The sequence below is a fragment of the Papaver somniferum genome, chromosome 6, assembly GCF_003573695.1.
Source record: "Papaver somniferum cultivar HN1 chromosome 6, ASM357369v1, whole genome shotgun sequence".
Lineage (NCBI taxonomy): Eukaryota > Viridiplantae > Streptophyta > Magnoliopsida > Ranunculales > Papaveraceae > Papaver > Papaver somniferum.
Genome location: NC_039363.1, coordinates 106,074,373 through 106,146,461, shown reverse-complemented (window position 1 = coordinate 106,146,461; position 72,089 = coordinate 106,074,373). Strand labels below are relative to the sequence as shown.

General features: G+C 36.1%; 4 protein-coding genes, 1 long non-coding RNA gene, 1 other non-coding gene and 1 pseudogene across 7 annotated transcripts; 5 read left to right on the top strand and 2 right to left on the bottom strand.

Moving 5' to 3' along the window:
* Window positions 1-6,017: 6,017 nt before the first annotated feature.
* On the top strand, window positions 6,018-12,204 carry LOC113288744 (V-type proton ATPase subunit a3-like). Its single transcript, XM_026537865.1, has 18 exons — window positions 6,018-6,346; window positions 6,887-6,931; window positions 7,148-7,270; window positions 7,351-7,458; window positions 7,985-8,095; window positions 8,190-8,363; window positions 8,513-8,650; window positions 8,844-8,951; window positions 9,034-9,141; window positions 9,253-9,401; window positions 9,724-9,877; window positions 10,011-10,171; window positions 10,333-10,539; window positions 10,634-10,817; window positions 10,910-10,993; window positions 11,090-11,289; window positions 11,503-11,562; window positions 11,683-12,204. The coding sequence occupies exons 1-18, from the start codon at window positions 6,206-6,208 to the stop codon at window positions 11,885-11,887; spliced, it is 2,460 nt and encodes an 819-aa protein (XP_026393650.1). The 5' UTR covers window positions 6,018-6,205; the 3' UTR covers window positions 11,888-12,204.
* Window positions 12,205-43,334: 31,130 nt separating this feature from the next.
* LOC113292178 lies at window positions 43,335-43,434 on the bottom strand (annotated as a pseudogene).
* An 8,799-nt stretch (window positions 43,435-52,233) lies between these two features.
* On the top strand, window positions 52,234-52,335 carry LOC113291988. The gene has a single exon (XR_003331682.1). It is a non-coding gene; the product is annotated as a U6 spliceosomal RNA (small nuclear RNA).
* Window positions 52,336-56,847: 4,512 nt separating this feature from the next.
* Window positions 56,848-58,261, top strand: LOC113291259 (calmodulin-binding transcription activator 5-like). Its single transcript, XM_026540811.1, has 4 exons — window positions 56,848-56,858; window positions 56,902-57,019; window positions 57,257-57,664; window positions 57,779-58,261. The coding sequence occupies exons 1-4, from the start codon at window positions 56,848-56,850 to the stop codon at window positions 58,259-58,261; spliced, it is 1,020 nt and encodes a 339-aa protein (XP_026396596.1).
* Window positions 58,262-59,442: 1,181 nt separating this feature from the next.
* LOC113291257 (UDP-glycosyltransferase 91C1-like) lies at window positions 59,443-61,258 on the top strand. Its single transcript, XM_026540810.1, has 3 exons — window positions 59,443-59,650; window positions 59,719-60,137; window positions 60,204-61,258. Exons 1-3 carry the CDS (start codon window positions 59,476-59,478, stop codon window positions 61,125-61,127), a joined length of 1,518 nt encoding a protein of 505 aa, XP_026396595.1. The 5' UTR covers window positions 59,443-59,475; the 3' UTR covers window positions 61,128-61,258.
* Window positions 61,259-61,404: 146 nt separating this feature from the next.
* Window positions 61,405-63,740, bottom strand: LOC113288742 (cysteine protease RD19A-like). The gene is made up of 4 exons (XM_026537864.1): window positions 63,235-63,740; window positions 63,022-63,141; window positions 61,981-62,227; window positions 61,405-61,863 (listed from the first exon to the last, which is right to left on the bottom strand). The coding sequence occupies exons 1-4, from the start codon at window positions 63,697-63,699 to the stop codon at window positions 61,589-61,591; spliced, it is 1,107 nt and encodes a 368-aa protein (XP_026393649.1). The 5' UTR covers window positions 63,700-63,740; the 3' UTR covers window positions 61,405-61,588.
* Window positions 63,741-67,932: 4,192 nt separating this feature from the next.
* Window positions 67,933-69,773, top strand: LOC113286004. Of its 2 annotated transcripts, XR_003329053.1 has the most exons (4): window positions 67,933-68,188; window positions 68,282-68,323; window positions 68,557-68,656; window positions 69,402-69,773. It is a non-coding gene; the product is annotated as an uncharacterized LOC113286004 (long non-coding RNA). The 2 variants fall into 2 exon arrangements; XR_003329052.1 differs by having other exon boundaries at window positions 67,933-68,323.
* Window positions 69,774-72,089: the final 2,316 nt, after the last annotated feature.

The following is a 72,089-nucleotide window of genomic DNA, read 5'->3' as shown; positions in this document are numbered from 1 at the left end:
CAGATAGTCCGATAACATTGTATTGTGAAATATGCGGTTGATTGTTTTAGGAAGATTGAAAAAGGCATGTACCATATATTTCAGGGATGATATCAAATCATATATGACAAATTGTTCATGACAGCTGGATCAACCAAAAGGAACCTGTGCTATCTTTGGTACCGTCAAGAATATAAAGCAAAGTTTGGATAATTTTTCCTATGTAAGTGGTGGTTCAAATTTGTCCTCGGAAGATATAAATCTAGGGATGTAATCGTTTGTCATAAGTGATGGTTGTGATTGGATTTAAAATGCATCTAACGGACAAAATTTATCATGTCATTAAGGTTCCATAATTCTTCATAATAAATACTCTATTAATTTTCCATGACGATATTTTATTAAATATCAAATTAAAAATGATAATATATAAATTATTCTACTAATGATGATAACAAATATATTTTTTATACTCAGAATTAGTTTGGTATTGCTGCGAGCTTTACAAAAGTGCTTTTCCGATGTACGTTACTAGGCCGACCTATGTAAAAAAACAATTGAATGGTTGTCAATGTATGTTATTGTGCCGAGCTCTATAGAAAAAAGCAATTGAATGGTCGGAAATTATAAACTAAAGTTAAAATTTATTCTAATGTGAAAATATCAGGTTTAGCTATAGTTAGTGAGAAAATGACAAAAGCAGACATATATGTAATATTAAATTTACTAATTAGTATTATTAAAAAGTATTATTTTTCTTAACCACTTTTTAAAAATCAATAATTTCTTAATATTTATTGTGAATAAATTAAAGTATATTTCAGTGATAAAGTATAACATAAAATGTACTTTGAAAGTAAAAAATAATTATCTTTAAAGAATAAAATATAACGAATAAAAATTGGTGATATATAGATTCAAGCATAATTGTTCTCAGTTATAAAAAAAAGATGGGATTGAATTGGAAAATAAAATATGAAATTAGGGTGAACTATAGCATTTTCTTTTGAAACTTTTAAAAGCTCCTTCTCCCTCACTTTAAGAAATTATAGATTTTGGAAGTGTTTTGCATAAAACAACACTTTATGAAATCTTTGCTAAACACTAGGATGAGAAAATATTGCTGTAAATATGTTTTCAAAGTACTTTTTTTTATAGAAAAAAGCAGTACCAAACTTAGTTAGATTGGCTAACGATTATATAAGTGGGCCGTAATGACGGTGGCAAGTATTGGTGCCCAATGAGTAATTTCGCATCGTCTCACGTATTTCTTGATAAATGGTTTCACGTTATTTTTATTCAATGATGATGGATAACAGAGCTTATTGTTAGTAGAGCGTATTGTTATCAGGTTAAGTACTTAACAATTTGACTTACTATCTAATCATGATTTTATTATTTTTATGCAACGAATAACCTCACATTTGGAAGTGTAATGTAGTAGAATGTAAGGGTTGACCCGCTACCGATAATGTCCTCACTTAGCCACTGTGGTCATCTCACAGTATGGAGTTTTCAATAGCCACCGTTGCGGTCATCTAGCAGCAGCTTCTCAGGAGGTCACCCATCCCAGGATTACTCAATACCGAGCATGCTTAACCATAGAGATTTTTCGCCAAATATGAATCCAATTATGCTAAAAGGTCTTGGTTTTAGGAAAGTACAAACCATTACCTATATTCCATTTATCGAATCCTACATGCCGAGTCGGAGTACTATAATACCACCAAATTAATTTGGAGCCGTCCTCGGCTCCAGAATATGTTCAATCCTTGACTCTGGCATTTTTTCTCACTCATGAGACCCTTTCCCGACACAATCCGTCAAGCATACTCTTCCACCCTCGACAGGTAACCCGTGGTCGACTATAATTATATTCATAAGACCTGATCCTCTGTGAATATTTTACCCACTTAGTCACTGGGGTTATCCGACAGTGTGGGATTTTCAACTGACACCGATGCGGTCATCCATCAGCAGTTTTCTGGGAGGTAGCCATATCTAGATTACTCTCACCCGAGAACGCAAAATACAGTGCTTTTTTACCAAATATGGATCCAACTATGTTGAAAAGTCCACAATGTTACGAAAGGACAAGTCATTACCTATATTCCATTCGGTGAACTCTTCCTGACGAATTGAATTATGAACATAATATATCTGGGAAATTTGAAAAACTAGAACTACATCGTATATGATTAAAACGGTTGTTATCGGAAATGACTTAACATTTTAAAATATAATTGCTTAAGTGAATTAATTAGCTTTTTATTATGTCATTAAAATAGCAAGAACATAAAATACGTTATGTATTGTTGATTCAATTCTGAATTTTACTCTTTTCAGACTATTCTTAAAGGGGGAAAAACAACAAGGATCCGAACACTGTTAATATCTACACAATTATTCTTGAGAAGAATGAGTTCAGGTGATGAAATTTTGTTATAACTTACATAGTTTAATGTTTTTGTTCCGCTCGGTTGTTGGAGTATGTGGCGCGATAAACCGCATATGTATAGCTAGGGATAGTCCCTCGTGGAATAAAGGGGAATACATGTGGAGGTTAATAAGCTTGGGCATCTCCATACATAGTACCAAGGCATTTTAGTTAAAAACCCCACACCTCTTATCCCAAGGTGGTCAAGTGGGGTTCAGGGTTATGCGGTAAGGCCCTGAGTAGCGTCCAATGGTCCGTGAAGATCCTAACAATTGGTATCAGGTCAGAGCCCACAGTTGGTCAACTGTCCGAACGTAGAAGTAGTTGTAGAAGTCACCCGGTTTAGGGCGCAAGTGGAGTCAGACTCAAGGTGAAGCAGACAAGGCCCAAAGTCGAACTGACACTCAAGGTGGAGTTAGTGTCTCACCCATTAACTCAGGTGGAGCAGGGTTCTAGATCGACAAGGAGATGCTCAAGGTTGAACTGATGCTTAAGGTGAAGTTAATGTATCACACATTAACTCTCAAGTGGAGCAGGGTTCTAAGTGAGCAATAAAATTCTCAAGGTGGAGTTAGTACTTGCCTTCTCATTAACTAAAGATGGAGCAGGATTCCAGGGCGCATAGTGACAATAATCATGATCGATGGGTAGCATATACAGATGGTAATCATATGATGGAGTCTGACTGGACTGGTGAAGTGCTTAAATCTCGCCAAGATGGAGATTGTTGGAGTATGTGGCGCGATAAACCACATATGTATAGCTAGGGATAGTCCCACATGGAAGAAAAATGAGTACATGTGGATCTTAATAAGCTTGGGCATCTCCTTACATATCACCGAGGCCTTTAAGATTAAAACTACATACCTCTTATCCCAAAGTGGTCAAGTAGGGATAACACCAGTGCTATGCGGTTGGGCCCATATATAGTAGGTTCATATGGTCCATGAAGATCCTAACATCCTTCACTAAAATAAGGAAGATGCATAAAGGTAATACCATTTCAAAGGATCGATAAGATATCTTTGTAAACTAAAAAATATATAAAATAATATTTTTCGGGGGGACAAAATATGTAAAAATTAATTCTGATATAATTTCATGGCTGGCTTAAGGATGCAACTCGAGAAAGAATGGACATGATGTACGAGAATGTCAAGGTGGAAAATGATGAAAAGGATTTGTGGAGTGAAGAATAAAAATATTTATCGGGTTTTTCTTTACTTTTGTAATGATAAGGAGGGTAAACTTGATATTAATAAATATTATATTTAATATTCATATGTCAGAAAATGCACAACAAAATAAAAATTATGCCCGTGTAAAGAAGATAAAGTATAGCTTGAAGGACTAATACTACAGTTCATTCTACAAAATGAATCCCATTCTATGGTATGAACTCTAAAACTTTTCTACGGCATGGATTGTAGAAGTTTTCGACTTCATTCCAGAAATGAAGTCCATTCTATGGCATGGAATGTAGAAGTTTTTCTATACTTCATTCTAGGAATGAAGTCCATTCTACGGCATGGACTGTAAAAGTTTTTCTAGACTTCATTCCAGGAATGAAGTCCATTCTACGGCATGGACTGTAAAAGTTTTTCTAGACTTCATTCCAGGAATGAAGTCCATACTACGACATGGATTGTAGAAGTTTTTCTAGACTTCATTCTAGGAATGAAGTCCATTCTACGGCATTGACTGTAGAAGTTTTCCTAGACTTCATTCCAGGAATGAAGCCCATACTTCGACATCGACTGCAAAAGTTTTTCTAGACTTCATTCCAGGAATGAAGCCCATTCTACAGCATGGACCATAGAAGTTTTTCTAGACTCCATTCCAGAAATCAACATGCAACACGACGAATATTCATGTGAAAATAAACTTCAGAAAAACAATAAACATCGAAAATGAACTTGTATTACTTCGAATTAGGGTTTTTTTATACCTTTTGATGGTTTCTTTACTCTGGATGTATTCTTCAACTGGTTCTTCTTTAACTTGATTTACTCCTTCAAACTCAACTAATTGGCTGTTTTTTTCTTCAACTTGTTCAATTTCATCGTCAGAAGATGATTTGACTACTTGTTTTCTCTTCGGTCTTCTCATTTTAGGGTTTTGATTTCTCTTATTTTTCTAGGGTTTTTGATTTGAGATTTTTTACTGATTTCGATTGTGAAAATTGAAATGATTTTACTGTTTTTTGTACTTTTTCAGTTGATTTTTCAGGTGATTTTTGTTGTTTTTCTGGATCTTGAAGAGAAAAACAAGAAAGGGAAACGAAGAATTTTCTCTGAAAATGGAAACGAAGCAGTTTCTTTCTTTGAAAATGGAAACAAGAAAGAGAGAGACGGTTAACGCATTTTCAGGAGATCATGTGTTTATGGTGCGCGGTTACAGCCAGGTAAGGATATTAATGTCATGTTTGTATTTTTAATTAATTGTGAACCAAATGGAAAAGGTATATCAAACTGATGTGGGCCCCGACATAAAATGACCAAATGATATTTTTCCTTTAAAAAAATACCCAAATACCCTCTCGAGATAATGCTAGGTGCCAGAACCCATCTTACTAAATCCATCGATCAAAAAATCCAAGATTAACTAATGGCCCCATTACTCTTTATATTTAAAATCACGACTCTCGTTAGGTAACTCCTTAAATTAAATCAACGGTAAAATCGTTATGGAGTGTGCCTCCAAATCGATCATCAAAGAATCCAAGGTTAACTCAAAGCGAGAGACGTGAGTGAACAAAACTACATAAAGCCAGTAAATCACCGAAACAATCATGTATCACGTTACAGATATACCGATTGGGAAGTCGGGATCCTAGTTAGCAATTCGGGATTCGGCAAACGTACGGAACGGCAAACATACGAGTATTATACGATTTTGTAAAATCCAGATTCGGTCCAAAATTCGGTCAACGGGACGTGATTCTTCATTAATTCGGAACGGCATAAGTACGTGTATAATTCGATTTATAAATGTGAGTTCGGCTCTGAAAATTCGGTATCTATATATAACAAATAATTTGTATTTATAAGGTCATAGACCAATTTTTATGCATATGTGTGAGTTATTTAAGGAAAAAATAAACTCAATATGATGATATTAATAATATATACAACATTAGTTATCCAAAAGGACGTCGTATGGTGGTTTAGATGCTTGGTTAGTGAGTTTGAGATCTCTCTCACCTTCACCTTCAAATCTCTTCAGTCGTTTTTGTTTCATAAAAATTACAACACGTCTAATATTCGGTCGTGTATGTTCGGGAGGCAATAAAGCCCAAAAAATGGAGTCTTTGAAAAGTAAAAGCTAAAAAATTTATGGCGAATTAAGCGGACGTATCATTCAGGATACGTAAAATTCGTGAACGATTCGCGAATAATCCGGGAATGCCACACAATACGTGACTTGGGTTCGGAGTTGCAAACGTACGCGAATAAGACGGTAAAATTCGTGATACGGAAAAATTCGCGAATGATTCGCGAATCATTCGCGAACTTACTAACTAGGGTCGGGATTGGAAAAATAATTATTTTATCCAGAATTGACACTAATTAATATGAGAGGAAAACAATTTCTATGGCCTACGTGTAATGGGAGAGGCAAGAGAGTAATAAAAGAGGTGCTTGAGAGATCTAAAAAGGTTGTTCTTTTGAGTGGTCAAACAGAGCCGATCCAAGGGCTTTGGTTTTGTTTGATTGATTGATTTGAAGAGGAAAATTCACAAGTAGTGGAAAGAAACGGAGACGAAGAAGAAGAAGAAGTAGAAAGAAGATGGGAGAAGGCGGATGTATTCCGTCAATGGATCTGTTTCGGTCGGAACCGATGCAATTGGTACAGCTTATTATTCCAATTGAATCCGCCCATCAAACTGTTTCTTACCTTGGTGACCTTGGACTACTTCAATTCAAAGATGTAAGTTTTTTTCTCTCATTCTAACAATTTCTTCTGTAATTTATTGGGTTCTTTGTAATTCGGTTGATTTGATTGGTGATACTGAAATTTGCAATGAATTATTGATTTTCGCCCAATTTATGTATCTACCAATGAATAATTCAGCTGATTAGGGTTTGAGCAAATGTGTTTGATGTTTTTACTGGAAATTTAGTATGCATTACGGATCCGTAAATTTGTTGTTTATGCGATTGGGTTTTTAAGTTAATTCTGAGTAGAATTCAATTGATCCCTCCCGGAGGGGGATGTTGATCTGTCTATTGCTTAAGCTATGAGGTTACTGGGATTCGATTAGTTTGATGATAAGTTAATTTGGATTGCCAATTTTGCTTAGATTCAGCTTCTTATCGATCAGGAAACATAAAGTTTGGATCTTTACACTGTTCTGTATGTCGAATTTGTGTAATTTTAGAGTCGTGGTTTTTAATAACTTCATTGATTTCTTTATGGATTCATTAGTTTTAACAGTTCTGTTGATTTCATTTTTTTTCTTAATTCCAGCTGAATTCGGATAAAAGTCCTTTCCAGCGGACATATGCTTCCCAGGTAAATAAATTTTATGTTTCCTAGTTCAATGTTTACATTTTTTTGCTTTTGTTGGCATCCGGGGCAAGGTTTCAGGGTTGAATATTATTCCGTCTCCGCTCCAGAGTTTTCTCTTACATTTATAAGTTATAAGCCTTCAAAAAAAAGTTTTTTTTTTTGAGTATCGACCTAGCCTTCAATTTTTATGCTGTTTTTCTGCATTACAATATTTTGCAGATCAAAAGATGTGGAGAGATGGCAAGGAAGCTACGATTTTTCAAGGAACAAATGTCGAAGGGTGGTGTGGTACCTTCAGCAAGGACTATATCCCGAGCTGATATTAACATGGATGACTTGGAGGTATAGCTGCTCTTAACCAAGTTCCAAGAATAGCTTATTCATTTTTTATTATATTAACCCGTCTGTTCTCATGACATCAGATAAAACTTGGAGAACTTGAATCTGAGCTTATAGAAATCAACGGGAACAGTGACAAGTTGCAACGTGCGTATAGTGAGCTTGTTGAATATAAGCTTGTTCTGCAAAAGGTATGACCACTTACTATTATAAGCTTGTTCTGCAAAAGGTATGACCACTTACTATTATAGCTCATAGTTTTACTGTACACATATTTTTTGTAGCAATTCCCATGGTTCGATTTAGTAGGGGATTTGTTCGTTCGCATTGTCTCAATTTTTTTACTATTCTAATTTTTATTGTGGAGTTAGTTGTAAAGCAGGTCTGTAGGAGTATTTGTGGTTATAGTTCCCTGGGTTTTTCATCAGTTACCTATACGTTTTCACTTTAACTATTCAAGCTCATTCTCGTAGATCTTATGTTTCTTAAAGCAAAGGCTATCACAAGCTTAGAATCTTCTTCCGATTGTCTTTTTACCTATATTTTTTCACTTTACCTATTTAAGCTCATTCTCACAGATCTTTTTTCCCTTATAGCAAATACTGTTAGTCTTTTTCACGACTGTCATCGTGAAATAGCTTTTAGTGAGTACACAATAATACATTTCACTGGACAAAATGCTATTTTTCTCATGCATTTTTTTCTCTGACCTTGTAGGCCGGTGAGTTTTTCTACACAGCCCGAAGTAGTGCTACAGCACAGCAAAGAGAAATTGAGGCCCGCCAATCTGGTGAAGGTTCCTTGGATAGCCCATTGTTGTTGGAGCAAGTAAGACTTTCACGCCTTATAATTTTTGTTTATTTCAGTAGCTGAAACATTTTGTTTCCCCTTCAATAATGCTCTGGTTTTGGTTGTTGTCCAGGAAATGTCAGCAGATCATGCTAAACAAGTTAAGCTGGGGTTTGTCAGTGGCCTTATACCAAGGGATAAATTGATGGCGTTCGAAAGGATTCTATTTCGCGCTACCAGGGGTAACGTATTCATTAAGCAAACAACGATTGAAGATCCTGTTACCGATCCTGTCTCTGGGGAGAAGGTCAGTCATTCAACTTTCTGTGGCAGTAATTTAAGTTTAACAAAGCTTTATAGCTGAGTAGATTATCACAAAATTCTACTTTATATTATTGTTTCAACTATTTTTGAGGTGTTTGTACTTGCTCATGGATTATTCTTATCCATATGTAGGTTGAGAAAAATGTCTTTGTGGTCTTCTATTCTGGAGAAAGAGCTAAGGCCAAAATCATGAAGATATGTGATGCATTTGGAGCAAACCGTTACCCATTCACTGAGGAAATGGGAAAACAAGCCCAGATGATAGCAGAGGTATGCATTTGACTGCAACGTATTATGTTTCATGGATTAGTTAAAAGATATCTGTTCTGGTACCCTGTTTTGGACATTGGCTTTACTATCTTACATTTGTGTTTCACTTGCTGTAACCTTGTCTTGGTTCAAACTGTTGAAATATTTGATATACTCTCATGTTCAAAAGTGAATACGATTAACTTATTTGTAGGTTTCGGGAAGAACTTCAGAGCTGAAAACTACCATTGATCTTGGGCTAATGCATCGTTACAATTTATTGTCATCCATTGGCAGTCAGTATGAGCAGTGGAATCTTTTGGTAAGTTAATCTTGACTTAAAGCTTATGGAATGCATAACCGTTATTTGTATGGCCACTCATGAAACTTCTAAAATTGTGAAGGTGAGGAAGGAGAAATCCATTTACCACACTCTAAACATGCTCAGCATTGACGTGACAAAGAAATGTCTCGTAGCAGAGGGATGGAGCCCTGTGTTTGCAACTCATCAGGTATGCTGCCTGATACTGTACTTGTATAATTTTGGTCGCATATAAATCTTTTTCATAAGCACACCAGAAGCAAGCTTGTTATATATTTCTGACCAAATCTTGTTTATGCAGATTCAAGATGCATTGCAGCGAGCGTCGTTTGACAGCAATTCACAAGTCGGAGCAGTATTTCAAATTTTGCATACAAAGGAATCTCCCCCTACATACTTCAGGACAAATAAATTTACTAGCTCTTTTCAAGAAATTGTCGATGCTTATGGGTAAGTCCTTGTTCTGGTAATAGGCTAATAGCTTATGATGCAAGTAATTTATATGATTGAATGCATCATACATTACAAATCTATAATGCTGTGCAAAATAAATTTCTTTGTTTTATTAAAGCTGCATGAAACCATAATAGGAACACAATATAGAAGACATTTCTAGTCTCATATTAGCTCATCTGTAGTCTTATCTTTTCATTATGGGAACATGTGCAACTTATAAAGATGTTTTTTTTCTGCCTACCGTTATCTTATTGTAGAGTTTAATGCTGCAGTTTGAACAAGAACCTCATTGATAGTGTGTTCTTTGTCATTGTAGGGTGGCTAAGTATCAAGAAGCAAACCCTGGTCTATACACTATTGTTACATTCCCCTTTCTGTTTGCGGTCATGTTTGGTGATTGGGGCCATGGAATCTGCTTGTTACTCGCATCATTATTCTTAATAATCAGAGAAAAGAAGTATTCTAGTCAGGTAAATTTACTAGATAAATTTTGCATATAATTTCTGGCATTTTGTCCAGTGAACAAGGTTTCTGATGCAGATGAATGTTGATAGTTTCTAGGGTTTCAGTACTCACTTTTGTTTGCTTATATTATATTAACAGAAACTTGGAGATATCATGGAAATGACTTTTGGCGGACGCTATATTATTTTGATGATGTCGGTGTTCTCAATTTACACTGGATTGATCTATAATGAGTTTTTCTCTGTGCCATTTGAGCTTTTTGGACCTTCTGCCTATGCATGCCGGGATGCCACCTGCAGGTCTGGATAAGTTGTTATCTAGTGTAAAGTCATTTAGGAAGTGAACTGAGTTTTTCAATATTAAGGGTTTTGCCAACTCTCTAGGCGCCTTAAATTGTCTTTGCTGCGAAACTCCTGCAATTATTTATTATCCCAGTCCCATTTCGGCCTTGTTATTGCAGTGATACTACTACGTGGGGCTTGATCAAGGTGCGAGACACCTATCCCTTCGGCGTGGATCCAGAGTGGCATGGTTCTCGATCTGAATTGCCATTCCTGAACTCATTGAAGATGAAAATGTCTATTCTTCTTGGGGTTGCCCAAATGAATCTTGGAATTATAATGAGCTACACTAATGCCAAGTTCTTTAAGAATAGTGTGAATACTTGGTAAGTTGAGCTTGGATCCATACATGCATGTTGAACAAACAGTTCGGTATTTGTTTGTTGTTCCAATCTCTTATGACACATTGTACTTTTCCAGGTTTCAATTTATTCCTCAGATGATATTCTTAAACAGTCTGTTTGGGTACCTTTCGGTCCTTATCATTGTGAAGTGGTGCACTGGTTCCAAAGCCGATTTGTACCATCTTATGATATATATGTTCTTGAGCCCAACAGACGATCTTGGGGAGAACCAGCTATTCCCTTACCAAAGAAATCTTCAGGTTCACTCGATTCTTTCTCCCCAGCTGTTGCCTTATTCCTGTATTTTGAGACTCGTACAGGATACTGATTCGTTTCTTCTGTTAATCACCAGCTTGTGTTGCTAGGGTTGGCCCTTATTGCTGTACCTTGGATGCTTTTGCCAAAACCATTTATTTTGAAGAAACAACATGAAGCGGTTAGCTGATTATTTTGTTTAAACCCTACTTGATTATTACATTACCTTATAATGCATTGGTTTCATCTTTTCACAAATGTGATGGTTTTATTTCAGAGGCACCAGGGTGAATCCTATGAACTTCTTCACAGCAATGACGAGTCTGTCGCAGTAGAGGCAAGTCATGATTCCCATGGTCATGGCCATGAGGAATTTGAATTCAGTGAAGTATTTGTTCACCAGCTCATCCATACTATAGAATTTGTGCTCGGGGCAGTTTCAAATACTGCTTCATATCTTCGATTATGGGCTCTCAGGTAGGCACAACTTCCCACTTGATATACCAGTAGAGAATATTTCGCAGTTCCATAAATGTCTTTGAATACAGACAGTTCTTTTCGTGCAATCTTGAATTTTTTGTCTTTCTTTCTGAGTAAGCAAATAAGAAAAAAAGAGAGTAGTAGCCTAACATCATTTCCTCTTTTGCTTCATAATGCTGATGGGTTTCTTTTGGTTTGGAATGATTTCAGTCTTGCACATTCGGAGTTGTCAACTGTTTTCTATGAGAAGGTTTTAATGCTTGCATGGGGGTGAGTAACACTAATAATTTATTATTGGACTTTTAATACCGCCTTGAATTTTAGCCAATATAACGGAACAAAACGAAGTAGAATTTTGACCCCTCGTTCTGTTCTATTTCTAATGCATAGGTACAACAATATTTTTATTCTTGCCATCGGTGTCCTTGTATTTATATTTGCAACTGTCGGAGTTTTGCTTGTCATGGAAACATTGAGTGCTTTCCTGCACGCTTTACGTCTTCATTGGGTTGAGTTCCAGAACAAGTTTTATGAGGGAGATGGTTACAAGTTCAGCCCATTTTCATTTGCATTGATTGGTGATGAAGACGAATGAGATGAATGAGATGTGACGTGCTGTTCTTTGAGTTCTGTCTCACATTTGTGTTATAAAATGTTATAAAATCCGTCTATTCATTTATTCAAACAAAAGGGTGTCTAGAGATGGAAATGAAATGGGATAATATAGTGTTCCCAGTCAGTAACTTGGGGAGGTGAGGTTGTGTTCGGCCCTGTACTCCTTGTAATTTATGAAATCGTTTTGCTTGTAGTTTTTCAAGTTAATAAAACAGTCCCCAGAGTGAGGTTGGCTGATGTATGTTTGTAAGAATTAACATTATTTTTTATGGTCCGTTGATGTCTATTTGATTATTATTTTTTTTTATTAAATTTTATTGCCAATTTAAAACCAAAGTTGCAACTAAAATACATCAAGAGGCTAAAAAGCCAGTAAACTAAGACTCAGTAGAATTGAAAGTCATTCCATTCTTGACAAAAAAGAAGGCCTAGTGGGTAAGCTACGGACTGACCACCATTTTCTAAGTTGCAACTTTTTTTTAGCTTTCTTAGTTGCAACCTTTTTTAGAAGTAGAAGATTTGCTGAAAAATTCATCTCACGGAACCATGTCTACATTGAAGTACTTGCAGAATTGATTTCAACCTGATCCATCTTGCATGAAAGATCCAAGGCAAAAAAATAACAAAGAAGAGCACAAATCACTTCACATGGCAGCATTATGACAAATCAACATGACACTAGTAATATTCTTATCAATCACTTTGATAATAAATTTAAATTTCAACATGTTACTTTTGCGGATAATTGTTGATGGGTGAAAACGATTTGCTGGTTTTCGAGAAAAAATGTAGAGACGAGCGATTCCTCGATCGAGCAAATTGCCTAAACCTTTAGGAACCAGATGCACTGCACGAGAGTGCTTTGAGTTTGAGAGATCAATCTGTAGGACTCCGGCCCAAACCAAGACAATGGACGTTCCAGAGTCAATTCTGTTACAAAGAGGGATGAGGGTCGATTTGTAGGAGGAAAGCTGAGAAGTGTGTGTGAGATCAATGATGATAGAAGGATTGTGGATGTGTTGAAGACTTCTGCAAGTTTTGTGAACTATTGAGTTCAGATAAGATAAGTTCTGATTGATTGAATTCTGCTCTGTTGAGAGTTCTTGTTCAGATGAAAATTCTTGTTGTTCAATCGTGGATTCAGAAACTTATTTATATTGCAAGAACAACAGATACATTGATCCCCAGTAAGTGTGACGGTTGCTGGAGTGAAAGAGTGGGAAAATGGGAAATCGTGGTTAAACCAGTTCCACGTGCATGGGAGAATTGGTTGATTGTCCATCCACTACTTTGCTAACTCCTTCAACTGCTTGCACAACTTACTCACATTTCTCATCGTGGGTGTGCACACGTGTCGTAGGCCGCCAGACCAAAATCTTAGTGAATATCCCCCCATGTGACATGATTGATGTCTCATGAATGTGGAGTAAGCAAGGCAGACGTGTATTTAATCGGTCAATTGTTGATTTGGCTAAACTATGAGTCGTAGCCTTGATGACTCCAGCATAATGAACAAATGACATATGCTCTGAGAATCATGAATGAAGAATAAGACGCCTGCTGGGACAATAATGATGCTCAGACGTTGAATCTTGATAAATTGTGATATATCATTTTACCAGTTGAGGTAATAATGATGTTTTGATAATTTGGATTGAGGCGGGTCCGATGAGATTGCTCGATCATGGACCTATTCTGATATGTCGAGTATACGTCGGAGCGTACGGAGGTATCCCTGAACGAGGATTCATTATTGGAGAATCATGAAAGATATGAATTATTATTAAAATAATAATGGAGAGACGTGGGATTGACGGGCCATGATGGGCAAGGGACCGGCTAGGTCCGATCATGGAGGTGCACGGGCCATCATGACTCTCGCACTTGCATTCCTAAGAATTTTAGGTATTTTGTTGCTCATTTGAGCAATATTTTAGATTTTCAGAAGAGTTTGATCTTGACTGAAACTCTTATTTTTGCTTGGATGAGCAAGTAGGACTTTGCTCGTGCGACCAATATTTTAAGAATATTAAAATAATGATATTTTAATATTTTCCGTGAGAAGCACGGACGAACGTGGGACCATTTGACTTTTTGGCCTTTTGGAGATTTGAGCAATATCAGAGAAATATGGAAACCAAAAGTTTTCTCAAACGAGGGAGTTTCATGAGATGAGACAAGCAATTATAAAATAAAGAATTGGAGAGGCGTGGGACCAGCCACGGCCTGTGGGCCATGTCCCATGACGCTCTTCCCTATTTTTTATTATTATTTTTCGATTGTGTGAAGAAATATGGAAAATTATGAGTTTTGCTCAAACGAGGAAGTTTGCTCAAACAAGGGAGTTTTCAAGAGATGAGGAAAATAATAAAATAAGGTGAAAAGAAAAAAATGGAGAGGCATGGGATAGGCCACGGCGACATGGCCTGCCAGTCGGTGGGTCTGGTCTCGTGGGCACCTCTTTTTTTTTTTTTTAATTTTTTCCTTTCTTATTTTGCATAGGTTATATTTCCTCGTTCGTCCATATTTTGGGTGCTCGTTCGTGTATTATTGATAAGTACACTCGCACCATTTTCTCGGGGCCTACTCGGTGGCGGCCCAAATGCCCAAAAAGTGAATATATATTACTAATCCATGGAATTCAACTGAGAAAAGCCATGAAACGGAGTAATGAGATAAAAATAGCTTATTTTATCGGAATTCAATTAATAAATATTGCGCCAGAATTAATCAACGAATGGCTCTATACTAGCAGAAAATCTGTCTAGGAGCGTTATATTTATTCGAGAATCGAGGTATGAGATGGTAGAAGCATCATACTCGCTCTAAATGTTCATTCTATATAATCAGGGAACATTCCGACATCCCGGAGAAGTTATCGCTCTATACTAGCAGGCAGTCTGTCTAGGAGCCGTCCAATCACTATCGGTTTTATACAGAAGTGGATACTAAAATTGCTCAATATTTATGAGATATGCAAAATATTGAAAGCTCGGCTTTAATGATTGCATATTCATGCGTGCTTTGAGAGGTTGTAAGCTCAGTCAGATATTGTGACATGAGCTTTCACGTCTAATCCTAAAATACGAATTTCACATACGTGTCATAAACTAGGCCAGAAATATGCAAAATTATGATTTTACGATTTTAACCTTTGTCAAAAATCCACCATCAACAATAATATTTCACTTTTGACGATAACAAACAAATGGAACACGTTCCTGATGGACTGGAGATAAAAAAGGAAGTCTTTGATTTGAAAGAAGACATATCTCCAGGACCCAGTTTTCTCTTGATGTTTCTATAGAGCAACATGACAAAGTATCAGTCGATACTTGCTGTTAGAGCATTGCTCGGTTGAACCTACCAAGCGTTGGTATGTCAAGTTTGGTTGTCATATTTTAGTGAATCAAAACCCATGTTAAGAGTCGCTTGATTATGTACTAGAGTCAACTTCGTATAGGTTAGCTTGAAAGTATTAGGATAATGAGACATTACAAGTATTGCGAAGACTTGAATATTTGAAGAAACAAGGAGCTACAACGACAACAATCATCCTTCCGCTTGAGGTTAGTGATATTTGACTTGAACTGTTTCATTTCCTAACGTATCTTTCAAGTCGTGCATATTGAAAACAAAACTGCGAAGCATATTTGAACTCTAGATAGACATAGTATTAAGGAATACAATACGAGGTTTATTGCTTAACCATTAAACTTTTTAGATAAGACATCGCCATAATCATTTGAACGCTATTGTGATTATGTATGGGTATAAGGTGAGGATTTCATCCTAGGGAACAATGTTTTACATGTGTTCTAAGGAAGTAAGTTCATAAACTTGTTTGTGAATCGAAAAGGAAATCGCCATGAGTTATTGGTTTTGTTATTCATTGCATATCTTATGAACAACCAATATGTGTGATTGGGTATAACCGTTCACGACTTGCTTGTGTTCTTGGTAGAACTATTCACAAAGGCCTGACTTATGTATTGATATGACTTTTATTAGTGAAACCGATCTTAAGTAATCACCTGAGATGGTATGATCGGGTTTGTGATTTTATGTCTGACCAAATATGGGAAAGCGGAACTGATCTTAGTAAGAGGTGCAATACATCACAAAGGAGAACCGATCCTTGTATGAGGTGCATCAAGGTTTATAACAGAAATGGGAACCGATCCTATGAACATGTGCAACACGTTTTTAGGTGAAGTGGAACCGATCCTATGGACATGTGCAACACATATAAGTTAGATATCATATACATGTGGGGAACCGATCCTAGTACCTAGTCAACCGAATTTTGGAAAGCTAGTGTGACTATGCACAGTACTCACATGGAAGGTAGAACCGAAACTTGTTTCGGTAGAACCCTTAAACCCATGATTATGATTAAATGTTATTTGATCAATCGTATAGTTCTTGAAAGTCGGATGAACCAATTCTAAACTTGTTTGGAAGTGTGGCAAATCGGTTTCAAGGTTGTAACTTGTAAGTGTGAAAGAGAACTTACAAAGTAAGGATGTCGACATACTTTGAACACGTGGATTAGTAATGTAGATTTACTAATTAGAGATTTTTCGAGAGATTTCGATCATTATTTTTGGACAGAGCATTTCCAGGAATTATGAAAACCGAATTTGTGCTTTAATGAATATCTTGAGAATATTTTCTGTTTTGGAAATTCCTTGGTGTCCAAACTTTCTTGTCCATAAATACTTGAAGTTTGCCTTTCTAGCAAACTAATCCTTCGTAAAAACAAGCTTCCTCTTTGTTGTGTTGTTACTGGTGTAGACGCCTATTCGGAGAGGAGAGTAACCTAATTAGGATAAATCTCGTACGGCCGCTCAGTTTAAAGTCTTCTTTGGGATTGAGAAGCTCTAGCGTGTACCGTTAGTGGTAAACTAGATAATTGCGGTTTATCTTTTGTTTTCATTGATTTGATTGACTAACGGTGGTTGAACTTTTATTGCACCTAGTTTGTTTATGCTTGAGAATCTTCTCTTCTGATATAAGATTCACTCAAACTAGTTCAGAATTTCGACAGGGATCTTTAGACTGTTGTTAGTTCTAAAGAAGATCTTGTGATAATCCATTATTAACCGACTCCGTTCTGTGCGTGATTGATCACAAGAGATTCAAGTGATTGTGTGCAGGTTTTTATTGAATATCTAAGAAGATTTGAAGACGAAGAAGATATTGAAGATTTCTGATTTGTGGGTTCATAACCTTTGGTGTGCACAATACTTATTTCGGTAAAAGAGGATCCAATTAATAATCAGTTTATTCATTTGATAGATTGGATTGACTAATTGAGTAGATCAGTATCATAACAATTCTTTGGATTAATAGTGTTGTTGGCTTAATCTTAAACGATTACTTCGGTAATTGAACATAAGATAGATCTAAGGACCTGACAAAGGAGTTTATGTTAAGATAAACAAAAGAGCCTTTGTCCGACTCATATCACTTGGTTGAATAGAGTTGATACCAAACAGATTTGTTGTTCATTTACTGTTTGGAATACGAACCAAAGGAATTGTTCCAAGTACGTGACTTATTCATAAGTCGGAGGCGTGGGAATACAGACGGAACTAGGTGAACTATAGGTTTAGGTGATTGGTCTCAACTATACGAAGTTAGGTGTAATTTTTTGTAGCGGCTTAATCCTGAGAGTATTCAATTCTGGACAAGGTCCCGGGATTTTTCTGCATTTGTGGTTTCCTCGTTAACAAAATCTTGATGTGTCATTTACTTTATATTTCCGCATTATAATTGTTTTATTATAATTAAAGTATATTACACAAACGTTAATTCCTATTTACTTGATAAGTGAATCTTATTGTGTTTGGTTAAGTCCGAACCTTTTTATCAAGTAACATACTTCATTGTTGTATTGTCTAGATCTCGTATCCATAGACGATCACACGAAGTGTGAACCGATTAGTTGTATTGTCTCGACTCAGTCCATAGACAATTACTTTCGGAGAAAGGACTTATAGGTAGGAAAAGTTTTATCTTGAGGTATATTTGGGTACCCTCGCCTTTTCACATCGTATTTGTTTTAATCTTGTCTTTGTAGTATAGTCATCCATATCCTTGTCGTATCAACAAACTCTTTTCGTATTTAAATCAGTAATAGTAGAACCTTAGAAGTTTAGTTTCACCAATCCAACTCCCCGAAGGATCGATCCGTATTTTCCATTTTCTGCGTATTAGACGCAGTGCACTTGCGGTTTATAATTGTAGGTTTCTAAGACTAACATTCATCTACTATTTTACATGCCAATAACAAATTTTATCTGTATCATATTATTCATGTTTCTAAAGCCTCTCATAACTTGATCTCTATTCATAAGTTTGCGAAAGACAAAAACTTTTCTCTAACCTTTACCTAAATTCATTTTTGTGTCAAGGATCTCAAATCAGGGAGGATCCTTTTCCAGGGACCCATTGACAATGGCCTTTATACCTTCCTTATCAATTCAGCTACAACTCTTTCATCAGCTTCAACCCTATCTTGTGTTAAAGCTTTATCTGAAGTGTGGCATATTAGATTGGCACATCCTTCCTTTGATTCCTTTAGTAGAGTATGTAAGTCTATAATGCTTGATACTGCTCAGTCAAGACTAGTATTTTGTACTCTCTTTAGACTAGTTTAAAAGGTATTCAACATCCATTCCGTTGCGATAATTCAATCATTTGAATATAGTTTGAAGTTCTCTAATGCCTTAATTATCTAACATATCACTTTAATTCTATGATGAAGTTCCATTCATTAAACAAATATTTTTTTTCTAAGCTGAAATTGCAAGATTTGTCAAGCCTAAAAATTAATCTTCTCGGAGTTTCGTTCTCCTGCTTCATAACCCTCTAATGATAGAATCGATGACGATATTGTATCTTGAAAGTTATTATGCCCTGTGTCATAAATGTTGAATTTTTAATTTGATGTAGTCTTTAATGTAAAGAACTTTACAATATTTTCCGGTCCAACCGATATTATTTTTATAGGAGTTATACTGTAATTAATTTATTTTTTTAGATAAAAGGATAAATATATTAAAAAGAAAAGAGTATTTAAAGGAGTAATAGGATAACAATAACCTCCCGGGAAGTACAAAGCAATTATATATTGACTATCTCATCCCACTGAAATAGAATTTGATTAGCCGAGTAACTATTAAAAACACCATCTCTAGTAGACCATAACAATATATTTTGTTTGACCGCAATCACATGTTGCTTAGCCCTTCCTATATAAACTCCTCGTGTTTCGTTCTTTCCATACCTCCAAAATATTTCGGATGGTAGAAGATTCCAAATAACCAAATTTATGTTACTGATATTGCTTATTCTCCATACTTGAAGATGAAACAAAACACTACCTGACAGAGTCCACTTGATATGCCATCTATTTAAGAAAGAGCGCCATGAAGCCAAAGCCCATTCACAATGTACGAAGAGATGGTAAAGCCAAAGCCCATTCACAAAGTACATTTGATTTCTTGAGGTTATAGTATGATTAGTGTAGGTTGAAATCCTCTTTTTTTTATATCCATTGATAAAGTCAAGAGCCTTTTAGGGAAAGGTTTTCTGGCGACGTTGACCAAAGTCAAAATCTAGGTTTTTTCGTGTTTAATTTCTTCGTTAATGTCAAGTGGTTTTTGCATTAATTTCAGGTAATTTACGTCTGAATCTTACCAATTCTTCTCGATTTAATTTCGATGATAGGTGTTGATTGAATTATTTTGTTTTTTGATTTCTAAGAAAACAAATTTTGATATTTGTGGTGAAAATTAATGGGTTTGGATGAATCCTCCTTCCCAACAACGAATATAATATCTCAAATTGATATTTCCTCTCTTCCTAAAGATGGAATAATGGGTAATGATCCTTCAATAGAGTTACCTGATGAGTTATTCGAAATTAGTTTAAACAAATGGAAGTTTAGTTTGATTGGAAGGATAAACTTTCAAAATTTAAATTAAATGAAGTTGTTGTTTCTCTTATGGAGCAACAGAAACTTACTGGATATTGTCAACTAATTCCTATAGGTAAAGGTTTTTTTTTTCATAAAGTTATCAAATGTGGTTAACAAAAAAAATGTTTGGAAAGATAAAGTATGGTAGATTGGAAATCAAATTGTGAGTATCAGGGATTGAGAACTTAATTTCAAATCCGAGAATCAAAAGATAATTAGTGCGAGAGTTTGGGTTAAATTTCTACGGTTGTGCATTGAGTATTGGAAGGAGGAGATTGTTCTTTAATTAGGTAAGTTATTGGTAAACCTATCATAGTGGACGAAACCAACATGTACAAAGTGGTAGAATATTATGCTAGTGTATTAGCGAAAGTTGATTATGCAAAATGAAATCTAGAAAATATTTGGGTTAAAAACTAAATACGGTGTTTCTATCAACTAGTCAAGATTCCTAATGGTCCAAAATCATTGCAGGATTATTGGTCATTTAGTATCTTGAAGTAGATTACTTTGCAGAAAACTCCATGAAAACAATACAATTTTAGTAGTTCACGCTGCCAAAAATAGTAGAAGGAGGAGTATAAACAAAGACAAAGAAGAGACTGGTAATAGAAATATGCATGTTAGTGAAAATAATAATTTTAGTTTACATGAAACCGTTACTTCACATGTAGTGTCGGGAACTTTGGTAGATACTACAACAATAGTGGAGGAAAATATTACGGTTATTCCTGGGATTCTTTCTACTAACGGGAAGTTTCAAATACTTATGAAAACTGAGGATGATGAAGATGATTCTTCTACTGATGAGAAAATTGAGGTAATTCTAAATACATCTAGACTTTTGAATACATGGAAATCATCTTTTACTGAAATTATACAAAATAATGATGGTGTAATTTGTGAAAGAAATAGTAATGGGATCAGCAAGTAAACAAGCTCATGGAGTTATTATTGAAGAAGTAAAAATTCCACTGGGTAAAGCACTAAAATGATAAAGTCCCAAGTTGTCAGTAGAAGGAAAGCAAGTAAATAAAATACTTAAGTTGATTCAAATAAGGGAGCTTTACTACTTCCCAATCTTCTAAATTGATGATAGAATATATTGGAATGTCGTAGGTTTGAGAAATTTAAAGCCACATACAAACTTAAATCACTAGTTACACAAAATAGTCCTTCTTTGGTTTGGGTCTCTGAACCTAAAGTTTGATGTAGTGAAGATTTTTAAAGAAAAAAAAAACAGTACCAGGTATGAGTCATTTGATAATTTATAATTCAAGAGGTACAATAAAAGGTAGTATTTGTCTATTTTGAAATAAATCAATATCAATTCCTCAAGTAGTTTCAATAACTAGTCAATGCTTAACAGTTGAAGTGAGTGGTATTCTAGTATCTGGGATACATGTTGCAGTTCTTACTGTTGATAAAGATAATTATGAAAGGAACTGGGATCTAGTAGCTTAGATAAACCTTTACTATTAATAGGTGACTTTAATGTTATTCTATCAGTTGATGAGAAAAAAGGTGGAAGAAATCCTTTAAATGTGTGTGGGCTTATTCAAAGTCCTAAAAGTAAAGCTGAATTTTCTTGGTCTAATGGCAAGGTTGGAGATAAACGAATTATCTGTAGTTTAGACAGAGCGGTTTATAACATCAAATGGATTAATACTTATAAATGGATGGAGTTACAAGGTTGGTTCTAGAGGAATTTCTGATCATAGTCCTTTAGTGGGGTGAGATATGGATATTCCTAGACAAAAAAAACATACCCTTCAAGTTTAAAAAGTATGGTTATCTCATCAAGTTTTTCTTCGTATTGTGAAAGATGGTTGGGAATAAGTTATTAGTAAAAATACGGTTAAAATTTTACGCAGAAACTCAATACCTTAAAATGTTTTAAAGAAATAGAGTTAGGAGATTTTTAGAGACATCAATGTTAAACTAAATGAAGCGAAAGAAAAATAATGAAGACAATGATTCCATCTGACACTGATCATTCTAATATGTAATTATTCAATGGCATGATTATTTCCAAAGGTCAACATTGTTGATGGTGGATTTTTTAAAAGGGCTAAAATCATAAAACCATAACCTTACATATTCCTAATGTATTAATCAGACGAGTATTGATACTCATGTCTCTCGTTTAAGCATGAAATCTCATGCCACGATGATCTCTGGAAGAGTGTATTTCCTCTCTGATCATCCATAAGAACATGTGACTGAGTGTATTGCCTTCTCAGAGCATACATGAATATGCAGTCTCTCAATTGAGACCACGACATATTTCACCAATACTGAACAATTTAAATAATCACTTTTATATAGAACCGAAATGATTGGACGTTTCCTAGACAACTTGCCTGCTAGTATAGAGCGATGACGTCTTCAGGATGTAACAATGTTTTCCCTGACTGTATAAAAGACATATGTATATAATCTTAATGATTTGACGGCTCCTAGACGGTTTTCCAGCTAGTATAGAGCGATAATGGTTTTAGGATGTAACAATGTTTTCCCTGACTGTACAGAATAAATATGACGCTTCAATTAGCTCATATCACTCAATTCTCGAATAATCATATTGTTCTTGCCTGATAGAGCCATCACTTAATCAATTAATTATTTCTAGTTGCAAGATTCATCAATTGAATTCCTAGAAAGAATTTTACGTTAATCATAATATTTCATTACTTTAATTCATGGCTTTTCCCAATAGAATTTCTTGGGTTAGTTATAAATATTCAACGTACGGGCATCTGGACCATCACTGAGCAAGCCCCAAGAAAATGGTGCGAGTGTACTTGGCAATAATGCACGAACGAGCACCCGAGTGCACGAACGAACACTAAAAAATATGGAAAAACGAGGAAACCTATGCAAAATAGGGAAGACAAAATAATAATAGTATAATAAAAGAGGCGCTAGGGAACCGGGCCCACCGTCCGGCCCCACGCCTCTTCCCATTATTTTATTATTTTTTCTAATCTCATGAAAACTCCTTCATTTGAGCTAACTCCCTCATTTGAGAAAAACTCTCAGTTTCTCCATATTTCCTTCACACGATGAAATAAAATTAAAAGATAGGGAAAGGTATCACGGGACCGGGCCTACTACCCGTACGGCCATGCCCTACCCGTGGCAGGTCCCACACTTTATGATTCCTTATTTTGTTATCATTATTATTTCCTTCATCTCATGAAACTCCTTCGTTTGAGCAAAAACCCTGATTTTTCCATATTTTCTCAAATATTGCTCAAACCATCAAAACACAAAAAGTCAAATTGTCACATGATCGACTAGACTATTCACGATAAATATTAACATATTATTTTAATATTCTTTAAATATTGGTCGCACGAGCAATGTCCTACTTGCTCATTCAAGCAAAATTGAGAGTTTCAGTCAAGATTAAACTCTTCTGAAAATCCAAAATATTACTCAAACATGCACCAGAAAATACCATAACTCTCAGGACTGAGACACGTACACTATGGTGACACGGGCATGTTACCATGACCGACCAGGGTCGGCCTTTGGCTTGCAAGGAGCCGGTCCTACACATCTTCATAATTTGACCTAATTTGTTCATATTGGGTTCAAACTCTTTCCAAATAGTTTGGAATCTCATCAAACGACCGCCAGTCGGTCCCAAGACCACCAAGGGACAGTTCCATGCCCTCTTGGTCGGTCCCTCATCTCTCCATAATTAGGTTTTATTGCCTAATGATCATACGAGCACTATTTCAATTAATGATTATACCGGCATTTAATCATCCTTCCACCAACTGGTCTTCAAAGAATTTTGGTGCACGCTCATTCGAGCACCTGGGCGCTACATGGTCGGCCATCATTCCATGTATCCGGTCTTTCTCTCGCTCAGTGATTTATTTTCAGTAAATCATCAATTGATCAACAATCGATCAAAATTAATTTTTTGAATCAAATGCTCTTCAAAGCATAATTATGAACATATTCAAATGCCAATATTTTCTATGTTGATCCAGCAATCAACATTCTAGTTAATCATATTTGTTCCAGCTACCAATATTTTAAATTAAAATTTTATTTGGTCGCGCTACCAGTAATTCATGAAACGAGCAATATTTGCTCGGGCTAGGAATATTGGTTAACTATCAATATTTAATTATTCACGTGAGCAATACTTGCTCACACGAGCAATATTTTCCCAAGTTAACAATATTTATTCAACTATCAATATTCAGTAATTCATCAAATGAGCAATATTCGCTCAGACGAGCAATATTTTCTCAGATTATCAATATTCATCGTGTTGATTCAACCATTAACATTCATTCGAGAATTATACATTTGTCTCAACAGACATGCTCAATCCATGAATCATAGAGTATTCATCAATCATGCTCGACTCAACAATATCAAGACTCATCGTCTGATCAAGTAAACAACTGACTAACTAAATACACGTCTGCTTTGCAGACTCCACAATCACGAGACATCAATCATGTCACATGGGGGATACTAACTAGGGTTTTGGTATGACGGCATGCGGCACTTGTGTTTATCCACGATGAGAATGTGATTAAGTCGTACAAGCGGTTAGAGGAGTTATCAAAGTAGTGGGTGGACAATCAACCAAGTCTCCGCATGATGAGTAACTGGTTTTAACACGATTTCCCACTTTTCCACTCTTTCTCCAACAACCATCATACTTATTGGGATAAATGTGTCTACTATTCTTGCAATATAAATAAGTCTCTGAATCCATGATTCAAAGGACAAGAAAGAACAAGAACGCTCGTCTAAACAAGGAATTATAATCGTTTGAGCAATCACTCTCAACAGAGAAAAAAATCAATCAATCAATCAAAACTTATCTTATTTCTTCACGCAGAATACACAACACATCCACAATCCTTGATCAACATTGACCTCACACACTTCTCAGCTTCCCTCCTATAGACCAACCCATCCTCTCTTGTGACCGAATTGACTCTGGAACGACCATTGTCTTGGTTTAGGCCGGAGTCCTACAAATTGATCTCTCGAACTCAAAGCACTCTCCTGCAGTGCATCTGTTTGTAAAAGGTTAAAGCAATTTTCTCGGTCGAAGGGTCTTCGTCCGCACGGTCGTCTCTTCGCTTTTCCTAAAAAAAACAGCAAATCATTTTCTCCCATCAACAAGCACGCATTTATAACCTATTATACATTTATTTGCCAGAAATCAAGAACTCGGTGGGCTAAGAATGAAGCTGTAGTTCTTGTTTTTTTATATTACTGTGAAAATCAGAAAGAAAACTAGAATATGCCAATAACCATTTAACATTGCCCATTCTAGAGTCCTGATAACAACAAGGATATACATACATACATATATATATATATATATATATGTATGTATTATGTGTGTGTGTATATATGTATGTATGTATGTATGTATGTATGTAGTATGTATGTAGGGGCATGATCCCTTATTGCTGTTACTTTAATATTGAACCAATAGGTCTAAAGAGCATAATTCATGGGTTTCCTTTTGAATCTCCATCACAACAAAGTAAGATTTCAGAAGATGGAAATTTAGATGCACAATCTATCACTTGTATATTTTTGACACTCCTACACCCCATTTTAAAAGTCTTCAAAATCAAAAAAATCATATACCTCATTCCTCATTTGAACTTTCACTGATACTAGTATACTACATTCAGAATTACTTTCTTCTGATTATATGAGATATTTGGAATCAATTTTCTAAAAACTCTCTTATTTATTAAGAACCAAATTTCTCTCATGAGACAAAAAGTTGTAACCTTTCATATCTGTTTCATTTGTTTTAATATTGAACTTTTATTTTCACCGAAAGTAAGAACATCAATGAAAGAAGAAGGATTTAAAAACTTGAAGATGCCACCAAGCCAATTCTCATACATTTGAAGAAATATCTGGATAGACAATATGTGACCAAATCTGTTTGAAAGCACTAATAACATGATATTTTTTCCTTACATTGTGATAAGCAAAAGCATCATCTAAGTCTTCCAAATGATTTCCACACCATGTTATTTTTTCTTCACCATCACAAATAACATCTAATATTTTCACAAGGATAAACTCAGAATGTTCATCAGGAATATCCACTGTCCATTTAGAAATAAATTAAAAAACCAGGTTTGCATTTTGTCTTATGAAAGAATTGTCTTCTCCGATAATATCAATCAAAGTAGTGTCATTATCCAATTTTCATACCATACAGAAACTTGAGTAACTTTCCTAACTATCCATCTTGCATTTTCTTCTAGCTATTGCATCACCCACTTAATGCCATACGACACTGTAGATTTTTTATAAGTAGATATCCCTCTGCCATCTTCATTTTTAAATTTTGCTCTAAGGAATCTAGCCCAATCTCCCTCTTTATTTTGTATTTTCCAAAGAAGTTTCATCGATAAATATTTGATTATATCTTCAAGACTTCTGATTCCCAAACTGCCTTCTGCAATTGGAGAATACAGTTCTTCCTATTTTAATGTAATGATTTATTTATTTTGTTTCTGGGTCACATGACCATAAAAAAATTCTGATATTTTTTTCACAATCACTTAGGGAAACTCTTATATGGTATTTATGTTAAAACATCCACATCTTAAGGATCATCCATATAAACAGGGATGATCAGAATTTTATGGAGATTTATTCCACTACGGAGATCTAGATAAATATCCACTAACTGGGACCCATATATTCCTTTACTTGTTTTTATTATATGAAAATACTAAAAAAAAAATTATCCGGTTAATCAATGATCGGATGATGAGAAAAAGGAAAAATGAAAATATATACTATTAGAGCACTGCTCGGTCAAACTCGCAAACGTTGCTATCTCAAGCTTGTTTGTCAAGTTTAGGTGATCAAAACTATAAGTCTTGATTTCTAGTCAACTTATAGCTATGTCTCGGATTAGGATAGAATGTGTAGTTGAGCTTTAGACTTCATGGCGTTCATCGATGGAAGATGAAGATCTAGTGAGGAGATCTTGGAGGAACTTCATCAACAAAAGGTATGTGGAGACTAAAACTTATATATCATTCAAAAGTCTATTCTATTCTATCTCCTATGGAGACTAAGTCGTATAGCTGTATCGACTTTTACATTATACACATTTGATATTTCGAGCGGAGTTTAACTCGCTTATATCTTTCTCGAAATATGTGTTGTATAGCTTTTTTGCTTTATCTACGTTCATCATTATTCTTGACGAGTTTAGTTGGAAACAATTTATTTGTTGGAAACTAAATAATGAGTCAAAAGATAATCATGTGAAAATTTCCATGAAATAGCGTACATGATTTGTGTGAGACAGTCATTTGATGTAAACTCAGAATGTTTCGTATTGATCATTCGATCACTTGAAAATAACTTATAAGCTAATAATTTGTGTGAGACAACTATTGTCGTCTTCTAAGGATGCTTCTATGATTGAAATGGGAGTTTAGAACAAATAACCATTATCAGGATATAGCACAGTATGCATACCAGTATGCAAACTGTTGTAGTATGATTCAGGTCCGGAAACCAAGTTTGCATACCAGTATGCGAACGATTTTAACTATCAAAGTCTGGGAACCAAGTTTGCATACCAGTATGCTAACGGTTTTACCTGAGTCAGGTCCGGAACGACAATATGTGTAGCCGTTTACGAACTACCGGACGTGACCAAATTCCGAAACTCAAGTTTGCATACCCGTTTGCAAACTGAGTTGGTTTAAATTCTAAAATTGGTTAAGTATTGTTAGAGCATAACTCGGTTTAACCCACCAAGCGTTGGTATGTCAAGTTTGGTTGTCATATTTTAGTGAACCAAAACTCATTTAAAGAGTCGCTTGATTATGTACTAGAGTCAACTTCGTATAGGTTAGCTTGAAAGTATTAGGATATGAGACATTACAAGTATTGTGAAGACTTGAAGAAGTGAAGAAGTAAGGAGCTACAACGATGACATCATCCTTCCACTTGAGGTTAATGATATTTTACTTGAACTGTTTCATTCCCTAACGTATATTTCAAGTCGTGCATATTGAAAACATAACTGCGAAGCATGAATGATTACACTCTAGTTAGACGTAGTATTAAGGATACGAAGTATAATGCTTATCTTTTGAACTTCGTATATAAGACATCGACATAATCGTTTGAATGCTATAGTGATTATGTATGGGTATGAGTGAAGATTTCATCCTAGGAAATAATGTTTTACATTCGTTTAAAGGAAGTAAATTCATGAACTCGTTTTGTGAATCGAAAGGGAAATCGCTAGGCTTATTGGTATTGTGATTCATTGCATATATTTTGAACTTCCAATATGTGTGATTAGTATAACCGCTCATGACTTGTTTATTTTCTTGGTAAAACTATTCACAAGGCCTGACCTTTGCATTGGTATGAATTTTATTAGTGAAATTGATTTAAGTAATCACTTGAGATGGTATGATCGATTTAGTGTTATTGGTATGACCAACTCCGGGCAAAGGCGAACCGATCCTATGGAGAGGTGCAACCGATCACAAAGTGGAATCGATCCTTGTAAGAGGTGCAACACGTTTTTAGCATATGGGGGAACCGATCCTATGAACATGTGCAACACGTTTTTAGTGATGGGGGAATCGATCCTATGGACATGTGCAGCAAATACAAGTAGTTACCACAAGTATGTGGGGAACCGATCCTAGTACCTAGTCAACTGAATTTTTGGTAACTAGTGTGACTATGCATAGTACTCACATAGAGGTAGAACCGAAACTTGTTTTGATAGAACCGTTAAACCCGTGATTTGTGATTGAGTGTTCTTAATCAATCACATAGTTCTTGGAAGTCAGATGAACCAATTCTAAACTCGTTTGGAAGTGTGGCAAATAGGTTTCAAGGTTGTAAGTATGAAAGAGGACTTACAAAGTAAATATGTCGACATTCTTTGAACATGTGCAGTAACGCTTATCTTATATTGTTCAAAGATATTCATTAATAACTAAAGGAAAATCACGGATCGAAATATAAGTTGAAAATCTTTTAATTAAGGTTAATTTTATTTTTAGAAAAATGAAAATTGGTAATGTGCATTTACTGATTAGAGATTTTCTAAGAAATTTTCGGTCAATGTTTGGACAAATCATTTCCAGGAATTATGGAAACCGAATCTGGAATTTATTGCATATCTTGAGAATATTTTTGATTTTGGAAATTCCTTGGTGTCCAAACTTCCTTGGTCTATAAATATCAAAGTTTACATTTCAAGCAAACTAATCCTCAGAGCCAGCAAAACTACCTAGTTGTGTTATTACTGGTGGATCCGCCTATTCGGAGAGGAAAGTAACCTAATTAGGCGAAATCTCTTACAGACATTCAGTTTAAAGACTTCCTTGGGATTGAGAAGCTCTATTAATTAGTACCGTTGGTGGGAAACTAGATAATTGCGGTTTATTTTTAGTTTTCCATTGATTTGGTTGACTAACGATTGTTGAACTTTGATTGCACCTAGTTTGTTTATGATTGAGAATCTTCTCTTCTGATATAAGATTCACTCAAACTAGATCTAAGTTTCGACGGGGATCTTTAGACTGTTTGTAGATCTAAACACTTCTTGTGATAATATATTTTTAACAGACTCTGTTCTGTGCGTGATTGATCACAAGAGATTCAAGTTTATTGTGTGCAGGTGTTTATTGAAGATTAAGAAGATTTGAAGACAAAGAAGACTTTGAAGATTTCCGATTTGGGTTCAAAATCTTTGGTGTGCACAATACTTATTTCGGTTAAAGAGGATCCAATTATAATGAGTTTATCCTTGTGGCAGATTGGATTGATTAGTTGAGTAGATCGGCATCAGTACGATTCTTTGTGATTCAAGGTATTGATTGCAAAATCTAGGCGATTACTTTGCTAGTCGTTAGTGGATAGATCTAAGGACCTGAAAAAGGAGTTTATTGTGATAAACGGAAGAGCCTTTTTTCGAACTCACATCACTTGGTTGAAATGAGTTGATACAAACAGATTTGTTGTTCTTTTACTATTTGGAGTACGAACCAAAGGAATTGTTCCAAGTACGTGACTTATTCATAAGTTCGTGGCATGTGAATACAGACGGAACTAGGTGAACTATAGGTTTAGTTGCTTGGTCTCAATTATACGAAGTTGGTTTATTTTGTATAGCGGCTTAATCCTGAGAGTATTCAATTCTGGACAAGGTCCCGAGGTTTTTCTGTATTTGCGGTTTCCTCGTTAACAAAATCTTGCTGTGTCTTTTACTTTTCTATTTTGCATTTATAATTGTTTTTATTAAAATTAGAATTAAAATACACAAACGTTAATTTCTATTTACTTGATAGTAATCCTATTGTGTTTGATTAAGTCCGAACCCTTTATCAAGTAAACGTACTTCGTTGTTGTATTGTCTCGATCTTGTATCCATAGTCAATCACATAAGTTATATTTTTGTCGTATTGTCTCGATCTTTTATCAGTAGACGATCATACGAAGTGTTAACAGGTTAGTTGTATTGTCTCGACTCAGTCCATAGACAATCACTTTCGGAGAAAGGACTTATAGGTGGAAAAGTTTTAGATTGAGGTATATTTGGATACCCTCGTCTTTTCAATTGGTATCAGAGCAGGCAAACACGAAAAGATCTAACAATCTGTGTTTAATGCGATCCAACCTATAAGACATGAGTCAAAGTAAAGTTAAGAGAAAGCGAAAACTAAAGAAAGACTCAGTTAACGTATCACAAGACGTTGAAAGTTTTGATTTTAAGAAATGCTTAAAAGGAGCTTCTTCATCAATTTCTACTTGCTCTTCTGAGAATAAGTATGAATATTCTCTAGACGAGACTAAGTTAAGCCCTATATTCGAAATCAATGATTCAGACTCTGAAAAATGTCTTTTTGATAACGAGAATTTTTTGAGTTCTATGCTTGAGATTTCTGATGAAAGATCAAGTGTAAAAACATCTGAACTAAAGGAATTGATCAAACAATTTATTTTTGTTCAAATGAACTTCTTTCAGCACTTGAAAGAGAAAGAGATTTAACCATAAAGTTTCAAAATCTCGATGAAGAGCATAACTTGTTGAAAGAAAAATTCTCACAACAAATGCAGAGTCTTAAAGATAAAGTAAGTGTTGGTCTCTCTCATTTTAAAGAGAAGGAAAGTGAATATCTCTCACGAGAAAAACGCCTTGAGGCTGATCTAGCTGGTACTCTTGATAAAATCAAGACGTTGGAAGAAGAAAATTTGGAACTGAAAAAATCCAATGAAAGCTCAAACAAGTTAACCTCGATGTTAGAAGCAAGTAGAAATCATCGTGATACACGAGGATTGGGCTATAAGGGAATAAATGCTTCAAATATTAGCAAAGAGGTAAAATTTGTTAAAGCTACAAATTCTTCTGAACCATAGGCTTCCATTGATGATAATGATTCTCATATTTCTTTTAAAAAAGAAAAGTCCATCAAGCCTAAGAATAGTGTTCAACCAGCAGTAATCAAAGAAGGCATTTCTGCTAATGTCAAGAAAGCAACAACGTTGAACAAAGAGAAGAAGAATAAGACTCGTCGATCTCCAATGCAAGAGGATCCACAAAAGGTAACATTAAAACTCATACTTCGTATATTTGTACTAAGCATTGTTATTATTGTGGTAATAAAGGGCACTTGCAATGGGGATGCAAAGTTCGTAAGATGCAAGATGCACTTTCTTTTGTATCAAACGAATTGGCTAAGTTTGCTCCCCGAAAGAACTCAGATCGATATTGTCCAAAGTTTAGACAAAAGAATTAGTATAATGATAGTTCAAATTTTGCATATAACTCGACAAGGTCATCTCATAAAAAACCTAATTATAGAAAGACAGATGAATTTTTAAATGCAAAGACAAGATCTGATATTCCAAATTGGAGAAAGGATGTTTCGCAAAGTATTCAAAAGGACAATCGTCCTAATGATATGAAGGAGAAAGCTGCTCCTGCGAAACTCAACTCTAAATGGGTCCTGAAGTCCTCCTTATCCAAGAAGGGACCAAAAGTTAGTCACAAGAATGACTTTCAGCTATTAATTGTTGGTGACAATAATTACAAGAGTTTTATTGAAAGACTAAAGAAAGACATCATGTCTGAAATCTCTTGTACTAGTGAACGTTGTGATAATGACACTCTTCATCACAAGTCAAAGAAGAAAAACAATAGATGAAACAAGAGAAAACAAACCAAGCAAGAGGTCAAGAATGATGATGTTGTAAAGGATCAACTCAACACAACCTAGTTGTATTGGAATGTGCATGCTCACCTTTGTGCTCAATCTTATGAAGGGTGAGGAATCACGTGAAACTGAGCACATGGTATCTCGGTTATTATATGACTAATTAACATCTTTTGGGAGATTTCTTTTCTTCTATACTCATACTTTCTCTATATATATTTGAGGTTTTGATAGAAACAGTAATTTTGAGTTTATGATGTTGATATCTACTGATCATATATGTGTAGCTCTTGTTTTTACGGTTAAAACGAGCCAAAAATCACCAAATACGGACATTATATGCAAAAGTTATGTCAAAAACAGTTTAGTGCTGTGATCCATCACAAGTAACTCTTGGGAACAGATCCTAGTGATAGGTGCAATGTAGGGTACCGATCCTAGTGATAGGTGCAATGTAGGGTACCGATCCTAGTGATAGGTGCATACGAAGGAGAGTAAAATTGCTTTTCCCATAACTTCTTCGTCCGAACTCGAAATGACCTCATTCTTTTTGCATTGGTCATAATTCAATTACCTACAAGATAGAGGTAATTGCAATACTTGATTCTTTGTTGAAAATTTATGGTGTATTGTATTTGTGTTTATGGGATGTTTGATTTCGGTTTCATTACCTTAATAGTCGATCTCATATGTTGCGAACACTTATGGTTTGGGTGACTTTTCGGTTTAGCGGGATTAAGTTCTAGCCTATGTTGGTAGGATATATCAAAAGGATCATGAGGGGTTCTGACTGAAACAATAAGTGAAAAATTCACAATATGTTGAATCATTTAGTTTAGCATAAAAGCATATGTGTTTCGGGGTTTTCAACTTTTGCTTGCAATAGTTAAAACCGGGTTTCAACCTTTCTCTGGTAAAGGTTGGTTGTTGTTATTCTTCTGTTTTGCATAAGGATGACAACATAATGATTTTCGATATCAATTCTCCTTGGAAGAAGATCCAAACATATTGGAGAAGAGGATGCGAAATTTGAGGTAACGGCTTTGTTAGTTAATCGTTTTCCTGTTTAAGAAAAGCCTGAGTTTATTGCGTATATTTATTGCTTTTGCTTAACAAAATTTCGGTACAATTGATGTTTCCATTATGTGTGTATGGATGTATGTGTGTGATTCAATTGGTTCCGGTTAAGAAAAACTATTGTTATCTTGCTTTATTGTTTGGTATCAATCGTTTAGGCTTACAAAATTTCGGTGCAATTGCGGTGCTTTAATGTCTATGTTGTTTCAATTGCTTCCAGTTGAGGTGAATAATTGTGCAAGTTTATTTATTTGGTTTGTATGAATTTTTTATGGCTTAACGAAAGAAAAGGTTTACGGGATGAATTGTTTAGTCCAATTCGATTCTGGATAAGAGAAACTAAGTTAATTCTGATCTTAGTTAGACTTATCAAAGTGTAGGTTTCGGTTATTCAAGTCTAATCGAATGCCTTAACAAGGAATACCATTTAACTAACCTAGTACTTGTCTTGTTTAAAATTCACAGGTCTAAGTTATATGGATAATTAGAACCTGATGAGAAAAATAGAGTTATCTTTATTTTGGTCTTATCGAACAAGCGGTTGTATTTGTACAATTGGTTTAGAAAAGGAACTAAGGTGCTTAGTCGACTATTAGGAAAAATTGCTTCGGGCAATTGTTTCCTTGCTAACATATCAAAAAAAAATTACTTTGTAGTTTCGGTTTTGATATTGGTTATAAAAAATGGTGTGTGGAACCCTCGTGCTTAACTCTTATAGGTTTGCAAGTCTATTTTGAGATTTGTAAGATCCTTTCGGTTTGTCCTTTATTTTTTCGTTTCTTTGTCATTTTGTGACAAAAAGGGGGAGAAATATATGGAGTAAACAAGTGATACTCGTATTGATTTATATTGATTGGTATCACTAAGGGAAAGGAAAATGGTGCTTAAACGTTTATCTAACAAAAAGAGTAAAGCATAGACTAAGGGGGAGTAGCATATCATATGATACTTATAGTTATATGGAATACAAATAAATAACAAAGACGTGCGGATTGAAAATCTACTTATCTTACCTTTAGGGGGAGTATTAGCTTTTTTATTATAATATCAACATCGGCATTTATCGATTGAATGTATACAGGTTATTGTGCTGTTGAATTTGGGAATCAAGCGTATGTGTAATGAATTCTTGTCATTTGTTTAACCATATGATGTAAGAGTTTTGTCACTAAAATTGACAAAGGGGGAGATTGATAGAGCATAGCTCGGTTGAACCCACCAAGTGTAGGTATGTCAAGTTTGGTTGTCATATTTTAGTGAACCAAAACTCATTTAAAGATGTACTAGAGTCAACTTCGTATAGGTTAGCTTGAACGTATTAGGATACGAGACATTACAAGTATTGCGAAGACTTGAAGAAGTGAAGAAGTAAGTAGGTACAACGACGACATCATCCTTCCACTTGAGGTTAGTGATATTTGACTTGAACTGTATCATTCCCTAACGTACTTTTCAAGTCATGTGTTAGGATTTCGGGAAACCCTATATGATAACACCAATCGCACGGTGTCTAACTAGTAGACAGAGGCAAGTACGGGTCGTTCCCACGAGGAGCGGTGGAAATACTGTAATCAATATCTCTAATAATCAGAAATTATATTTTTTTTGAGATTTTTATAATTGAGAAATTTAAAATGAAATAATAAAATTAAAGTAAAGTAATAAAAGAAATTCAATGGGAGAGTCGGTAACCAGGGTATATAGTATCCACCACAACTTCTATTCAATTACTGAAATGAAACATAATCCATGAATATTTGTCAATTGTTCGTTCTATCGACATCACCTATTATAGGATTAGAGTCGCAAATATCACTGGGACACCCTAAGCATGGTACATCAAAAGACTAAATCAAAGCATGCACCATCAAATTGCGTTAGCGAGAAAATTACACGAAACTAAATATAAGTTCACAAATTTTATTTGGATTTTTTAAGCATAACCCATCAAAGAAATTAACCAAGCATGGATCATCAAATAATAAGACAAACATATTTGTAAAACTATCGATTACGCACATAGGTTTTAAAACCGGTGAAGCAACAACTTGTATTTTGATTAATCAATAAATATTATTCAAGAATTAATTTAATCAAATCATTATAGTCTTTTTCTAAATATTATTCAAATGAAAATAGCCTAATACTCTAAGTGGTTTCAACATAAACCCTTGTTACAAGGATTTATCTAGACATGACTTTCTCAAAAGCCATAAACAAATCAAAGAGAATCACTAGAAAATCAAAATGGAAATGAAATCACAAGAATTGCAAACCCTTCTTTTCACTTCCGTAGCCGCGCCTCTCTTTTATCTTCTCTGGTTTCGGCCTCTCGCAAGAGAGAGCTCCCAAAACCGGCCTCCCCAAAACAATCACCAGAACCCCCCTTTTCTTCTTCACAATACAGAAAATATATACCACATAAAGGCGTGTCGTCATTCTCTTAATTAGCCTTATTTGAAACTTGCATGGTGGTCATCAATGTGATCTCCCCATATATATTCTTCTTCATTTCGCTTGCATGCATATTTGGTAGACTTAAAAAGAATCCCACGGGTGAGAAAGCAAAATATTTTTAATTCATTTTTCTCCCTCCAATAAGATATTCACGTGGACCCATTTATTTGTTCCAATATTCCACTACCTAACAAGATTTCCTTAACAACTAATGCCTTTTCAACTTCCCAAAACTGGATGTGTAAATATGCGACGACACATGGCATAGTAGCCCACTGTAATGCTTTCTGCTTGCAATTTGATGAAAATCACACGACTGTTCTTCTGATCCCCACAAAACCATGATTCATGGGAAAGCATGTGTACGTGCTTGACCTCCTTGTTTTCAACTAGACTGTCCCACTTGTGTATCATCCCATCTCTGTCTCATTTTGGTGTCTCGGATAACCTTACTGGGTTTTTTTATGTGGCAAGCACTGTTTTAGTTTCACATTTTGCCATTTACTTTTGGATGATTGGATTTACTTATAATTTCTACAAAAGCGTTAAAATAGTATTATTAGCAACAATATCGAGTCCTAGCTAATATAAATATGGTTACAAAATTTAGCACATACGTGCTTATCAACACCCCACACTTATATTTTGCTAGTCCTCGAGCAAAACAAAGAAAATTATATCCGCTACACAGCTGGATATGAAGAGTGTGTATGGTAAACAGCGAGACGGATCCGCTAAACATAAAGACCGAGAGATGTCTGCTAAACAGCGAGACAGATCCGCTAAACAGCAAGACTGAGAGATGTCTTCTAAACAGCTAGACAGATCCTCTAAACAACAAGATCAAGAGATGTCTGCTAAACAGCTAAACAGAAAGACCTGCTAAACAGCTCGTCCTAGAAAATACTCTAAAAATAATATTTTTTTTATGTAGACCCGCTAAACAGCTGGTCATAATATGCATTTTTTTAAGCCTAACGAAAATGTCACTCCCGCACACTTAAACATTACATTGTCCTCAATGTAATTGAGTCATCCAACGTAGAAATTAAGATGGGAAATTCAAGAAAACAAATAAAAGATAGAGGAAAGAAAACAAATCTGATGGGTTGAGTCCCATGAAGCGAAATCGTATGGGTTGACTCCCATAAAGCATAATCTTTGTGTATCTGCTCTCTCGAACAAGGTGATGATACACCAAATTAAGCTGCAAAGCATATATATACAATCTGAAAAGTTGGGGATCAATCCAACAAATCAGGTTAGTTGAAAAGATGACCTTGCAACAATAATATTGATTAGTACCCAGAGAGTGAAAATTGAATTCAGTCTAATTGGGAAAAAAATTTGAACCTTCCTCATCGTATGTGGTTATCTGAAGTAAATATGAATCACGGATAATGAGTAAAGATTTTTTAGAGATTCAACAATCGTTGTACACTCTAAATATGGTTCTAAATACGAGGAAATAGCTTCCTTTGCTGAGTTTCCTATATTATTTATTGGAGACCGCAATGCATTGACAATGTCAATAAGCATGGGGTCTTCGGAGTCTGCAAAATGGTCTAAACAAACTGAGATTGGTTCAAAATCAGCAATACCAATATCAACCTGTTTAACATTCATATCATCAATTAGAAGATCATAAGATGGGTCAGCAGCACATGAGATCAATGGAGCAACAATATCATGAATAATCGACTCATCGACTAAGTGATTTATAGGAATCTCACTATTCAAATGACTAAAAGGTACCTCATTATGAATGTCTATTGTCTCTAAGTCGTTAGACTCAACAATAGTATCCTCTGTATAAACAGGTTCCTCTAAATCATCATCTGCATATAACTCTTTGCATGCCAGAATTCTCAACATTTGCTCTAAACTAAGCGGTGTATGCTTGTAATACTTCTCATATATCGTTAAAGGCGATTCTTCACTTACTACATGTGGAGCAAAAACTCCATACCGTTGCATATGCATATATTCACAAAGCGTCATCTCAGATGAGGTTGCCTGATAATTTTAATTTCTACGCTTATATTCCGCCAATGTCATATTAGGTGACGTCTCTTCAGAAAGAGTCATCATCCTCAAAAAGATACCTGAAACAAAATTCTAAAAAATAAAACAAGTCAAAAGGAAAAAGAAATCCTAAAATAAAAATACTGTACAAAAATAAAAAACCTAACTATTTACAAAATCAAAAATACTAATCACAATATTCCTCAGCCGCTCCCCAGCAGCGGCGCCAAAAATTGTCCGGATTTCGGAAAACCCTATATGATAACCGCAATCACACGGTGTCTAACTAATAGACAGATGCAAGTACGGGTCGTTCCCACGAGGAGATGTGGAAATACTGTAATCAATATCTCTAATAATCAGAAATAATGGTTTTTTTGAGATTTTTATAATTGAGAAATGTAAAATGAGTTAATAAAATTAAACTAAAGTAATAAAAGAAATTCAATGGGAGAGTTGGTAACCAGGGTTTATAGTATCCACCACAACTTCTATTCAATTACTGAAATGGAACATAATCCATGAATATTTGTCTATTGTTCGTTCTATCGACATCACCTATTATAAGTATTAGAGTCGCAAATATTGCTGGGACACCCTAAGCATGGTACATCAAAAGACTAAACCGAAGCATGCATCATCAAATTGCGTTAGCGAGAAAATTACACGAAACTAAATATAAGTTCACAATTTTTATTTGGCTTTTTTAAGCATAAACCATCAAAGAAATTAACCAAGCATGGATCATCAAATAATAAGACAAACATATTTGTAAAACTATCGATTACGCACATAGGTTTTAAAACCGGTGAAGCAACAACTTGTATTTCGGTTAATCAATAAATATTATTCAAGAATTAATCTAATCAAATCAAATCATAATAGTCTTTTGCTAAATATTATTCAAATGAAAATAACCTAATATTCTAAGTGGTTTCAACATAAACCCTAGTTACAAGGATTTAGCTAGACATGACTTTCTCAAAATCCATAAACAAATCAAAGAGAATCACTAGCAAATCAAAATGGAAATGAAATCAAAAGAATTGCAAACCCTTCTTTTCACTTCCGTAGCCGCGCCTCTCTTTTCTCTTCTCTGGTTTCGGCCTCTCGCAAGAGAGAGCTTCCAAAACCGGCCTCCCCAAAACAGTCACCAGAACCTCCCTTTTTCTTCTTCACAATACAGAAAATATATACCAAATAAAGGCGTGTCGTCATTCTCTTAATTAGCCTTAATTGAAACTTGCATGGTGGTCATCAATGTGATCTCCCCGTATATATTCTTCTTCATTTTGCTTGCATGCTTATTTGGTAGACTTAAAAAGAATCCCACGGGTGAGAAAGCAAAATCTTTTTAATTCATTTTTCTCCCTCCAATAAGATATTCATGTGGACCCATTTATTTGTTCCAATATTCCACTACCTAACAAGATTTCCTTAACAGCTAATGCCTTTTAAACTTCCCAAAACTGGATGTGTAAATATGCCACGACACATGGCATAGTAACCCACTATAGTGTTTTCTGCTTGCAATTTGCTGAAAATCACACGACTGTTCTTCTGATCCCCACAAAACCATGATTCATGGGAAAGCATGTGTACGTGCTTGACCTCCTTGTTTTCAACTAGACTGTCCCACTTGTGTATCATCCCATCTCTGTCTCATTTTGGTGTCTCGGATAACCTTACTGGGTTTTTTTATGTGGCAAGCACTGTTTTAGTTTCACATTTTGCCATTTACTTTTGGATGATTGGATTTACTTCTAATTTCTACAAAAGCGTTAAAATAGTATTATTAGCAACAATATCGAGTCCTAGCTAATATAAATATGGTTACAAAATTTAGCACATACGTGCTTATCATCGTGCATATTCAAAACATAACTGCGAAGCATGAATGATTACACTCTAGTTAGACATAGTATTAAGGAATACAATACGAAATATAGCGCTTATCTTTTGAACTTCGTATATAAGACATCGACATAATCGTTTGAATGCTATTGTGATTATGTATGGGTATGAGGTGAATATTTCATCCTAGGAAACAGTGTTTTACATTCGTTTAAAGGAAGTAAATTCATGAACTCGTTTTATAAATTGAAAGGGAAATCGCTAGGCTTATTGGTATTGTGATTCATTGCATATCTTTTGAACTACCAATATGTGTGATTAGTGAAACCGATCATGACTTGTTTATGTTCTTGGTAAAACTATTCACAAAGACTGACTTTTGCATTGGTATGACTTTTATTAGTGAAACCGATATTAAGTAATCACCTGAGATGGTATGATCGATTTAGTGTTATTGGCATGACCAACTCTGGGCAAAGGGGAACCGATCCTATGAAGAGGTGCAACCGATCACAATGCGAAATCGATCCTTATAAGAAGTGCAACATGTTTTTAGCAGATGGGGGAACCGATTCTATGAACATGTACAACATGTTTTTAGTGATGGGTGATAGACGCATTTATGTGTCTAATTTGTCCTCAATGTTCCGTATTATTAGTACTCGATTTCGTACTTATTATGGTGTTTTGTGTGTGTTGTAGGTATTTTTTGGGAAATAAATATTGTTGGAAAATTCGGCTCGAAAACTTGCTCGGGGCACCCCGGAGGAAAACTGCTATACGAACCCCCATTTTTGCTAAGTGTCACCCATGGCTATATGTAGCCCATTTTTGTCCACAACACCCATTTTTGTCCACAACACCCTTCTCCCTCGTTTGAATTCGGGAAATATTTTTTTCACCTACAACATATTCTTCTTCGGATTTGGAGGAGATGCAGTGAGACTCAATGGCTGAATTTGTACGGGATGACTTTACGGAGCGTAACAGGCGTGGTATGGTTGATTGTTTCGATTAGATTTGGCTGCATCGTCGGATTGAATCTAAACAGTTCAAGCCGTGTTCACAAGGGATACGGTCACGGGATTATAGCGAGTTTGAACGTGTACCGCACTCGTTGGTTGCTTCAGAAACGTGAAGGAGTTAAACAAAGATTCTATGCACGTATCCAGACGCGTGCAGGAGAAGAAAAAGGGAAGAAAATATTCCCGAGAATATTTTATTTTCTGCCGGAGTTATGAGGATTATTTGGAGTAATGGTGTGATATTCGAAGGCCTCTGTTGGTATATATATGCTTCTGGTATCACATAGAAGGGGGACGGAGAGTTTGGGGTCGAGAGGAGAGCTCAGGAGGCGTGAATCAAGAGTTTTCAGAACTCTGTTTCTGCTACTGCACCAAGAACACGAAGAACAAAAGACCACCAGAGGCAGTCGTTTATCAACAGTGACAACGACAGCAACATGAGGGTCGCAGAGATACAACAACGTCAGTTCTTTTTTATCGTTCTTTGTAACAGTGTTTTGCAACAATTGTAAACGTTGCAAACACCCGATTTTCATCATTTTCTCCATTTCATCATTTGTACACCTACTTTGAGCAATGAAATCAACTTTTGAGCGTGTTTCCAACATCATGATGAGCTAAACCCAATCCTTGGGACTTTGGAGGAAGCCGTTGTTTCGGTAAAAGTGATATATTTCTATTAATTAATTACAACAACTCTATTATGATTTTTGCATTGAACTAAAAATTGTTTATATGATTTTGATTAGTTAGGTGTATTTTCTCTTGATAAAATATGCTTGCTTTAGGGTTTTGATATTCTATGCTTGGATTAACATCTATTCTTTTGGAAATCTACATGTCTAGGCAATACTATTAGAATCAATTTGAATGTTGAGTTGCATAATTATTGTTTTATTAAATCACTAATATCAACCAATGGCGGAATCCTAGCCCCATTCTCTCCATAATTTTCACAACATCTTTTTAATTTAGTTCGCTATTTTTATTTATTAAAAAAATCTAAAAATCCGCTTTCACAAGTCTTGAACGAATCATATTACTACAACAACTTTGAAAACACATCAAATTTTTGGCGCCGCTGCCGGGGACTTGTCTTTAGGCTAGAGTTTTTAGATTTTTTTTAGGTTTTTATTTTATTTGTTCTTCTTTACGTTTTTGGGTTTTTTTCTTTTTCTTACAGAATTCGGAATTTGGAGCGAAAGAAAATTTTGCCAAAGCTTTTGGTGAATACTTAAAGACTTCGAGTGAAACGCAAAGCGAAAGGAGCGAAAGAAGAAGATTTCTTTTATTTTATAAAAAAAAAAGAGAGAAAAAAAAAGGGAGACATTTTTATTTTTGTAGATTTTTATTTTTTTTAGACTTTATTTTTCTTTTGCACTTTATATTTTTGGACTTTGGACTTTAAATTTTGGGACATTATTTTTAAATGCTACGGAAGGGTAGTTTAAATATAAATTGTTTGCAGAGAAGGACGGTGATTACGATATCACCTCGGCCCCTCGGGTTCATACATGACATAGGAGTCGTGGCCCGAGTCGACTACAAAGGTTCATCCCCCGTCTGGTACGGAAGGTAAGTTTGTCGAAACACTCGCGAATCCCCTATCAGCGAGTTACTGTCTTCCTTCATATGCAGATATGTTGAGGACTTGAAAACGGCTGCTTTATTTTCCTAGTAAAGGGAAAGGACTGGCCATACAAGATAAGGGTTCGGATTTCATCACCGTTCTCTTCTTTCCCGCCTTAGGAAAACGACACCAAACGCGAACCTAAGCCTAAAATTTTGACTAGAACGAGACCGATAAGGTAACAAGCTTAACAGGAAAGTCATTCGAAAAATATTGGTTACTCTGTTAAGCATACTTTGAAATTCTTGACGGTTTCTGTAAGTTGAATGCGTGACTGCGCCGCCTTGTAATACCGGTGAGGCCTTGGGTATCAAAGCTCCACCGAGCTTCCCTCGCCTCTATTCAACTTACTTTAACTCGGATTGATTCCAGAGGGGTTTTCTTAAATTGTAATGAATTCCCGTTCGAAGGATTAGAAGCTGGTCTAGAAACAATCTAAGTGGATCCATCATGCTTTTTGTTTGCTAGAAATCAGTAGGTTTGCTGTGGTGGAGTCATCCTTGATTGTGTTTGCACAGAACATCCCTTCCTTTTTAGGACTTCTCTTTTTGATTTTTGATTTTTGTTTTTCTAGTGTATACCCGAAGTTTTTAAACGGGCTTGGAAAAGAAACACTCTAGGTCGTTTGATTAGTGGAAAACCTAGTAGTTCTTCTTGTGAAGGCGGGGAGCTCGAAGACTCTTCTTTTGAGAGCCCCGTTTTTGGAAACTTCAGTTTTAAGAATCTGTGTCTTCGTGAGGAAAGTACCCCTAGTACTCCTAGTCCTTTGGTAGTGCCAGAAATGGAAACTTTGAAAGCTTTGCTAAACCCAACTAGGACCTCTCGTCCGTCTTGTATCAAGTTAGCTGAAACCGAGGTAAATTATGAACTGAAACCCGGGACTTTACAGATGCTTCCAATGTTTTTAGGGAAGGAGAATGAGAACCCCTATTTTCATGTTAGGGAATTTGAGGAAGTTTGTAGTACTCTGAAAATTAAAAACCTAAGTGATGATGCGTTGAAACTTAGGTTATTCCCCTTTTCCTTAAAAGATAAAGCCAAATCTTGGATGTATAGTTTGGACTCTGAGTCAATTGAAACCTATGAACAACTTACTTATGCCTTTATACATAAGTTTTTCCCAAGGCATAAAACATCGTCTATTAGGACACAAATATGTACTTTTTCCCAACAAGAGGGAGAATCTTTATATAAGTACTTAGAAAGGTTCAATGACTTGATATCTCAGTGTCCTCATCATGGTTTGGAGAAGGTTAGGTTAGTTCAGATCCTCTACGAGGGTTTAGATTATTCAACAACAACCATGGTTGAGTCCTTATGCACAGGTGGGTTTGAGAATAAAACTGTTGATGAAGCGATGACATTTTTGAATGAAATCGCCGATAAGACCCAATAATGGGAAAATAGTATGGAACCCCCAGAAAACAATTCTTCTAAGTAGAGGAAATGTTAATAGGGTAGAAGGATCTTATGAGTCAGATGCCAAAATAGCAGCTATAGCCAAAAGGTTAGAAGCCTTAGAATTAGGTCATTCTAGTGGTAGTAGTGGAAGAAATGAGCCTTTTTGGGAAGGCCATGTTGTTGAAGAGCAAGCAAATGCTCTTTATAACAACACTAGGTTTGATAACCGACAGAAGTTTGACCCATATTCAGAAACCTATAACCCTGGCTGGAGAAACCATCCAAACCTTTCTTGGTCCAAGGGCCAGAATCAAGGTCAGTCTAGTAATGCTCAGGTTCCCCCAGGTTTTGGCTATACTAAGAATCCTTCAGCTGCGGCACAGTTTCAGATCCCTTCAGATAAGAAAATCATGAGTTTAGAAGAGTCTCTTGCCTTGTTAACTCGGAACGCTTTAGAATTTCAGCAATCGGTTGCACAAGGATTAGATGAAAATACAAAGATGGTACAAGCTAACTCTCGGGCTATTTCCGAGTTGAAAATCCAGGTTAGTCAGATAAATGATACATTGAGAGAAAAGGGAAAGTTTTCTAGTCAACCACAACCCAACCCTAGGGGAGTCCATCAAATATCTTTAGCTAGTGAGAAATCATCAAACCATGTAAACTCGATAACAACCCTTAGGAGTGGTAAAACGGTAGACAATAAGGTAGCCATGCCTAGTGGACATACTATAGTTCCACCTTCTACTTCCCAAGAGGAGCCCGTAGACGAGGAAACTGAAATAGTCTCTAAGGATTCCCAAGAAATTCCTGATAGGTCTACCTTTGTGCTTAGATCCCCATATCCACATTTGTTAGCCCCAACAAAGAAGGAGTCGACTTTCAACGAGATAATGGAAACATTTAAGCAGGTGAACATCAACATTCCTCTATTAGAAGCAATTAGGCAGATGCCTGCTTATGCCAAGTTCCTTAAAGATCTTTGTACACGAAAGCGTAAGCTTAATGTCCATAAGAAAGCTTTTTTAACTGGTCAGATAAGTTCCATTCTTCTGAACCAAACACCCCCTAAGTATAAGGATCCTGGATGACCCACCATATCTTGTACGATTGGTAATCACATGGTCGATAAATCTTTACTTGACTTAGGAGCTAGTGTTAACTTACTCCCCTATCATGTATACACCCATCTAGGTCTTGGTAAGTTGAAACCGACTAAAATGGCACTAAAATTAGCTGATTGGTCTGTCAAAGTCCCTCGTGGTTTCATAGAGGATGTTCTGATTGAGGTTGATAAGTTTATTTATCCTGTGGATTTCGTTTTTCTAGACAACCAGCCTGTTCAGGACCCAAGTCATCAAATCCCAGTGATTTTAGGTCGCCCATTTTTAGCCACAGCTAACGTTGTCATCAACTGTAGGACTGGGCTTATGAACATATCCTTTGGTAATATGACCACTGAAATAAATGTCTTTAATGTTACTAGACAACCTTCTGAGAACGATGATTTTGAAGAAGTGAATATGATTAGCACTTTAGTTCAGGATAATTGGATTGACACTTTACTGGTAGATTCTTTAGATGATTTTGAGGAAACCATTCTCTTAGATCAGATATGTGATCAATCTTTAGAAGAAGCTCTTGAGTATTTAAAGATTCTATGGACCCAGAAATTCAGGCAATAGTTTTAGGTTTTTCTGAGAATAATGATGACCCTAAGTTTGGGGGTAGAGAACTAGAAGAATCTCTTGAGTATTTCAAGGACTCTGAAGATCCAGAGAGGTTTGTCTGCGAACCCTAAGTTTGGGGGTAGTGATGGTTCTTGTGATTGTATCATATCCCTAATTAGAGTCCCTAACTTGGGACTCGAGCCTTGTACATCTGAGATATTTCTTGAGTCTTTTCAGACTCCGCAACCCGATCCTCCTGATATTGTCCAGGAGGTAACCCAGGTATTAGAGACCCGTGTTTCGGATGAATCTATTTATCGAGACATACATATGAAGTTCAATTACGCGCCGCAGATAAACTCAGTTGTCTTGACAGAAACCTTAGATGAGGACGTGCTCCTTCTTTTCATTTTTCTGAATCAGTGCAGTTGTCTCATACTGGTGTCAGTTCTATTTGGTCTTATGGATCCACAATTTTTTCGACTATTGATATATGACTTTGGAAGGTGACAATCCTTTTTGAGGTATTTGATGTCTAGCTAAAGACTTTAAATTTAGCATTTCCTGGGAGGTACTCATGCTTACCGTAATATCCTTCCTTATTTCTTTTTCCATCCATCAAGTGGTAACAGTTTCTTATTGTTCATGCTTTTAATTTCATCTCTAGAACATTGAGGACAATCTTAGATTTAAGTTTGGGGGTGGGGAAGAAAGAAACTTTTCGTTAGCTCTTAGCTGCAACAAATTAACTCCAGAGCCTAGAAATTTAGGCTTATTAAGGTTGGCACTAACCAATCTAAGTGGATGGGAACATCTTAGTTATAGGAGTTGAGGAACCAATCTGATTAGATGGAAACATCTAAAGAGTATATTCATAAAAGCACAGAGCTTGGGTGTTAGAATTAAAAAAAAAACATGGTAGTTTCACCATATCTCGTTGAATCCTAATCCTTCTGTTTTTATTTTTTTAAGTGATTTGGTGGGGCACACGATTCAAGTTGTTACCTTTGCTAGGATGGAATATAGTGATTGAGACAACACACAAAAAAAAAGAAAAAAAAATTGAAAAAAAAAAATTTGAAGAAAAAAAAAATGAGACCAGACCATTAGACCAACCGGAATAAATTCAATAAATTCGACCACTGGTGCCCTTGTATATGCCAGCTGTGTTGACCTAGAGTTAGGTTTATCGACCAGTGGTCCCCTTGTATATGCCAGTTGTGTTGATATTAGTCAGACCGGTATCTCAGTCCATTAGGATAGGTTCACCTTGGCAGAGGCCTTCAGACAGATATGGGAAACACCGTTCACTTTTAACCATCTCTTTATCCATCTTCTTAATCTTTCCATGTGATTGTTTGACTCTGGTTATGATGTACAGAAACTATCTGAGTAGAGCTCTGTCACTTATATATGAATTTTAGTATGCTGAGTGCAAACTCGTGTACAACAATTGGAATTTCGCATCAGGATACTTCCTCCTTTAGTCAATGAGAGTATGCCAACCAAGGAGATTCTTTAGTGTCTTCCAAGGTTCTGCGTAGATAGCTAGGGTCTGGAGTAAAGGTTTTGTGGGTACACCTCTGATAAACCCTCCGGAGACAACACTCCGCCACTAGGGCCACCTAGTGGTTTAACGACTTGCTGCACGTGCTAAGTGTAGTCATTTTTATTTTCTAGATTAGATTTTCTCGAGGACTAGAAAATAATAAGTTTGGGGGTATTTGATAGACGCATTTATGTGTCTAATTTGTCCTCAATGTTCCGTATTATTAGTTTTCGATTTCGTACTTATTATGGTGTTTTGTGTGTTTGTAGGTATTTTTCGGGAAATAAATATTGTTGGAAAATTCGTCTCGAAAAGTTGCTCGGAGCACCCCGGAGGACAATTGCTATACGAACCTCCATTTTTGCTAAGTATCACCCACGGCTATATGTATCCCATTTTTGTCCACAACACCCATTTTTGTCCACAACACCCTTCTACCTCGTTTGAATTAATTTTTTTGGCGAGAAATATTTTTTTCACCTGCAACATATTCTTCTTCGGATTTGGAGGAGCTGCAGTGAGACCCAATGGTTGAATTTGCACTGGATGACTTTACGGAGCGTAACAGGCGTGGTATGGTTGATTGTTTCGATTAGAATTGGCTGCATCGTCGGATTGAAGCTAAACAGGGCAAGCCGTGTTCACAAGGGAGACAGTCACGGGATTACAGCGAGTTTGGACGTGTACCGCACGCGTTGGTTGCTTCAGAAACGTGAAGGAGTTAAACAAAGATTCTATGCACGTATCCAGACGCGTGCAGGAGAAGAAAAAGGGGAAAAAATATTCCCGAGAATATTTTCTTTGCTGCCGGAGTTATGAGGATTATTTGGAGTAATGGGGTGATATTCGAAGGCCTTTGTGGGTATATATAGGCTTCTGGTATCACATAGAAGGGGGACGGAGAGTTTGGGGTCGAGAGGAGAGCTCAGGAGGCGTGAATCAAGAGTTTTCAGAACTTTGTTTCTGCTGTTGCACCAAGAACACGAAGAACAAAAGACCACCAGAGGCAGTCGTTTATCAACAGTGACGACGACAGCCACACGAGGGTCGCAGAGATACAACAATAGCAGTTCTTTTTTATCGTTCTTTGTAACAGTGTTTTGCAACAATTATAAACGTTGTAAACACCCGATTTTCATCATTTTCTCCATTTCATCATTTGTACACCTACTTAGAGTAATGAAATCAACTTTTGAGCGTGTTTCCAACATCATGATGATCTAAACCCAATCCTTGGGGATATGGAGGAAGCCGTTGTTTCGGTAAAAGTGATATATTTCTATTAATTAATTACGACAACTCTATTATGATTTTTGCATTGAACTAAAAATTGTTTATATGATTTTGATTAGTTAGGTGTATTTTCTCTTGATAGAATAAGCTTTCTTTAGGGTTTTGATATTCTATGCTTGGATTAACATCTATTCTTTTGGAAATCTACATGTCTAGGCAATACTATTAGAATCAATTTGAATGTTGAGTTGCATAATTATTGTTTTATTAAATTACTAATATCAACCAATGGTGGAATCCTAGCCCAATTCTCTCCATAATTTTCACAACATCTTTTTAATTTAGTTCGCTATTTTTATTTATTAAAAAAAATCTAAAAATCCGCTCTCACAAGTCTTGAACGAATCATATTACTACAACAACTTTGAAAACACATCAATGGGGGGAACCGACCCTATGGACATGTGCAATGAATACAAGTAGTTACCATAAGTATGTGGGGAACCAACCCTAGTACCTAGTCAACTGAATTTTCGGTAACTAGTGTGACTATGCACAATACTCACATGGAGGTAGAACCGAAACTTGTTTTGGTAGAACCGTTAAACCCATGATTTGTGATTTGAGTGTTCTTAATCAATCACATAGTTCTTGGATGTCAGATGAACCAATTCTAAACTCGTTTGGAAGTGTGTCTAATCAGTTTCAAGATTTTAAGTATGAAAGAGGACTTACAAAGTAAAGATGTCGACATTCTTTGAACATGTGCAGTAACGCTTATCTTTTATTGTTCACAGATATTCCTTAATATCTAAAGTAAAATCCCGGGTCGAAAATATAAGTTGAGAATCTTTTAATTAAGGTTGTTAATTTTATTTTTAGAAAAATGAAAATTGGTAATGTGCATTTACTGATTGGAGATTGCCTAAGTGATTTTCGGTCAATGTTTGGACAAAGCATTTCCAGGAATTATGGAAACCGAATCTGGAATTTATTGCATATCTTGAGAATATATTCGGTTTTGGAAATTCCTTGGTGTCCAAACTTCCTTGGTCTGTAAATACCAAAGTTTGCATTTCAAGCAAACTAATCCTCAGAGCCAGCAAAAATACCTAGTTGTGTTGTTACTGGTGGAACCACCTATTTGGAGAGGAAAGTAACCTAATTAGGCGAAATCTCTTACGGCCGTTCAGTTTAAATACTTCTTTGGGATTGAGAAGCTCTATTAGTACCGTTGGTGGTTGCGGTTTATTATTAGTTTTTAATTGATTTGATTGACTAACGGTTGTTCAACTTTGATTGCACCTAGTTTGTTTATGCTTGAGAATCTTCTCTTCTGATATAAAATTCACTCAAACTAGATCAAATTCAACGGGGATCTTTAGACTGTTTGTAGATCTAAAGACGTCTTGTGATAATCCATTGTTAACAGACTCCGTTCTTTGCATGATTGATCACAAGAGATTCAAGTATTTTGTTTGCAGGTGTTTATTGAATATCTAAGAAGATTTAAAGACAAAGAAGACTTTGAAGATTTCTGATTTGGGTTCATAATCTTTGGTGTGCACAATACTTGTTTCGGTTAAAGAGGATCCAACTATAATCAGTTTATCCTTGTGGTAGATTGGATTGATTATTTGAGTAGATCGGCATCAATACGATTCTTTGTGATTCAAGGTATTGATTTCAAAATCTAGGCGATTACTTTGCTAGTCGTTAGTGGATAGATCTAAGGACCTGACAAAGGAGTTTATTGTGATAAACGAAAGAGCCTTTTGTCGAACTCACATCACTTGGTTGAAAAGAGTTGATTCCAAACAGATTTGTTGTTCCTTTACTGTTTGGAATACGAACCAAAGTAATTGTTCCAAGTACGTGACTTGTTCATAAGTTCGAGGCATGGGAATACTGACGGAACTATAGGTTTAGTTGCTTGGTCTCAACTATACGAAGTTGGTTTATTTTGTATAGCGGCTTAATCCTGAGAGTATCCAATTCTGGACAAGGTCCCGGGAATTTTCTGCATTTGCGGTTTCCTCGTTAACAAAATCTTGATGTGTCTTTTACTTTTCTATTTCCGCAATTATAATTGTTTTTATTAAAATTAGAAGTAAAATACAAAAACGTTAATTCCTATTTACTTTATAGTAATCCTATTGTGTTTGATTAAGTCCGAACCCTTTATCAAGTAAACGTACTTCGTTGTTGTATTGTCTCGATATTGTATCCATAGTCAATCACATAAGTTATATTGTTGTCGTATTGTCTCGATCTTGTATCAGTAGACGATCACACGAAGTGTGAACCGATTAGTTGTATTGTCTCGACTCAGTCCATAGACAATCACTTTCGGAGAAAGGACTTATAGGTGGAAAAGTTTTAGATTGAGGTATATTTGGGTACCCTCGTCTTTTCAAGTATGATTTCATACTCATGAAAAAATACATTTATAAATTAAGGAATGCAATCTTTGTAAACCCTGGCTAAATATTTATGAATTGATTCTCTTGAATCAAATCTGATTTTGTTTCAATTATGTCTTGTATTATTCTATGAGAATTTAAACAATTGAACAACTCTATAAGTAACACAATTAGATTCATTTGATTATCATTTGATCTAGAAGTGTTAGATGAATGTGGTTAAGTCAAAAGTGTTCATATGGATAACTTCGACTAACTGTTATTGAGCAAACTCAATATACATGTTTAAGTACGGTTAACCATGTCTAAATGACGGTATATTTCATTTGTGTGTAACAAGCTAAGACCATCTAATGGTTGAGAAATATTTCTTTGGTTTTAAGAAAACTTAGCTTGAATCTTAAATCAAGTTTTCATCTAACGGTGAATATTGATTGCTTTGTTTCAAAGCTATCAAACCCTGATTTGAAGACTATATAAGGGAGAACTCTAGCAACTGGAAAACCTAATCCCCACACCTCATGTGTGATACTAGTTGCGACTAGAGTCGATTCTCCTTTAACCTAGGTTTTTCTTAAAACCATTATAGATTAACAACTTAAATACTTCATTGGGATTCTGAAGCCATACCCAACTATTTTATCTATAGTTGTAGGTTCTGATCTTACTTGTTCTATCGGATTGAGTATTATCTTCTCTAAGATTTTCTCGAGATTTATCTCCGATAGGTAATATATAAAAAGTAATCACAGAGCTCTTTGTGGTTGAAAAATTGAGATATAACTCTTGGATATCTTTTCTTGATTCACTTGGAATTATATTGGAGTTAATGCATACATATTGTCGAACGAAATATTAGGTGTGGTTGTTAGACCCCTTCATATACATTTGGTCACTAAATGACCGTATGAGGAAAATATATATATATATATATATATACACATCCGGACATTAAGTGTCCGGATGGCGTATCCAGTCATCCTATGATCGATTGGACTCTCCATAGCTACCTCCACATATTTGAGGGATCCCTTTTGGACTTTACAAACATATGGATGTTTAAAATTATCCGTGATAGCACTTTTTGGTCCATAAAATGTGGATCATCACAAAGATATGGATGATTTTTAGCTCCATGAAAGTTACTCGTATAACACTTTTTAGCCACTAAATAACCATACCGAAAACATGAAAAATTCAAAGCACATGTTTGATGAAAGTTACTCTCGGTTGAAAAGATAGTTCCATGCTCACCCAATGAGCTAATTTACTTTGTAGCATTTCCATATAAGAAAAAATACGAATAGATTTAACCCTTCCTGGCATGATAATTACACCTAAATACTTGTTAGAAAAAGAAGCAAGTGTCGCATCTAAATTTCTTGTTATTATTCCTCTTCTCCCTTGGATTACTCCCCCAACAAAACATTTGCTTTTCTTTTCTCTACTAATCTTTTCCCGATAAAGATTGGTCATCATTTAAGATTTTCAATAGATTACTTAAACTTCTTTTGTTACCATTGCAGAAAATGAAATATCATTTGTAAATAGATGATGAGAAGGATACACATCTCTTTGACACCATGGCTTGAATGACTTCATCATTTATTATCTTTGATAGTCACCTACTAAGTACATCCTCATCTATAATCTTCTTCTCACCATGGCTTGGCCGAAACTTTTGTCCCTTCTGGGACATACGATAAAATTGAACGATACAGAGAAGATTAGCATGGCCCCTGCACATGAAAGATTTTTTTCCCCCTTTGTCCTTTCGGGGATATCCTATAAAATTGGAACGATACAAAGAAGATTAGCGTGGCCTTGTGCAAAGATGACACGCACATATCAAAAAATGGACCAAATTGTATCACTTGTTCAAGTATCACATTTAACAAAAAATTATTATTATTACTTGTAACCTTTTTTCTTTGGAAAAGAAAAAGCAAGATTTAGTAACATAGAAGTGAATAATTTCAGTAACTATGAACAAAAAATTTGGAGAAACCAAAAGTGTTTCAACACTTCTAAAATGAATTACCAGCTAATTGTATCAAAAGCATGAGTGATATATATAAGAATGGTTCAGGAAAGAGAAGATACATTTTCATTAAGCTAAAGAAAAGATACAGACATGCAGTTTATACTCGACAGAGTTTACAGGACAGACAGAAGGCGTGACCTACACACCAATCACATAATAACACGTAGACAAGTACAGTTGTAACGAACAATGACTTCTAATGGGATGTTTGGTTACTACCCTCCCGGAAGATGAAGAGGGGAGTAAACTCGAATCTTATACTTTTAAAACTCAAACCTAATAGTGGCAAGGCCCTTAGTGAAAAGATCTGCAAATTGATGGAGGGAATATATGTAGATCACCTGAAAATGCTTGGACTAAACCAGTTCAAGAACAAAGTGGTAATCAATAGCCAAGTGCTTTATCCGTCTTTGAAAAAAAAGATTAGAAGTTAAGGAAATAACACTTTTTTTTGTCACAAGATATGGATGGAAAATCAGGAAGAAACACATAAAGATCAACACTTGACAAATCCATAAAACTTCTGTTGTAGCGGAAGCAAGAGATATATACTTTGCTTCAGTACTTGACATAGTTTGTTGTTTCTTGGATGACTAAGAATTAAGAGTATCACCAAAAAATATACAGTACCCACTGGTGGATCTTCTATCATCAGGACACCCTATCTAATCTGCATCAGTGAAGCCTTATAGAGCTATAAAACCTTTAGTGAAGTACAAAACATGTCATATATATGAGGACTCTCTTAGCTGCAGTTAGATGAGACAATGTAAGAGCATGCATAAACTGGAATATCTGATTTATATCAAAACTAATCTCTGGCCTGGTCCAAGTGAGGTACTGTAATGATCCTACAAGGGATCTATTAAGCAGTAGTATCTGTTGGAGGGTCACCATCTGTGGCTGACCACGACATATGTAAATACAGATATTACAGAAGGATAAGGTGAGCTGCAAGGCTTCAGTCCAACAATATTGGTTATCTGAAGTAAGTCAAGAACTTATTTGGAATCCTTTAGAATTTCTCTTCACCTCCAAGCCCGAGAAAAAATGTAAGTTACCCAAATCTTTGACAGGAAGTTTAAAACTTAAGTATGCATTGATAGAATCACATTGAGCTAGATCATTAATATCATAAATATAGACTAAGATTATAGTCAGTTTAGCACCAAACCTCTGGACAAATAAAGAAAAATCAACAACAGAAGGTTTGAAATCCAATGCAACTAGAACATCAACTAATTTCTCATACCAGGCTCTTGTGGCTTGCTTAAGTCCATAAAAAGATTTGTTTAATTTACAAAAATAGTCTGGTTTGGATGGATCTTGATAACCAGGAGGTTGAGTCATGTAAACAGTTTCCTTGAGATTTCCATGTAGAAAATCATTACTCACATCAAGTTGTTTGATAGGCCAATCAAAATAACAACAATAGAGAGAACTAGTCTTATTGTGACAGGTTTAACCACATGACTGAAGGTTAAACCCCTTGGCCACTAATCTTGCTTTGTGCCTCTCAATAGTATCATCAGCATAATGTTTAACTTTGAAAACTCACTTGCAACCTACCATATTTCATGAGGGATCAAGGGGTACAAGAGTAAAGGTGTCAGCATCCATAACAGTTTTATGTTCTTTATCCATAGTATTTTCCAAAGTGGAATTTTGACATCTTGGGAGTAGCAAGTGGGTGTTGGTGGAGTAAGGGTAGTAATCAAAGCAGCTGGAAGTACATGTTTGGTTGCAAATAGAATTTTAGGTCTATAAATGTGATTTTTGGACCTAGTGGTCATGTTGTGAGAATTAACAGTATCATGAGGAGGTGTAGTGGTGGATGTAGAAGTTGTAGATATGGAAGAGGATGAGGTGTAAACGACATGTGGAGACCCAGAAGTAATGACCGGATGAATAAAGGATGAATTATCAAGTAGAGTGACTGACATGTCAAAAGTACAATCAGGTACAGCAGAGTTGACTAGAGTAGATTACGGGAAAAAAATCTTCATGAAAAATGGCATGTCTGGAAACAAGAGTTTTGCCAGTGGAGGGGTTGAAGCATCTGTATCCCTTTTGAGCAGTACTGTAGCCTAAGAAGATACATTGAGCACTTATAGGATCCAGATTAGTAAATGTATACCGCCTAAGCCATGGGAAGCACAGACAACCAAAGATTTTAGAAAATGAGTAATTAGGCGACTTATTGAAGAGTTTCTCAAAAGGAAATAAAAAATAAATTGATTTGGTAGGGATTCTGTTGATAGTGTAGTTGGCAGTACTTAGAGCTTCATACCATAAAGAGATAGGAGGAGAGGCATGAATTAGAAAAGTTGTAGTAACATGTAAAAGGTGTCTGTGCTTTGATTCAGCAACACCATTCTGCTCTAGTGTGTGTGGATCAGTAATTTCATGAGAAATACGAAAAGTATAAAGAAAGGATTTTAATTCATTGTATTGACAAACTCACCACCTTCATTTGTCCTAATTGTTTCTATAGTGCAAGACAACAGATTATCAACACAAGATTTGGAGTTAATAAAAATGGACTCGAAGTCAGACTTAGCTGTAAGAGGAAAAACCTAACAAAACTTTGAAAAATCAATCAGTGATGTTCACATAAAACTTAAAACCAGTTACAGAAGTGACAGGAGCAGGGACCCAAACATCCATATGAAGAAGTTGTAAAGGTAAGGTAAACATAGAATTAGACATACTAAATGGTAACTTGTGACTCTTACCTAACTGACAAGCAGCACTATTTCTGATTTTTGACCGACAAGAAAATAATTGAGAGTACAATGGGAAGCGAGGAAAGTGATGATGTGGAAGCTGAAGACAAAAATGTGGTTATAGAGCCCCCTTCATATAAAGAAACTATCGAAATTGTGAAGACATTGAATAGTTATTTTATTGCATCGCCAAACGACAATACCAAAAACTCTTCTAATGTTAAGAAAAATCTGAGATGATATTCGATGTGACATAAATTTGAAAAAGAAAAAACAGATCACAATTGAATCATTCTTTACCAAATTTACGTAAATATAAAAAAATAATTTTATGTAAATTCGAGAGTTATTATATAAGTAATATATCGCAAGGGACTTATCGAAAGTCTGAGGTTTTTATTAAGTTCATAAATTTAGCAACCAATAGTTGTATACATAAGAACACAAAACAACCTCCTCACATACAATGGGTCACGCCGTTTACGGAATTAACAGTGCGTCAGTGCCCCCAATTAGAAATTATGTGAGAGGATTATTTTTGAGATATCTAAACAGACGATATATTAAGAATGTTGGTTTAGAGTATTATAAATTTAGCACCCACAATTTATTAATCTGTTACGGTCACTGATTTAATTTACCGCGGATTAATTCACAGGGGTTATAATGTAAGTTTGGGATGTGTACTTGATATAGAGGTGGAGGAATAGAGCTGGCAAACGGGCGGGACGGGTCTGGCTTGTGACCAACCCGCGGGTTACGGGTTAATACAAGCCTAAGCTCGCGGGTTGAAATTCTTCACGGGTGGTCATTTATCCCACCCGTGCCTGTCCCGGGTAAAACTCGCGGGTTCACGGGTGCTCACGGGTTAACTAGAAATAAAGAAAACCATAAATTCTCAAAATCGAGAAACGGGTGCTCCTTCTTCTTCTTCTCTGCGAGTTTGAATGAAATCTAGGTTCTGAGATTGACCATCGTAGGGGTTATGTTAAGGATTGACGGTTGGTGGTGGTGTTGATGTTTATCGAGTTCGGGAAGGAAGAAGCTGATGATGTTACTCAGTTAATTAGGGTTTTTAGATTGGAGTTGGGAACTGAATGAAATTGATAGTAATCTAGTGATGATAGATGAAGAACAAAGGGGTTCTCATTTAATTGATGTTTTGGTGTTAGTAGGATTACGAATCTGAAGACTAGGGTTTCTGCTATTTTTGAGTTAATCACAGATCGGGAGGAAGGGTTGTTTTAGATGGTGCAATTGCTTATTATGGATGCGTATTGAGTAGGTTGAATGAATTAGGTTAGAATTGTTGATGAAGTCAAGTTTCAAGTGAAGAAATTTATGGTGGTGATCGATTTCAAGATTTGAGATGATAATTCTAGGGTTCAGTGGAGATGAATTAGGGAAATAGCAATTCAGAGGACGCTAATGCTTGGGTAAGCCTCTAAGTTGATTTAATTTTAGTTTCTGAATCGAGTTGTTTCAATTATCGAGTTTTGTTGGTACTAATGGAACTAAGGCTTGAGTTTGGGATGGAGTGGAGCTGCATGTATTTGTAGTTAGAGTTATGTTGATGTTCAGTGATGGGTTCATGTGTATGTGAGATTGAAAGATGGGTCTGAGGTAATTTTATCTGTTACGATTGTTTCTGAGATATGAAATTCAGAGAAGAAGAAGCCATAGGAATTGTGGGTTTGAATCAAGAGTTCAGGGAAGAATCAAGATGGGTTCATAGTCATTGTCAAGGAATTGAAGGAGTTGTCGATGCTGTGAAGATGAAATGGGTTTAATCGGTTGCAGAAGGAGATTCGATTGGTGGTGTTGTTGATACTGTAGATCAGTTCAAGAACGAGATTTCAGAGAATCAAATTGGTGGTGTTGATATGAGAAATCCAGTGGGAAGAAGAACAATGGATGGGCGAGGTAGTGATTGATTGCTGCTGTCGAAAAAGATGCTGGAGCCTGGATCTGTTGCTCTTTCTGCAGTAGCGTGTTAACCATGCTATACTTCTTCATTGCAGAGCGGCATTCTTCCATATGACAATGTAAATAAGCACGATTCATCCTTTCACGGTTCTACAAACACAACTTCTGCGCATCCTTCAATTGATGGTACACTTCCAACCGGTGGACACTTTCAGACTGTGGTTACTCAAGCAAACTCAAATGTCGGGAAAGAAGGCTTTGAGCCAATGGTAGAGGGTGCAGATAGTTTGCTGGCACAAGACAGTTTCGGAAGGTGGATGAACTACGTGATGACCGAATCCCCAGGTTCATTAGACAATCCATCGGGTGGATCCTCGATTTCAAATGGTTATGGATCGAATATAAATGGGGAAGTGGATCATCATCACTCCTCTATGCATAAACAAGTTTTCACCATTACTGAAATTTCACCTACATGGGCTTTTTCATCTGAAGAAACAAAGGTGCTTTTCCTCATTCCATTCAGTATTTTGGTTTCGCCACTCCCTGGTAGTATATGGAAATCTCATTAGTCATCTTACTTACATTGTCTTTTTTAATGACTATGACTTTCACAGGTCATAGTGATCGGATATTTTAATGGAGGACCATCACATCTTGCCGATTCGGATTTACTTATGATATTAGGTGACGAATGTGTTCCAGCTGAAATGATTCAACACGGGGTATATCGGTGCAAGGCTTTACCATATTCTCCTGGGTTGGTAAACCTACATTTGAGCATGGATGGTCAAACTCTTATTAGCCAAGTTATGAGTTTTGAGTATCGCTCTCCTTCAGTGGTAAATGAGGTGGCTTCACCTAACGATGAACCTAGCAGGGATGAATTCCAGATTCAGATTAGGCTTGCACATCTGCTCTTCTCATCAAGCAACAGCCTGAGCATCCTATCAAACAAGGCATCTCCAACTGTGTTAAAGGAAGCAAAAAAGTTTGCACACTCAACCTCATCCATTATCAAAGATTGGGACTATTTGATTAAGTCAGCTATGAACAATGATATCTCATTTCAACAACCTATAGGCTATAGCTATAGATGAATTATCTGAAGATTCTGAACACATTATTTTTGTGGTAGCTTTGATATATTGATCTCAAACCAAGGTATTACCTCACCAGAATTTGGTTTTCATCTGTGAATCTTAATTTTCAGGGAAGAAATGGTTGCAGATGGGAATGAAATTACGGGTTTACGGGCCAGCCGCGGGTTTCACAGTACGGGCCGGGTTAACCCGTTTCTTCACAAGCCACTAATTATACAACCCGCGCCCGTCTTGTTTAGTTACCATCCGGGACGGGTGCGGGTTTTCACGGGACGGGACGGGCCAACCCGCGGGTTTTGGCTTGATTTGCCAGCTCTATGGAGGAAAGAACTTCTCTACAGCGGGTAGGTAAGCCCCCATTTCTCTATACAATATGTTTTCTGTTTTGGGGGTATTAGCCGACAGCTGAGCTGAGAGAGGCTTATATCATCATCTAAAGGCCGTGTGGTACTAACAAATAACTCCAACCACTCTTGTTTAGGGTTGAAATACAAACCCTTTTTTTTTTTTTGGTTTGTGGGTACTACAACTTTTATGTTCAAACATTTTCCAACTTACCCCCACCCACTATCCTGCCCCTCGTCCCGAGTAGAACTGAGAAGGTGCTATCTAGAATAGCATGTGAATTACGCATAGGAGAGAAATATAGGTACACGTATCGTTTAATTTGCAATTTCATATCTCTCAAATATTGTGTCGCATTTCTCCCTACACATGGCGGACGATACGTTCATATATCTCCAACATTCCCGTACACTGAACATGGGCCGGCAAGTTTAAGTACTACGTTTATGTCATTTTTCCCCCATTACGTGGCATTCTTTGTTTACAACTACCCTGTACTGACAATAGTTCTTCATCAAGATTCAAAAATCTTTTCACCCTACTTATGATGGGATGTAGGGGCTCGTACGGGGTGGTTTTATTACTCACGCGGTGGTCCACGATAGCAACTCTCCACCCGATCAAAGAAAAAAATGACAACAAACTTTCTATAAACAGATAGTATTACTAGCAAGATGTACGTGGGATTTCATCAAATCTTTTGAACTCATTATCACGTCTTGGTAAAAGTGATATTAAAGATGCACCCTAAATACATACTATAAACTTAGAAAATCTTGTCTATATATATGTGGTTTAGGTGCATCCAACATTTCACTCAAGAAATATCTCTTCATCCCTCCCTAGTCTTTTCAGAGCTTTTCATAATGGCTGAGCTCAATAAGAAACCTCTTAACATTGTTATGTTTACATGGCTAGCTTTTGGTCATATCATTCCTTTCCTTGAGCTTTCAAAATGTTTAGCTCAAAGAGGCCACAAAATTTCATTCATTTCTACTCCTAGAAAAATCTTCATAGACTTCCTAAAATTCCTTCACATTTGTCTCACCAATACACTTTAGTTACACTCCCTTTGCCTGAAAATGAAAACCTGCCTGAACATGCAGAAGCCACAACAGATTGTCCTCATGATAAAATCCAGTATCTCAAGGTTGCATTTGACGGTCTTAGTTTACCATTTGCTCAGTACTTGGAAACTTGTGACACTTCACCTGATTGGATCATTCATGATTTTGCTCATCACTGGTTACCTCCAATTGCTGCAAAGTTCGGCATTCCGTGTGCTTATTTGAGTGTCTTCAATGCATCGTCTATGACTTTCTACGGCCCGCCTGCTGTTTTGATGGGTGAAGATGGAGGTTCCAGATCACTTCCTGAACATTTTACTGTTCCTCCTCCATGGGTGCCATTTCCTTCTTATATTGTTTTCCATCCCTTTGAAGCCAATAAGGCTTTTGATATCGTGGAAAATGCTTCTGGTGTGTCTGACTCGTTCCGGTTCGGGTGTGTTCTCAAGAACACGGATGCTGTGTTCGTCCGGAGCTGTAATGAGTTTGAAGGAGAGTGGTTTGAGCTACTTAAAAATGTAGTGTAGAAGAAACCCGTTATCCAAATGGGGAGTTTATTGCCTCCTTTGCCTTCAGAGGAAGAAGAAAAGAATGAAGCCTGGGTGGAAATCAAACAATGGCTAGAAAAACAAAAGGAAGGATCTGTTGTTTATGTTGCGCTTGGCAGTGAGGCAACACTAACTCAGCAAGGAATGCACGGGTTGGCAACCGGATTAGAACCGTCCAACTTGCCTTTCTTCTGGGTGATAAGAAAACCACTGGGTTCAACTCAGGAGGATTATTTTAACACGATGTTGCCGTCCGGGTTCGAGGACCGGGTCAAAGGTCGTGGAATTCTGTGGAAAGGTTGGGTACCTCAGCTTAGGATTTTAAGTCACCTCTCAGTTGGTGGTTTCTTGACACATTGTGGTTGGGGTTCAACTACTGAGGGTCTTGGTCTGGGAAAACTTTTACTCCTTTTACCTATGCTGTATGATCAGGGATTGGTTGCCAGGTTGGTACATAGCAGGAAAATTGGTCTGGAGATACCTAGGGATGAACGAGATGGATCGTTCACGAGGGAGTCGGTGGCCGAGTCACTGAGGATTTTAATGGTGGGTGAAGAGAGTGAGAAGTTTAAGATCAAAGCTAGAGAAATGAAAGAGTTGTTCACCGATATGGAACCGCAAAATGGGTACATAGATGATCTTGAGCGCTTCATGATAGATTATGGAAATGGCAAGAGGAATGCCAGTTCAGCTGTCATTGATACCACTGAACCAGAACCTGCATTTAATGATGATGTTGAGTGCCATCTAAAAGAAGATACGGATGCCAAGATCAATGTCACTGATACCAATATCATCACATCTGAATTTGAAAAATTAGATGTTAGTGTCAATGCCAATTCTAACATCACTAAGTCTCCAACAGTTAACAATGACATGCTGAAGAAATTGGAAACTGCTTAAAATTGTTGTTAATCAAAATCTTTAATAAGGAATGGATGGAGCTTACTCAGTTTATTGTTTTCTGTTCCTCCTTTAAATGCCTGGTTTGCTAGTTTTGTTTTTTGTTTTTTTACTAAGATTTCTGGTTTGATATCTACTGAGTTTTGAGAACTTATCTCTGTAAAATGCTCTGCAGTAAGATATGAATTTGAAAAAGTTTCTGTGTTGTTTTAAAGCTAGATAAATCAAATAGGAATAGAAATGCAGATATCCAGGGCAAACTTTAAAAACACTGTAATTTCATATTTAAAGTTTGAGACTAGCATTCGATGTGCAAATTGATTCCTGTTTCACTTTCAACAATTGAGTCTTAAGACTCCGAGATGGTAGTTGTGATATACATACACATCAGCATTTTTCTTATTTACAGGAAAGCTAGCTGTGCCATCAACGAATGTCAGGGAACTGTGACTTGAGATTTACTAATGATTCACATGAACAGCTGCCACAGTTGAGACCATGGTCTCAACTCCACAGATACTAGGACCTCTGCAGATTTTGTAGTATCCCTTCTCTCCCCAGGTTGGTCCCCATGAATTCTTAATGATCCAGTATGGTTTCTCCTTCAAGCGGATGGGAGAATAAGATCCAGAACCATATCCCACCAACAATACACCGTGATCAAGATTTTTCGAGCAGATGTAAGGACATGAAACACCTCCAATGTAGGTTTGCATGTAAACTGCATTGATAGCCACTGCATTCACACACCAATGGAGTTATTATGGTTTATGTTTGTATTGGTTTTCCTTATATTGGTATTCATTGAACTAATAGTATGAGGCTATGAGCTTGATCTTATAATTAAACTTACCTGCAAGAGGACCGCTTTTCACTAGATTGGCAGCAATTTGATCTTCATCTATAGAAACAACACTGAAATTCGCTACTGATGCAGCAATTTTGCTCTTGTCAAATTTGCATTGACCGCGATCATTTCCAGTGTAAGGATAGTCTTCCTCGCGTTGAAGTCCACCAGCTTTGAGTGTATATTCAAATGCACTATTCATCAACCCGCCTTTGCACCCTGAATCACATGAACCGGCTTCTGCTGGATCACACTGGCCAACAAAAAAAAAAGAAACGAAGCTTGAATTTTACCATCAAAGGAGAGATTACTAATCTTGTACTTCATAAAAACCTAATTTAAAAAAAAGGAACTCCTTCGAAATGGTATTGTCAGGCAGCAGAGCCCATGCTAACTTGCTAAGTAATAAATGCTGGTGGCTATAAGAGTAAACCTTTAAGTCATTCATTTTTCATGATACACCGGCATATGTATATCATGGGTAAGAAACTACACGCCAACAACATGCAGAAGCAACACTCAGACCGTACCGTTCCGTTAATGCATCTAAAGAACATGTTGAAGAATTACAATCAAATTAAGACAACAAGCAAATGTGGCAATTCTTGAAGTTACAATCGAACTTGGCAACTATCCAAACCAATGCAGCATTCAAACAAAGGGAAAATCTAAGAAACTCGGTGACACTCACAAATTACTTTGGCCAACACAAAAGACCCATAGCTTGAAAAAACACCTCTCGCCGTAAGAAAGAGTTTTAATAGCTAAATAGTTAATACTGAAAACCCAGTATTCTTTCTATAATTGAAAGCCTAAAAAGATTCGTCATAGTTCACTGCTGCTAATTCAATTATGGACAACCAGTTTTCTCTTTAGATTCCGATTTGTGTACATAAAACAGAGCAATCGAACTAATAGACTAAACCTTATAGCCATATAATATTGTACCAAATTGAAGAATATTTTCCACAGTAATTACTAATAAGAACCCAATTTAAATCGGAAACAACAGCATAAAAATGAATTAAGCAAAACAAAAATGCAAACCTCATGATCACAATCAACAAGTTGTTGCTCACTGAGGCTAACAAGTTTCCCTGTAGCAAGAAAATTAGCTCCTTCCAATGCTCCAGTTGTACTGAATGACCAGCAAGACCCACAAGTACCCTGAAAATCACCAAAAACAAACAAATAATTTAACCAAACACTAAAATTCAAACCCAATCAAAACAAATTAGGGGCATTCCATTTCAACCATACCTGATTCTTAACATCAGTAACAGCACCATGATCTCTCCAATCAAAATCTGTAGGAAGATCATTAGTTGGAAGAATCGGAGCTTGCTGAGCATCAGTAGGAAGTTTCAAACTCCTCAACCCTAACACAGATTTCCTAAATTCAGTTGGTGTTAAATCAGAAAACTGTGTAACTCCATGTACAGCAGAAGAATCAAGACTCTGGTGACGTTTAGCACGTTCTAAGTTAGATTTAAACACAGAAAATCTATACGAATGTTCATCTTCATCAGCATATTTTTTCCCAAATTTCTTGAGAAAGATTTTGAAGTGACGTTCTGCGTTTTGAATTAGGTCATCGTGGTAGTTGTTCGAAACAACTTGACGAATCAAAATGTCCTCTTCACCATTAGAGGTTGATTCAGAAGAGCTTGCAGAGATGAAGAAGAAGACAGTGAGAAGAAGAAGAAGGGAATTGATTTGATTCATACTGAGAGATTCTGATGTTAATTTGTGATTTTGATGGGATGTTTTTGGTCTTGTATTTATACTGTTTTTCAGTTGTGGAGCGAAAAAAGCGGATGACCGATGGATTTGAACTAGGTTATTTGGATTATGACATGTGTTAGTTTGTTATTTGAGAAACAGAAAGGGGAAAGTGAAGTCGGAAACCCAGTAATTGTTTGGATAAGTGGGGCAAGCTAGTTGGAAAGTGGAAACCAAACAGAACTCAACTGAACTGAATTGTGTTGAGAGATATTAGACCGAGTATGTTTGTAACGTGACGAAACAAATTAACTTAATAAGTTAGTGTTTTGATTGCGTGAATGAAATTGCTATTCAGTTGGAGGATGATGCGTGACGTGCTTTCGCTGGGTTTAACAGATTTTCTTCTACTTTCGGTTTGTATTTCCCATTCCATTACTTTCTTTTCATTTTCCTGGTTTATAGAGCTGTGACAGAATAAAACCGGAACCAACAATGTTACGTTGAATCGTACTGATATTTTCATTTTCACATTATCTCATATTTTACACATATTTTTTGTGAATCAAAACTAAACGATAACATATTCGAAGCTAGTATTTTGAAAATATGTTCACCTTATAAAAATTTATACCACAAAAAAATGAGCATATTCCGAAACTTATAAGGGCAATTCCTATGGCAATTGTCAGATGTAAAATTTTGTTGAGCCAGGTGGATGGCCAAACTGATTTTTCCACTATGGTAAAGCACTGGGCGTTAGATAACTAAGCGCGCGTCCGAGGGAAAAACGCTGGAGTCTGCGATAAAAGCGTCGGCGTTGGTAAGCCAAGCGTCGGCGTCCGAAGCTTCGACGCGGCGTCCTAACATATGACGACGGTGTTTGTAGAAAAATCGCCAACGGGTTTTTTTTTCAAATTCAAAATTCACTTTTTACCTCTATAAATTATCATCGAATTCAAACAATTCACTCACACCAAAATTCACTTCTCTTGAATTTTCTCTTCTAAAATCTAATTCTCAATGACTGAAAAGGCGATCACACTTTTTTGCGATGCAAAACTTGAAGCTGTTGTTTCTAAGATATGTGGGAGTTTTAAAAAGATTGAAAATTGTAAGAGGGAAGTGCAAGTTTTTGAAGTTGCTCCAAGAAAATGTTCCGCTAAAAGGAAAAGAAGAGCTCCAGTTTTGAAAGTTAACAACAAAAAATTCAAAAACAACGGTGAAACTGTCAAAGAGCGTGTTGAATGGAAAATACGTCAAATGAAGATAAACAGGAGGCCGAAACTTGTACTTGATTTTTATTAAAGTTTTTATTATTGTCTAATAAGTTTATATCTTGTAAAAGAATTGGCAGTAAAATCAGTGAATGAAAATGTCTATATTTTAAAATAGATTTCCACTTCAGATTAAGTGAAATTTATTACAATTTATTAAACTTGCAAATAACATCAAACTACATTTTAATAAACCACAACAAAAACATTAAACTACATCAAATCCAACGACATTCTCTCTGTAAAGTTCATAGCATTCAAAATGCCTAAACTCTCTCCCGCTTTCTTCAGTAAACTTGGTCTGAGCGATGGTTTCCAATTCTTCGTTGGATAATCCAGAATTGCTACGATGAACCATGCACAATACTTCTGTATAATGTTTGACTTCATTAGTGATGAATACAATTCTTAGTTCTAGGCTCTTATGGTTTCTTATGGCTTCGTTCCGTGATGCTGCAAAATGTCCCAATACTCTTTCCCAGAAATTGTCATTGTTCATTGGTCTCGCCATACGATGTAACCAACATCGAACAAGAGCAACATCTTCTTCCATTGTAAATTCCGGCAGCGGCAATCGAGTGCAATAACGATGTGCTTGAGATGGATATCTTTTAGAATTCTGAAACACGCTTCGTAACGAAAAGACTTATGGTGAGCTTCCTCCCAATTATCAAGAGCTGTTTGGATCACTTCATCTTCAGTTACACCGCTGAACTTTTCTCGATCAATCTATATTACCAGAGCAAGATATGGCTGTACTGTAAGCCTAATAGATTGAAAATGAGCAGGCAATCGACGAGCATCTCGGTTTCCTGGGTTTCCCGTCAATGAGACGAACATTGAAAAAACGTTATCCCAAAAATAACTGTCATGAGAAATAACAATACCAGTGATTACCCAATGAAAGAAATATGCTTTGCATAGAGTTATATCCTCTTCTTGAGTAAACTTGGGACCACGATTTCTAACAGACATTTCTGCAAAGGAGGAGAGATGTAGGAAAAAACAAGAAGAAGAAGAAGAAGATGTGATTTTGGAGATATGAGGAATGAAATTTATAGGTTGAGAAATAAAAGTTTATCGTTGGAAATGGAGATTTAGCCGTTGGCGTTCAAAGTAAAATCGCCCGCGACTTTCCTTTGAACGCCCGTTCGAATTACCAACGCCTATTTTCTATTATAAATACATCACTAGGTTTTATTCTAAACCCAACCAACCGATTTCTTTCTCATCATCCACCATGTTTTCTAAAGGCAAAGCGAAGCAAATATTATGTGTCGAAGCAAAAGAGGTTTGCCCTTATGTTTCATGGATAACCACAGTCTTATGCAATGTCCTTGGATGTATTCAAAGTGTCCGAGGTAAGGTTGTTTACGCATCACAATGGTGATTGAATCACAACCGGAAAAGCTCAGGTATTTGCAATGTCAAGATCCCAATTGTCCAGAGGAACCACATATGCTAGATGATGTTATGAAGATTAAAAAAGAAGAAGAAGAAAAGATTGCAACACTCTGCAAAAACTTCAAACTTAATCCAAATTGAAGAAGGAGTTATTACACTGCAAGCATTGTGGATATGGAGATCACGAATACAAACACTATCCTCGGAGAATCAGTTCATGCTCAAAGCCCGGTTGCAGGACTTTTATGCATTTGAGGACTTCTTCTGAAGAAGACACATATGGAAGGCATTTCTGGGAATGTCTCGGGTGTTTTTTGGTGGAGTGGGATGATTGAAGTTGTAGGACAAATCGATTCACTATGGTATTATGTTATTACGATTATCTTCACATTTGCACGTCAGTAATTTAAATTTTTCCTGGATTAAAAATTGCACCATCAATATTAACATCATAAATAAAAACGTACTGCATTGAACAACCACATCATACATGAAAATAAAAGAAATAAATACATTAGATTAAAACAACTACTACATAGGCGTCCTAATTCTCAGTGGGTGGTGGAATTTCTAGAGTAGGGGATCGTATCTGTTAAGCACCCTAAGAATGTTGAAACAAGCATGGAAGTCGAAAGGACGACCTCTGTGAGATACTGGCTACATCGCTAGAGTTCTGGGTTCCACTTCATGTTCGGCTTCACCGTTGAGCTTATTTTTGTGATTCTCCATTAGTAAAGCCATGAAATCCAATACATGGCTACTAGTTGAACTAAAACGATGCGATAATCCATGAGAATCACGCCCATAAATATTCCATGTTTCAGCGGTGAACATTCTGAAAACTTTCTCCCAGAAAGTCAACGTCGATACGTCTACATTACGAAAGACAGCATCTTGTGTGTGAAAAACGAAGGCTCTACAAATAGCTAAATCCTCTTGTTGAGTGAATCTAACAGAACGAACTTTGGGAGGCATTTTTGTAGATGCTTTGAGAGTGAAGAATGTGTAGATTGTGTGAATTTGGAGTTGAAATGAGGAGTATTTATAGAATTCAAAAAATTGTAGCCGTTGGATCACAAGATTTTTCAGCCGTTCAGGTGGAGCAGCTGGCATTTTTGGGTCTGACGCTGGCGTTTTTAATAAGCACGCTGGCGCCACTACAAAAACAATGATTTTTTGCCACGGCCTAATAGTCACGGGTTTGTATATCCGTGGCTATTAATCACATATTTCCACGTCCAATTGAGTGTCGTGGCAATAGGATCCCTCATTTGCCACGGCTTTATGTGAACTTGCCACGAAGTGGGCCGTGAGATTGTATGTGTGATAGCATCTACTATACCAGGAATATCAATGAACCCAATTATTACAATTGCTCAGGACAGGTCCCATTAATTGATCATAACGATATCGTGGAAATGCTGCACGGACCCTGTGAGCTTTTTGCTTCGGGATAAAAATTAGTCTCGTGGCTGATGTTGACCAAATAATCCGCAAAGTTCCCTAAAAACTCAAGTCGTGTGACTCGTGACTGCTAAACCTAAAAAAAAAAAAAGAAAACCCACGATTTCACCTGAAGAGAAATAACTCCCCAGTTCGGCAGTTCCCCCTCAACTCTCATCTTTCTTCAATTCTGCGTAATCAATGGAGAAAGAAAAACTCTCTACGCAGGAAAGTAAATCTTTGGAAGTCAGGGTTTGCTTCGAGTTGGTTCTTCTTGATTTGATTTTCTGAAACTAGGTTTTTAGAGTAGAATTAGTTCATTGTATGAATTAACCTTATCGTATATCGATCTTCAATTTTTTACACTGGTTAGTAGTTATATCTTCTTCAATTTGAAGTATTTATGGATATTGGATCAGATTTGTAATAAGGAAAGCCAACAATTCCTTCATTCTCTGCAGGACTTCGTCGATTTTGAATTGAAATCGTACTTCCGCAATGTGGTAAGAAATTTGATTACTGTTCCTTTGATTTCCTGATAAGAAGGTCACACGTTTTGAGTTTCTTTTAGATCCAACCTTTGAATTTTGTTTATTTCAGTTAAGGTTCTTGCTTTACCATCAAATCTATTAGGTCTTTGTTTATCCAATTTTGACTGTAATACGTCTATACATAACCCACTATGCATGTCTTTCTAAGTTTGTTGATAAATTCGTGGTTATTCTTGTGGTTTCAGTAAGAGATGTGCATCTGGACTAGATGAGTGTTCAAGGCTCTATTCTTATGAAACCAGCTGTTTGAGGATAGGTTATTTGGCTTAATTCTCAAGAGTTTGTGTAAGTGCTTTTCTGTCTGGAGTTCTCTCTCTAGAGAGGAAGAAAAACTATGGCATGTGGATGTGTATTAAGTGCTTTTATGTCTGTTAATCTTTTTGGATTGTGTACTTATTATGCATGATGACCTTGTTTGCATTGGTACTAATTCAAATTTTTGGATGAAGCAGATAAATAGCTATGGAATTTGACATTCTTCTCAAGGAAAACTCTTTATTTGGTTTTCATTCTATAGCATGTTACTGATTTTTAGAATATCAACGAAATAGTTAAACATATGTCTGTAGATGTTTCATGGTTTGAGTTTTTATAAGGAGAACATGGATAAGAGATGAGTTTATAAGGACTTTGCTTCTCTGGATATGAAGTGGATGAATGCATTCCTAGATTACGCGTCGATACATCTATGGCAAGCTTAATAGGGAAGGAAAATTGAAGCGTCCTTGTAATGTTGTTTCTAAAAAATTGATTGGGGAGAGATAATTATTGATTATTCAGTTTTTTTTTGCTAGGAATTGTTGATTCTTTGGTCTGCAATAGGAAAATTGAAGCGTCCTTGTAAGGTTAGAGAGAGAAAATTTTGAATAATTGATGCAGTCTGGAAATATAAAAAAGACAACAGTTCAATTGTCAACGCTATATTGTATGACTGATTGCTTATATATGGAATCAGTTGTGAATTCAGTATCCACTAGATTTTTTTTAGCTTCTTTGTCATTGATGTCATAGATGTTTTTGATCCCCGCAGGATCTGTAAACGAGTTACATATTCAACTGGAGCCTGGGAACGATACATTACAAGGTAATTCGGTAAAAAAGCTGGAGGAGTGTTTACCCATATCGTCATTGTTGAAGAACTTCTACTCATCATTGTTGAATGTTGAGTCTGCCCCTTTGTTATCCAGAGCATCGGCAGTCTAATTTCCTTCCCTGTATGTGTGAGTAATCTTTATATTCAGAATTTGGTGAAGAAGCTCCCGACAATGTGTGTTAAGACACCATATCGGAAGACATGCTGATAAACTTTTGGAAGTAATAAATGTTAAAGCATCCATGATATATTTACTATCTTACGTTTTTCCATCTTCTACTAAATTTCCTTGGAAATTGGAATTTTGTACTAGACTAGAAATTTTATTCTTCAATTTTTATTTGCCTTGTGATCAGGCAGATGACTTTGTAGTATTTATCTTTTTTGATTTTTGAATGAATGGTTTGCATTCTTAAATTCCATTGTGCAAATAATTATTGTTTATAGGACATTTTAACTAGTGAAGGATAACTATATAATAGGCATATTCCCCCTGCAAACAATGAAATTGCCATGATAAAACCAGTGGCTAATAATCCCAAACGTATGGCTTCTAGTTGTTAATCAACCACGGAGATTTCCGTGGAAAATGCTCATGTGTTATCAGTCACGTATACAAAACCGTGGCTATACCTGTGGCAAACACCATTATCCACTGAACTATTTGTTACGAGAAGCTAGTCGTGGCAGATTATCTTTTTCCACGGATTTTTGGTCAGTTTTCACGGTTATTTGGCGTCACTAAAACTTAGTATTTTTGTAGTGCGTTATATCTGCTGACGCGCGTTCAACATTCAAACGCTGGCGTTTTCCTTACTGACGCCAGCGTTGCTAGACATGACGCTCGTCATTTCCACAGAAGCGCGCTGGTTCTATCGACTCGATGTTCAAACCAACAAATCTGATGGTTTGAACATCCATTTTTCATGTTTTTTCATTCCATGGTGGGAGCAAAATGAACAAACTCCAGGTTTGTTCATTCCATAGGAATTGCTCTAACTCCACCATCTACTACATTGAAAATCAGCCGTTGCAAATCAACGAATTTTCAACCGTTCAAATTAAGATTGGCAGATGATGATGTTTGATATTTCAGAATGTGCTCAATTTTGGTGGGTATGTAAAGATTTGTAAGACGAACACATCCCAAATTCTAAGCTTCAAGTACGTTATCGTTTGATTTGTATTCACAATAAAGACGTCTATAATGTGAGATAAAGTGAAAATAGGAGTGTGAGGGGATCCTTCCTCTTAATTATTTTTGTACTTGTTGTTTAATTATCCAAATTCTCTATATACCACTAGATCTGATGTCAAAATTATCCACGTATGTTTATGATTCTAGCTAGCATGGTACTTAATGAAATGTGGAGGGAAGTGTGGTAAATGGCCGATATTAATGACAAGTATTACAGTCAGTATTCCTATGCTCAGTGTCCCATTCAGTTACCTTCTTTTCATTTTCCTTAAAAGATATTTATAGAGCTATGACAGAATAAAATCGGAACCAACTGTGTTACATAGAATTGTAACGATATTTACCTGAGGGTTATTGTTTATTTTTTTTGTTTTGATCAGAATAAGGGTTTTCTTTGTTGTTTTTTTTAAGCAAAATAAATAAAATTTTATTGTTTATTTTTGTATTTGCTGTTTTATTATCCAAATATATTCGATTAAGAAAAAGAGAGTAGTGCAAATGTGGAGGGAGGTGTGGTAAATACCAATATTACTGACATGTATTATAGTCGGTATTTTTATGATTGTTGAATAAGTGTTTTCTTTTACTGTCTATATTTAGGAGTTGGATTTGGCGCTGTAATAATACTATGAATAGAGTGTGTATAGGAAAAAAATAAAATCTCGATGGGATATTACCCTTTTAATTCGTTCAATGATGGGATATTACCCTTTTAATTCGTTCAATGCACAGTAAAATTAATAGTATTTCTCGAAGGTTTAATGCATACTCAATAAGTTAGTGTTTGGATTTCATGAATGAAACCGTTATCCAGCAATTTCATGTTGGCTACCTGACTCTGCAGCAACCAGTCATATAACTCATGATGCATCTCTTTGTTACCAATCTATTCCCTTACATACTGGTCTAATAAAAGGTCATATGTAAGAAACGAACATCAAATTCTTATCTCCGTACTTGGTGACTCAATTATATACACACACTGGTTCATATGCTTTACCCTTTGTCTTGTGTGTCTCACAATTGACCCAAAGTTTTGTCTTTGTAGGTGTATTTACTAGAGAACATAGTTGCACCATAGGATTTTCTCCTTGGGGTTTTGAAATTTTAGATTCTAAGCACTCATTTGTGGAGAGTGTTATTGATCACAACTTATATCCCATAACTTCAACTTCTCCTAATCCAGAGGCTCATGTATCCGTCCAGTATGTGGAGGAGTCATGACCACTCCAACATTAATTATTATAAACTTATAAATAAATCATGTTTATTATGCGTATCATCAGTACCCGACTTCACGGTCAAATGGATGATGACTTTTTAAATGACTCGTTACTTGTATACATTCAAGAACAAATCAAGGAAATATTTATCTTAGATCCGATCATAGATGATTTTTGAGACCCAAAGAATAAAGAAGCTTATTC

What these genes read in the sequence shown, in the direction of transcription:
- LOC113291259 (XM_026540811.1), top strand. An exon ending in ATGCTGTGAAGATGAAATGG is followed by an intron (nt 57,020 to 57,256) that starts GTTTAATCGGTT and finishes TCTTCATTGCAG; the next exon opens with AGCGGCATTCTTCCATATGA. An exon ending in TTTCATCTGAAGAAACAAAG is followed by an intron (nt 57,665 to 57,778) that starts GTGCTTTTCCTC and finishes TGACTTTCACAG; the next exon opens with GTCATAGTGATCGGATATTT.
- LOC113291257 (XM_026540810.1), top strand. Translation starts at nt 59,476, where the DNA reads ATGGCTGAGCTCAATAAGAAACCTCTTAACATTGTTATGTTTACATGG. An exon ending in CCTAAAATTCCTTCACATTT is followed by an intron (nt 59,651 to 59,718) that starts GTCTCACCAATA and finishes AACATGCAGAAG; the next exon opens with CCACAACAGATTGTCCTCAT. An exon ending in TTCTCAAGAACACGGATGCT is followed by an intron (nt 60,138 to 60,203) that starts GTGTTCGTCCGG and finishes AATGTAGTGTAG; the next exon opens with AAGAAACCCGTTATCCAAAT.
- LOC113288742 (XM_026537864.1), bottom strand. Translation starts at nt 63,699, where the DNA reads ATGAATCAAATCAATTCCCTTCTTCTTCTTCTCACTGTCTTCTTCTTC. An exon ending in TTACTGATGTTAAGAATCAG is followed by an intron (nt 63,142 to 63,234) that starts GTATGGTTGAAA and finishes GGTGATTTTCAG; the next exon opens with GGTACTTGTGGGTCTTGCTG. An exon ending in GAAAAGCGGTCCTCTTGCAG is followed by an intron (nt 61,864 to 61,980) that starts GTAAGTTTAATT and finishes GTGTGAATGCAG; the next exon opens with TGGCTATCAATGCAGTTTAC.
- LOC113288744 (XM_026537865.1), top strand. Translation starts at nt 6,206, where the DNA reads ATGGGAGAAGGCGGATGTATTCCGTCAATGGATCTGTTTCGGTCGGAA. An exon ending in TTAACATGGATGACTTGGAG is followed by an intron (nt 7,271 to 7,350) that starts GTATAGCTGCTC and finishes TCATGACATCAG; the next exon opens with ATAAAACTTGGAGAACTTGA. An exon ending in AAGAATAGTGTGAATACTTG is followed by an intron (nt 10,540 to 10,633) that starts GTAAGTTGAGCT and finishes GTACTTTTCCAG; the next exon opens with GTTTCAATTTATTCCTCAGA.